The sequence below is a fragment of the Heterodontus francisci genome, chromosome 41 (genome assembly GCF_036365525.1).
Source record: "Heterodontus francisci isolate sHetFra1 chromosome 41, sHetFra1.hap1, whole genome shotgun sequence".
Lineage (NCBI taxonomy): Eukaryota > Metazoa > Chordata > Chondrichthyes > Heterodontiformes > Heterodontidae > Heterodontus > Heterodontus francisci.
The window spans coordinates 22081877-22153965 of NC_090411.1; the positions used below are offsets into that span (position 1 = coordinate 22081877).

Consider the following 72089-nt stretch of genomic DNA (forward strand, 5'->3'; position numbering starts at 1 on the left):
TCCATTTGCCTTCCTAATTGCTTGCTGCACCTGCATGCCAACCTTTTGTGTTTCATGCACAAGAACACCCAAATCCCTCTGTACTGCAGTATTTTGTAGTCTTTCTCCATCTAAATAATAATCTGCCTTTTTATTCATCCTACTAAAGTGGATTACCTCACTTTCCCACATTGAACACCATCTGCCAAATTTTTGCCCACTCACTTATCCTTTCTATATCCCTTTGCAGATTCTTTGTGTCCTCGTCACAACATGCAATCCCACCTATTTTTGTATCATCAGCAAATTTGGATACATTACACTCTCTCCCTTCCTCTAAGTCATTAATGTAGATAGTAAATAGTTGAGGCCCTAGGACCGATCCTTGTGGCACCCCACTAGTTACGGCTTTCCAACCTGAAAAAGACCCATTGATCCCGACTCTCTGTCTTCTGTGTGTTAGTCAATCCTCAATCCAGCCAACACATTACCTCCAATACCCTGAGCTCCTATTTTGTGCAATAATCTTTTATGTGGCACCTTATTGAACGCCTTCTGAAAATCCAAATACACAACATCTACTGGTTCCCCTTTATCTACTCTGCTTGTTATATCCTTAAAGAACTCTAACAAATTTGTCAAACATAATTTCCATTTCATGAAACCATGTTGACTCTGTTTGATTGCATTATGTTTTTCTAAATGTCCTGCTATTTCTTCCTTAATAATGGACTCTAGCATTTTCCCAATGACTGATGTTAAGCTAACTGGTTAATAGTTTCCTGCTTTCTGTATCCCTCCTTTCTTGAATAGGGGTGTCACATTAGCGGTTTTCCAATCCACTGGTACCCTACCGGAATCCAATGAGTTTTGGTATATTATGACCAATGCCTCCACTATCTCTGCAGCCACTTCTTTTAAAACCCTTGGATGCAGGCCATCAGGCGACTTGTCTGCCTTTAGTCCCATCAGTTTGTCCAGCACCTTTTCCCTCAAAAAACAAAGAACAAAGAACAGTACAGCACAGGAACAGGCCATTCGGCCCTCCAAGCCTGCACCGATCTTGATGCCTGCCTAAACTAACACCTTCTGCACTTCTGGGGCCCATATCCCTCTATTCCCTTCCTATTCATGTATTTGTCAAGATGCCTTTTAAACGTCGCTATCGTATCTGCTTCCACCACCTCCCCTGGCAGCAAGTTCCAGGCACTCACCACCCTCTGTGTAAAAAACTTGCCTCGCACATCCCCTCTAAACTTTACCCCTTGCACCTTAAACCTATGTCCCCTAGTAACTGACTCTTCCACCCTGGGAAAAAGCTTCTGACTATCCGCTCTGTCCATGCCGCTCATAACTTTGTAAACCTCTGTCATGTCGCCCCTCCACCTCCGTCGTTCCAGTGAAAACAATCCGAGTTTTTCCAACCTCTCCTCATAGCTAATGCCCTCCAGACCAGGCAACATCCTGGTAAACCTCCTCTGTACCCTCTCCAAAGCCTCCACGTCCTCCTGGTAGTGTGGCGACCAGAATTGCATGCAATATTCTAAGTGATAGAGATTGTTACAAGTTCCTCTCATTTGCACCTTCTTCATCTATTATTGTTGGGATGTTTATCGTGTCCTCCACCGTGAAGACTGATGCAAAATATTGGTGTAATTATCTGCCATTTCCCTATTCCCTGTTATTCCCCATTCTCATCCTCTAAGGGCCCCATACTTACTTTAGCTACTCTCTTTTTAATATACCTATAGAAGCTCTTACTGTTTGTTTTTATATTTCTTGCCAATTTACTCTCATAATCAATTTTCTCCCTCTTCATTAGTTTTTTAGTCATCCGCTGCTGGTTTCTAAAAACTGGAATAAATGTTTATTGAGTGTTATGAAATATCTGCTTAAAAGTCTGCCACTGCTCATCTACCGACTTCCCTTGTAGTCTATCTTCCCAGCCCGCTTTAGAAAACTCTTTCTTCATATGTCTGTAATTGCCCTTGTTTACATTGAAGACATTGGTTTGAGAACAGAGTTGCTCACCCTCAAACTGAATTTGAGATTCTACCATGTTATGATTACTTCCCCCTGAAGGATCCTTAACTATGAGATCTCTTATTAATCCTACCTCATTACACAATACCAAATCTAAAATAGCCTGTTCCCTGGTAGGTTCTGCAACATATTGCTCGAAGTAACAATCCCTGAGGCACTCTACAAATTCGTCTTCCATGCTTCCCTTGCCAATTTGATTTGTCCAGTCTATACGCAGATTAAAATCACCCATGATAATTGCAATGCCCTTCTTACACGCCTCCATTATTTCCTGATTAATATCTTGTCCTACAGACAGTCAACTCTTCGGGGGCATATAGACCACTCCCACCTATGATTTCTTTCCCTTGCTATTCCTTACTTCCACCCAAACTGGTTCTACATCACGATCTATTACACCTATATCATTACTCACAACTGCACTGATCCCTCCTTTTAATAGCAAAGCTACTCCACCTCCTTTTCTTTTCTGCCTATTCTTCCGGAACGTTGAATATCCTTGAACATTTAGATTCCAGTCCTGGTCATCCTGCAAACACGTCTCAGTGATAGCTATCAAATCATATTCATTTATTTCTATCTGTGCCATCAGCTCATCTATCTTGTTACAAATGCTACATACATTCAGATAAAGAGCCTTAAAGCTTTGACATTTTACCATTTTTACCTCCTCTGGTTCTAATTTCTGCTGTATTCTTGTGCTTGTATTCTCTGTCCCTTCCTGTCACTCTCTGATTAATGTATGTTCCTTCACTGCCCTGCACCTCTGCTCTCTCGTTACTTTTCGACTTTTTAAACTTCCCTTCCATTGAATCCACCCCCCCACTATTTAGTTTAAAGCCTTATCTACAACCCTAGTTGTACGATTCGCCAGATCACTGGTCTCAGCATGGTTCAAGTGAAGCCCATCCCAACAGAACAGCTCTCTCTTTCCCCATTACTGGTGCCAATGTCCCATGAATCGGAACCCATTTCTCCCACACCAATCTTTGAGCCACACATTTACCTCTCTAACCTTATTTACCCTATGCCAATTAGCACATGGCTCAGGTAGTCATCTGGAGATTATTACCTTTGTGGTTCTGCTTTTTAATTTGGCCCCGAGCTGCTCATAGTCCCTCAGCAGAACCTCTTTCCTAGTCCTCCCTATGTCGTTGGTACCTATGTGGACCACGACAACTGGATCTTTTCCCTCCCACTCCAAGTTCCTCTCCAGCCCAGAAGAGATGTCCTTAACCTTGGCACCAGGTAGGCAACACAGCCTTCAGGACTCTCTATCTTTGCTGCAGAGAACAGTGTCTATTCTCCTAACTATGCTATCCCCTACTACAACTACATTTCTCTTTTCTCCCTCCACTTGAATGGCACTCTGAACTACGGTGCTGTGGTCAGTTTGCTCATCCTCCCTGCAGCCTGTGCCCTTATCCACACCAAGAGCAAGAACCTCGAACCTATTGGATAAGGGCACTGGCTGAGGCTCCTCCAAAGCTTAATTCTGGATCCCCATACCTGCCTCACTCGCAGTCACACCCTCCTGTCCCTGACCACGGTCTAGATCGGATGTAATTAATCGTAAGAGGTGTGACTGTCTCCTGAAACACAGTGTCCAGGTAACTCCCCCCTGATCTGGAGCGGGACCTGAAAAAGAGAACGTGGGGCTCAAGGCCTTTACTTACCTGAGGACTGGAGCAGCTGCAGGCTCTCTCTGTGCCGGCGTGCACTGAGGTTCAAAAGAGGAAAAAAAGACTTACAGTGACATTACGGGAAATCTGTAAGGTGATTGGTTGGGAAGTAACAGCTGTTAGTGCCTGTCGCTAGCTTTAAAAAAGTGGAACGTTCTTTTTTTTGAAAAAATTGTCAAACCTTACCGTAGAAGTGTTAAATTTAGTACCACTCAAGTGTGTTTTTTTTTTAATTAGTGTAATTTATTCAGGGTTTTAGATTGTAATGGATAGTGTTTTGAGTAGAACAAGGCCCCTAGTGCAATTAGTATTTTTTAATTAAAGGGAGTAACTAAGTAATATAAAGGTAAGTCATGGCAGGAGAGCTCGCACCTCTGATATGCTCCTCCTGTGCTATGTGGGAAAGGACGCTTCCAGTGTCCCTGACGACCATGTGTGCCGGAAGTGTATCCATCTGCAGTTACTGGCAACACGCATTACGGAGCTGGAGCTGCGGGTAGATTCACTGTGGAGCATCTGCGATGCTGAGATCGTCGTGGACAGCATGTTTAGCGAGGTGGTCACACCGCAGGCAAATGCTGCAAAGGCAGGAAGGGAATGGGTGACCACCAGGCAGAGTAGAGGAAGGCAGGTAGTGCAGGAGTCCCCTGTGGCCATCCCCCTCTCTAACAGATATACCGCTTTGGATATTGTTGGGGGAGATGACTCAGGGGAAAGCAGCAAGAGCCAAGTTCATGGCACCATGGGTGGCTCCGCTGCACAGGAGGGGAGGGCTATAGTGATAGGGGATTCAACCGTAGGGAGAACAGACAGGCGTTTCTGTGGCCGCAAAAGAGACTCCAGGATGGTATGTTGCCTCCCTGGTGCAAGGGTCGAGGATGTCTCTGAGCGGCTGCAGGTCATTCTGAGGGGGGAGGGCAAGCAGCCAGTTGTCGTGGTACATATCGGTACCAACGACATAGGTAAAAAAAGGGATGAGATCCTACAAGCTAAATATAGGGAATAAGGACGAAGTTTAAAAAGTAGAACCTCAAAGGTAGTAATCTCAGGATTACTACCAGTGCCACGTGCTAGCGAGAGCAGAAATAACAGGATATATCAGATGAATACATGGCTGGAGAAATGGTGTAGGGGGGAGGGATTCAGATTCCTGGGACATTGGGACTGGTTCTGAGGAAGGTGGGAACAGTGAAAGCTATACGGGTTGCACCTGGGCAGGACCAGGACCAATTTCCTCAGCGGGGTGGGGTGGGGGGGTGGTGGAGGGGTGGTGTTTGCTAATGCTGTCGGGGAGGGTTTAAACCAGAATGGCAGGGGTATGGAAATCTGAGCAGGGAGACTGAGGAGAGGGAAACAAGGATATAAATGAAAGACAGAAAGGTAAGAAGCAAAAGTGGAAAGCAGAGAAAACAAGGGCAAGAAACAAATGGGGTTGTAATGCAAAATAAAGCTAAGATAACTAACAATGTTAAAAAGACAAGTCTAAAGGCATTGTGTCTTAATGTGCGGAGCATTTGCAATAAGGTAGATGAATTAACAGCGCAAATAGATATAAATGGTTATGATTTAGTAGCGATTACGGAGACATGCTGCAAGGTGACCAAGGATGGGAACTGAATTTCCAGAGGTATTCAGTATTTAGGAAGGACAGGCAAAAAGGGAAAGGAGGAGGGGTAGCGTTGTTAGTAAAGAACGGAATCAATGCAATAGTGAGGAAGGATATTGGCTTGGAAAATCATGATGTGGAATCTGTATGGGTGGAGCTAAGAAACACCAAGAGGCAGAAAACATTGGTGGGGGTTGTCTAAAGGCCCCCAAACAGTAGTGGAGATGTAAAGGATGGCATTAAACAGGAAATTAGAGATGCATGGAATAAGGGTACAACTGTAATCATGGGTGAATTTAATCTACATATAGATTGGTCAACCCAAATTAGCAATAATACTGTGGAGGAGGATTTCCTGGAATGTGCATGTGATAGTTTTTTAGACCATTGAGGAACCAACTAGAGAACAGGCTATCCGAGACTGGGTATTGTGCAATGAGAAAGGATTAATTGACAATCTTGTTGTGCAGGCTGCCTTGGGGAGGAGCGACCATAACATGATAGAATTCTTCATTAAGATGGAGAGTGAAGTAGTTGAATCTGAAACTAGGGTCCTGAATCTAAATAAAGGAAACCACAAAGGTAGGATGCGCGAGTTGGCAATGGTAGATTGGGGAACTTTACTAAAAGGCAATGGATAATATTTAAAGAACGTGTGCATGAATTACAACAATTATTCATTCCTGTCTGGCGCAAAAATAAAACTGGAAAAGTGGCTCAACCGTGGCTTACAAAAGAAATTAGGGATAGTATTAGATCCAAAGAGGAGGCATATAAAATTGTGGGCGGCACAGTGGCGCAGTGGTTAGCACCGCAGCCTCACAGCTCCAGGGACCCGGGTTCAATTCCGAGTACTGCCTGTGTGGAGTTTGCAAGTTCTCCCTGTGTCTGCGTGGGTTTTCTCCGGGTGCTCCGGTTTCCTCCCACAAGTCAAAAGACTTGCAGGTTGATAGGTAAATTGGCCATTATAAATTGTCACTAGTATAGGTAGGTGGTAGGGAAATATAGGGACAGGTGGGGATGTTTGGTAGGAATATGGGATTAGTGTAGGATTAGTATAAATGGGTGGTTGATGTTCAGCACAGACTCGGTGGGCCGAAGGGCCTGTTTCAGTGCTGTATCTCTAATCTAATCTAAAAATTGCCAGAAAAAGCAGCAAGTCTGAGGATTGGGAGCAGTTTAGAATTCAGCAAAGGGGGACAAAGAGGTTGATTAAGCAGGGGAATATAGAGTATGAGAATAAACTTGCGGGGAACATAAAAACTGACTGTAAAAGCTTCTATAAATATATGAAGAGAAAAAGATTAGTGAAGACAAATGTAAATCCCTCACAGTCAGAAATGGGGGAAATTATAATGGGGAACAAAGAAATGGCAGAACAATTAAATACGTACTTTGGTTCTGTCTTCATAAAGGAGTACACAAATAACCTCCCAGAAATGTTAGGGAACCAAAGGTCTAATGAGGGGGAGGAACTGAAGGAAATCAGTATTAGTAAAAATTAATGGGGTTAAAGGCTGATAAATCCCCAGGGCCTGATAATCTATATCCTCGAGTACTAAAGGAAGTGGCCTTGGAAATAGTGGATGCATTGGTGGTCATCTTTCAAAATTCTATAGACTCTGGAGCAGTTCCTACAGATTGGAGGGTGACAAGTGTAACCCCACTATTTAAAAAAGGAGGGAGAGAAAAAACAGCGAACGACAGACCAGTTAGCCTTACATCAGTAGTGGGGAAAATGCTAGAGTCTATAATAAAGGATGTGAAAGCAGAACATCTGGGAAGCATAAACGGGATTGGGCAAAGTCAGCATGGGTTTACGAAAGGGAAATCATGCTTAACAAATCTACTGGAGTTTTTTGAGGATGTAACTAGTAGAATAGATAAGGGAGAACCAGTGGATGTGGTGTATTTGGATTTTCAGAAAGCTCTTGATAAGGTCCCACGTAAGAGGTTAGTGTGCAAAATTAAAGCACATGGGATTGGGGGTAATATACTGGCATGGATTGAGAATTGGTTGACAGACAGGAAACAGAGAGTAGGAATAAACAGGTCTTTTTTCGGCGGCAGACAGTGACTAGTGGGGTATCACAGGGATCAGTGCTTGGGCCCCAGCTATTCACAATATATATTAATGACTTGGGTGAGGTACTAAATGTAACATTTCCAAGTTTGCAGACGACACAAAGCTGGGGGTGGGGGTGGGAGTGGTGGTGGTGGGGGGGAATGTGAGCAGTGAGGAGGATGCAAAGAGGCTCCAATGTGATTTGGACAAGTTGGGTGAGTGGGCAAATGCATGGTAGATGCAATATAACGTGGATAAATGTAAGGTTATCCACTTTGGCTGTAAAAACAGTAATGCAGATTATTATCTGAAGGGTGATAGATTGGGAAAGGGGGAGGTGAAATGAGACCTGAATGTCTTTCTACACCTGTTGTTGAAGCAAGCATTCAGGTGCAGCAAGCAATTAGGAAGGCGAAAGGTATGTTGGCCTTCATTGCAAGAGGATTTGAGTACAGGAGCAAGGATGTCTTACTGCAGTTATACAGGGCCTTGGTGAGACCACATCTGGAGTATTGTTTTGGTCTCTTTATCTGAGGAAGGATGTTCTTGCCATGGAGGGAGTGCAAAGAAGATTTACTAGGCTGATTCATGGGATGGCAAGATTGACTTCTTTAGAGAGATTGGGTCGACTAGGCCTATATTCGCTAGAGTTAAGAAGAATGAGAGGGGAACTCATAGAAACCTATTAAATTCTAACAGGACCAGACAGACTAGATGCAGGGAGGATGTTCCCAATGGCTGGGGAGTCCAGAACCAGGAGTCACAGTGTCAGGATACGGGGTATGCCATTTAGAACTGAGATGAGGAGAAATTTCTTCACTCAGAGGGTGGTGAACCTGTGGAATTCTCGACCGCAGAAGGCAGTGGAGACCAAGACATTAAATATATTCAAGAAGGAGATAGATATATTAATGTCAAAGGGATCAAGGGATATGGGGAAAAAGCGGGTACTGAATTAGACGATCAGCCATGATCTTTTTTGAATGGCGGAGCAGGCCGGAAGGGCCAAATGGCCTAATCCTGCTCCTATCTTCTATGTTTCTATGTTTCACTTACTCTGACAACGTGAGGTCAGCTCGCTTGCATTTATTTAGAGATACAGCACTGAAACAGGCCCTTCGGCCCACCGAGTCTGTGCCGACCAACAACCACCCATTTATTCTAACCCTACAGTAATCCCATATTCCCTATCATTTACCTACACTAGGGGCAATTTACAACAGCCAATTTACCTATCACCTGCAAGTCTTTGGATGTGGGAGGAAACCGGAGCACCCGGCGAAAACCCACGCAGTCACAGGGAGAACTTGCAAACTCCGCACAGGCAGTACCCAGAATCGAACCCGGGTCCCTGGAGCTGTGAGGCTGCGGTGCTCACCACTGCGCCACTGTGCCGCCCTGGTGCCCAGAGAGTTGGTGCCCAATCAACCGGGTGCTGCTGGCCACTCACCTTGCTGGACTGCAAGAGATCATTCAACCTTTTACTACACTGGACCCTGGACCTTCTCGTGAGTCCCCAGCTGCTGACCTCTGTGGCCACCTCCATCCAGGCCCTCTTGGTCTCGCTGGGCAGATTGCTTCCTGAGGCTGGGAAGATCAGCTCTCTCCTTTGTGTCACTGCAGCAATGACTGTCTCCAGCGAGGCATCAAAGAAACATGGTGCCACCCGGGAATGCATGCCCATGCCAACACAGGCTCTTCGATCTCTCTGGTGCTGCATTACTGCAAGCCCAGTCATGGCTGCCGTTTACCTTTTAAAATTGCCCTCAGTGACCTGCTCCCGCCTCCCATGCCAATTAACAATTTTCAATTTGCATATAGCATTGTTTCACTGATGCTGTCATGGCACAGGGTCAGAACCTGGAAATATTCCAGGTATCAGATTCCCGACCCCATAACAATTTCAGTCTTGGTGTTTGCATTCCGGGTTCTACGCACAGCTTGATGCAGCCGCACACAAAGGTGGAAATCAGGATGAGGGCGACGTTGGGTACATTTTTTCCTTCTCTATCTAGAGGTTAGAACATGTGTCCATGCGGACATGGTGCATTTTCAATGTCCAGATAAAGTGGAAGATGGCTCGGGTGACCATCATGGCACAAGAGCGGGTTATGGGCCAGAACTGTGCCACGTAGAGCAACACTAAGAGCGCCTCGCACCTGATGACCAGGTTCTTACCCACAATAGACTGCAACCCGTGTCTGCTGATGTTTATGCAGCACACAAACCTCCTCCCTCCTGTCCTATTCAATTTTATCAACATAACCCTGCTTTGCCTTCTCTCTCATATTAGAGTCCGAGCTACACTGCTGTTGTTGCATTTAATTAACTTATCTATTGCTGGGATAATGGATGGTCAGAGCAGAACATTAAACCATTTCAAGCTCACCTTCCAGCTGATTGGTGAACTGCTGGCAATGTGCAATTTTGTACCAGAAAAGGATGGAGTTAAATAATGTGAGGCATGTGTGCCACAAATCTCAGGTGTACGTGGAAATCAGAGGTGGAAATCAGGATGAGGGCGAGATTGGGTGCATTCCAATTCGGTGTTGGGCTTTGTTAGCAGCTTCCTTGTTAGAAACATTACTGAATCTGCCCAGTCTTCCTCACTTCAATCAAAATTTCATTTGGTCCAAAATATCAATCTTCTGAATAAAATAATATATCCAAGGCTGAGATAGACAGATTCTTGAACTATGGAAGAGCCAACGGTAATGGGGAACAGGTAGGAAAGATCAGCCATTTCTTGTTGAATGGCAGAACAGGCTCAAGGAGCCATATGGCCTACTCTTGTTCCTATTTCTTATGTGCTTATGAATATTTTTAAAAATCAATATATTTATTATCATAGCCTATTGCTCACATTTGTCATCCACTTATGTGTGAATGTGGGAAGCTCCTAACAGAGTAGATCTCTCTGCTAGAACTGGGCTTATGTGGTTGGAGTCATATCCTTCTGGGTTCATGATCCAATGTTAGCATACTGTTTCTGACCATGAATAATCTCCTTTGTTTATATTTGTGATTACAGTCCCCACTACTTATACTGTTACCGTTTTTCCAGTTCAGTCACCTATGTCAGTTGTTTGCTGTTTTGCATTACCATAGACATCAATTATAAACAGTAATACAAAGAACAAAGAACAAAGAAAATTACAGCACAGGAACAGGCCCTCCGGCCCTCCAAGCCTGCGCCGATCCAGATCCTCTATCTAAACCTGTCGCCTATTTTCTAAGGGTCTGTATCTCTTTGCTTCCTGCCCATTCATGTATCTGTCGAGATACATCTTAAAAGACGCTATCGTGCCCGCTTCTACCACCTCCGCTGGCAACGCGTTCCAGGCACCCACCACCCTCTGCGTAAAGAACTTTCCACGCATATCCCCCCTAAACTTTACCCCTCTCACTTTGAACTCGTGACCCCTAGTAATTGAATCCCCCACTCTGGGAAAAAGCATCTTGCTATCCACCCTGTCTATACCTCTCATGATTTTGTACACCTCAATCAGGTCCCCCCTCAACCTCCGTCTTTCTAATGAAAATAATCCTAATCTACTCAACCTCTCTTCATAGCTAGCGCCCTCCATACCAGGCAACATCCTGGTGAACCTCCTCTGCACCCTCTCCAAAGCATCTTCATCCTTTTGGTAATGTGGCGACCAGAACTGCACGCAGTATTCCAAATGTGGCTGAACCAAAGTCTTATACAACTGTAACATGACCTGCCAACTCTTGTACTCAATACCCCGTCCGATGAAGGAAAGCATGCCGTATGCCTTCTTGACCACTCTATTGACCTGCGTTGCCACCTTCAGGGAACAATGGACCTGAACACCCAAATCTCTCTGTACATCAATTTTCCCCAGGACTTTTCCATTTACTGTATAGTTCACTCTTGAATTGGATCTTCCAAAATGCATCACCTCGCATTTGCCCGGATTGAACTCCATCTGCCATTTCTCTGCCCAAACCTCCAATCTATCTATATTCTGCTGTATTCTCTGACAGTCCCCTTCACTATCTACTACTCCACCAATCTTAGTGTCGTCTGCAAACTTGCTAATCAGACCACCTATACTTTCCTCCAAATCATTTATGTATATCACAAACAACAGTGGTCCCAGCACGGATCCCTGTGGAACACCACTGGTCACACGTCTCCATTTTGAGAAACTCCCTTCCACTGCTACTCTCTGTCTCCTGTTGCCCAGCCAGTTCTTTATCCATCTAGCTAGTACACCCTGGACCCCATGCGACTTCACTTTCTCCATCAACCTACCACGGGGAACCTTATCAAACGCCTTACTGAAGTCCATGTATATGACATCTACAGCCCTTCCCTCATCAATCAACTTTGTCACTTCCTCAAAGAATTCTATTAAGTTGGTAAGACATGACCTTCCCTGCACAAAACCATGTTGCCTATCACTGATAAGCCCATTTACTTCCAAATGGGAATAGATCCTATCCCTCAGTATCTTCTCCAGCAGCTTCCCTACCACTGACGTCAGGCTCACCGGTCTATAATTACCTGGATTATCCCTGCTACCCTTCCTAAACAAGGGGACAACATTAGCAATTCTCCAGTCCTCCGGGACCTCACCCGTGTTTAAGGATGCTGCAAAGATATCTGTTAAGGCCCCAGCTATTTCCTCTCTCGCTTCCCACAGTAACCTGGGATAGATCCCATCCGGACCTGGGGACTTGTCCACCTTAATGCCTTTTAGAATACCCAACACTTCCTCCCTCCTTATGCCGACTTGACCTAGAGTAATCAAATATCTATCCTTAACCTCAAAATCCGTCATGTTCCTCTCCTCGGTGAATACCGATGCAAAGTACTCGTTTAGAATCTCACCCATTTTCTCTGACTCCACGCATAATTTTCCTCCTTTGTCCTTGAGTGGGCCAATCCTTTCTCTAGTTACCCTCTTGCTCCTTATATATGAATAAAAGGCTTTGGGATTTTCCTTAACCCTGTTTGCTAAAGATATTTCATGACCCCTTTTAGCCCTCTTAATTCCTCGTTTCAGATTGGTCCTACATTCCCGATATTCTTCCAAAGCTTCGTCTTTCTTCAGCCACCTAGACCTTATGTATGCTTCCTTTTTCCTCTTAGCTAGTTTCACAATTTCACCTGTCATCCATGGTTCCCTAATCTTGCCATTTCTATCCCTCATTTTCACAGGAACATGTCTCTCCTGCACGCTAATCAACCTCTCTTTAAAAGCCTCCCACATATCAAATGTGGATTTATCTTCAAACAGCTGCTCCCAATCTACATTCCCCAGCTCCTGCCGAATTTTGGTATAGTTGGCCTTCCCCCAATTTAGCACTCTTCCTTTAGGACCACTCTCGTCTTTGTCCATGAGTATTCTAAAACTTACGGAATTGTGATCACTATTCCCAAAGTAGTCCCCTACTGAAACTTCAACCACTTGGCTGGGCTCATTCCCCAACACCAGGTCCAGTATGGCCCCTTCCCGAGTTGGACTATTTACATACTGCTCTAGAAAACCCTCCTGGATGCTCCTTACAAATTCTGCTCCATCTAGACCTCTAACACTAAGTGAATCCCAGTCAATGTTGGGAAAATTAAAATCTCCTATCACCACCACCCTGTTGCTCCTACATCTTTCCATAATCTGTTTACATATTTGTACCTCTATCTCACGCTCGCTGTTGGGAGGCCTGTAGTACAGCCCCAACATTGTTACCGCACCCTTCCTATTTCTGAGTTCTGCCCATATTGCCTCACTGCTCGAGTCCTCCATAGTGCCCTCCTTCAGCAAAGCTGTGATATCCTCTTTGACCAGTAATGCAACTCCTCCACCCCTTTTACCTCCCTCTCTATCCCGCCTGAAGCATCGATATCCTGGGATATTTAGTTGCCAATCGTGCCTTTCCTTCAACCAAGTCTCAGTAATAGCAATAACATCATACTCCCAGGTACTAATCCAAGCCCTAAGTTCATCTGCCTTACCTACTACACTTCTTGCATTAAAACAAATGCACCTCAGACCACCACTCCCTTTGCGTTCATCATCTGCTCCCTGCCTACTCTTCCCCTTAGTCACGCTGACTTCATTATCTAGTTCCTTACAGGCTTTAGTTACTACCTCCTTACTGTCCACTGACCTCCTCATTTGGTTCCCATCCCCCTGCCACATTAGTTTAAACCCTCCTCAACAGCGTTAGCAAAAGCACCCCCAAGGACATTGGTTCCAGTCTGGCCCAGGTGTAGACCGTCCAATTTGTAATAGTCCCACCTCCCCCAGAACCGGTCCCAATGTCCCAAAAATCTGAACCCCTCCCTCCTGCACCATCTCTCAAGCCACGCATTCATCCTGACTATTTTTTCATTTCTACTCTGACTAGCACGTGGCACTGGTAGCAATCCTGAGATTACTACCTCTGAGGTCCTACTTTTTAACTTGGCTCCTAACTCCCTAAATTCTGCTGATAGGACCTCATCCCATTTTTTACCTATATCATTGGTGCCTATGTGCACAACGACAACTGGCTGTTCACCCTCCCCCTTCAGAATGTTCTGCAGCCGATCTGAGACATCCCTGACCCGTGCACCTGTATAAACTGTATAAAGTTAATGTCAGTTATTTTGGACAGATGAAGCCTTTGTTCAGGGTAATTTTCTCTCCATCCCTATCCATGCCTACTGTTGTTCGCCCTACAGCACTCTTTTAATGTATTTGAATTACCCCCTAACTAACTGTTCACAAATATGGCGGCATCAGTTCAGGATCTTTGAAATTGACCAGGGTGCATCTGTTTCATTGTTATTACTTAAAGGGGTTTCGCTGAGTGGAATTAAGACCGTGTCGTTAGTATGGGCACAAATACCAAGTGGCTCGGAGATACATTAGTGTGAGGAAGCGGAAGAAACTCAATCTTTGCTGCTTATGGTTTTCTGCTTCTAGTGGACGTTATTGGGGCCCTCCATTGGATTTTCTGTCCACCACGCATAGTAGGCAAATCACATTAGCATGAACGTGCCCGGTGTATATGGTGGTGACTGTATCTGATAGCTCAGGTTTTGTTGTATAGCCTTGATTACCCTCACATTGAAAGCATAGTGGCAGAGGGAAATCAATGTGAATCCACTGCAGCCCCCTCCTGGTGTCCTCATGTACCATTTTACTGCTCTTCATAGGTTTGCTGCCATTGGGCGGAAAGTAAATTACATTCTGTGCAACCACTAAATGCTACAGCCAATTAAAAGAGAACGTCATATTTCTGTAAGAAACAGCAACATTTCCATGGGTGTCAATGGGTTTCCATTTTCTTGAACACATTCCTGGAGATCCTTTTATGGCCATAAGAGCAAGATTGTTAGGCACTGAGGGGCAGGGGTAGGAAGGTGATCTATGCTGCATGGACGGATGTGGCAAGGACAGTCAGTGTAAACTTCACCAATAGCAACAACAACAACTTGCATTTATGCTTTTAATGCAATAAAATGTTCCAAGGTGCTTTACAAGCATTATCAAACAAAATTTCACACTGAGCCACATAAGGAGATATTCAGTCAAGTGATCAAAAGTTTTGTCAAAGAGGTCATAGAGTCATAGAATTATACAGCACAGAAACAGGCCCTTCGGCCCATCGTGTCCGTGCCGGCCATCAAGCACCTTCCTATTCTAATCCCATTTTCCAGCAGATGGCCCGGAACCTTGTATGCTATGGCATTTCAAGTCCTCATCTAAATACTTCTTAAATGTTGTGAGGGTTCCTGCCTCTACCACCTCTTCAGGCAGTGTGTTCCAGATTCCAACCACCCTCTGGGTGAAAACATTTTTCCTCAAATCTCCTCGAAACCTCCTTCCCTTTACCTTAAATCTATGCCCCCTGGTTATTGACCCCTCCGCTAAGGGAAAAAGTCTCTTCCTATCTAACCTATCAATGCCCCTCATAATTTTGTATACCTCAGTCATATCTCCCTCAGCCTTCTCTGCTCGAAGGAAAATAACCCCAGCCGTTTCAGTCTCTCTTCATACCTGAAATGCACCAGCCCAGGCAACAACCTGGTGAATCTCCTCTGCACCCTCTCCAGTGCAATCACATCCTTCCTATAGTGTGGTGACCAGAACTGTACACAGTACTCCAGCTGTGGCCTAACTAGCATTTTATACAATTCCATTATAACCTCCCTGCTCTTATATTCGGTCGGTTTTAAGGAGATTCTTAAAGGAGGAAAGAGAGGTAGAGGAAGGGAATTCCAGAGCTTAGGACCTTGGTGATTGAAGGCATGGCCGTCAGTTGGGGAGCGTTTAAAATTGGAAATGCTAAAGGGGGCAGAATTGGTGAAGTGCAGAGATCTCGGGGGGCTGTAAGGCTGGAGGAGATCACAAAGATAGGGACAGCTGAGGCCATGGAGGGATTTGAAAACAAGGATGAGAATTTTAAAATTGAGTTATTGCTCAAATGGGAGCCAATGTAAGTCAGCGAGCACAGGGTAGATGGGCGAGCGGGACTTGGTCAGAGTTTGGACATGGGCAGCAGAGTTTTGAATGGCCTCAAGCTTCTGAATGGTAGATCTAGGGAGGCTGGCTGGGAGTGATTTGAAATAATGAGGTCTGGAGGTTCCAAAGGCATGGATAAGGGGTTCAGCAGCAGATAAGCTGAGACAAGGGTGAGTCGGCAATGTCATGGAGGTACAAATAGACAGTCTTGTTGATAGTGAGGATATTTGCGAGGAAACCCATCATGGGGCCAAATATAACACCAAGGTTGCAAATAGTTTGGTTAAGCCTCAGACAGGTAATTCTCTGGATGAATCTGGAGAGATAAGAATGGAACCAGGTGAGTGTATGCCGACTCAGCCGGATGATGGTGGAGAGGACTTAGAGCGGAATTTCGTGGTCACCGTGACAAAAGGCTGCTGACAGGTTGAGAACGATGAGGAGAGATAGCTTTGACACAATCACATAGGATGTCATTTGTGACTTTGGTAAGAGCCATTTCGGTACAATGGCAGGGCTGGGAACCTGATTGGAAGGATGCAATGATGAAGTTCCAAGAAAGATGGGCACAGATTTGGGTGACAACAACACATTCAAGTGCAAGGACTTTGGAGTGGAAAGAGAAGATGGAGATGGGTAGCAGTTTGCGAGGATGGAGGGGTTGAGGCTTGGCTTTTTGAGGAGAGGGGTGACGGTGGCAGATTTGAAGGAGAAGGGAACAGTATCTGAGGTGAGAGAACTGGCAATAATATCAGCTAACATATGATCCAGGAAGGAAAGTTGGGTGATCAACAGTTTTTCAGGCATGGGGTCTAAAGAACAAAAGGTCATCGACAAGTTGAGCACAGAGATGGCATGAGTGCAGATAGGAGAGAAACTAGAGAAATACGTGAATTCCGGGTTAGGAGAGGGGGGATCCTTCAAGGAAGTTTGTCCTGGTGAGCTAGGGAAAGGGAACGAGGCAGCTGAATGGATGGTCCATGAGTTCCTCGTACTTACTGTTGGAGGTGAGGGTGGAGGAGGCAGGGAAAGGTGGTTTAAGAAGACAGCTTGTGGTGGAGCCGAGTGTTATCTTTGCTTCCTTGGATGATCTTTGAATAGTGGTCCATTTTAGCTGTGTATAATGCTTTTGTGACGGATCATTTAACCAGTTGTCTGCCAAAATACGTTCAAATCTGCGTCCCTTTAACTTAAGGGAGTGAAGATGGGGTATATAGTGGGGGAATGACAAGGTTGAGAGACTGTAATAGTTTTAGTGGAGACAAGGTTATCAAAAATGGTGGAGAAGGTCTGATTTAGCCCACCCCAAGAACTGGCACAGTGGTGGAAGAAGTTCAGTAATTATACAAGGGTAACTAAAGTAAGTCTATACATACATCCTCTAACACTTAAGACTGCCTTCACTCAGCTTCTTATATATATATATAAAATATTCCTCTGTCAGCATCTGCAGTTAGAAGAACTCACTTGCACAAAAGGCAACCTCAAACACTTCCTTTACTTGAAACCACTCTGGCCACTCACATTGTCTGGCACACAGGATACAGCAAGTCTTCAAGGGCATTTCATTTAAAGGGACAGTGCACCTCCACGTCGCATCACCATGGCTTGCAGGTACTTATGGTGGCAAGGCACAGTAATTGAAAACTCTGAGCATACATGAAGAGAAGATGCTGCATTTTGAGGGCAAATAGACAGAAGAACCTGCAGGAAAGGGAAAAGGTGGAAACAAGATGTTGGGAAAATTAATCATCATTAGATTTGGCTTTATGTACTTTCTCAATTTATTGACAAAAGATACAACTTTTTAATACATTAGCTACTGCAGTTTTGGGGAATTCTGTATTCCTCTGGAATGCTCAGCTTCATCCTTTCGGGACAAGTTGCCATCCTTGGCCACTGTTTTCTTCTTTCATCCTCTTTCATCAGTTTAATTAACCATGCATGTTCAGAGAGTGAAACTATGAATTAACAGCTGTGATATGCTTCACAGGTTTATTTGTTCCATTAAACACAACTTTTCTGCCTTTTTCATCTTTTGACATTCTCTCTGCTTTTTACAGAACCACCTCAAGAGCTCCTTAAAACTTTCTTTAAACTGCCGTCCTTTCGAGAAACCTTTTAGCAATCTCTTAGCAAACGTTAAGTGAGTAGAATAATAGCAGATGAAATTTAATGCAGATGATTCATATGGAAAACACCCACTCCCACCCCCGCCTACGAATAGTGTTCAAATAGATAATAACTAGGAGTCTTTGTGCATATTTAGTGTTGAATCAAACAATGCCAATAGGATGTTGAACCACATAGCCAAAACAGTAGACTGCACATCAGAGGAGTTAATGATTGAACTTCATAGTGCTTTGGTCAGACTACAGCTTGAATATTGCATCGTGCCGTACCACCTGTCCTTCGTGGAAAAGTTTGTGCAGAAAAACACCTTTGACCACCAATCCATCAGGCAGTGGTCTGCAAGGAATGTCCTCAAGGCCCTACGGGAAAAAGAGATGGTGGATCCTGTCGGATGGTTCCCCGAGCAGACTGCCAAAGTCATTTGGCAGAATGCCTCATCACCAGAATTTTCAAACAAGCACCAAGACATAGCTTGGCTGGTGGTGAGAAGGGCCCTCCCTGTCAGATCCTTCCTGCATGCCCAGAATCTCACTGCCTCCGCATGCTGCCTTCAAGGTGGCTGTGGTGGGGAAGAGACTGGTGCCTACCTTCTTCTGGAATGTGCCTTTGCAAAGCAGGTGTGGAAAGAGATGCAGTGGTTTTTGTTGAGGTTCATCCTGAGAAGCTCTGTAACACAGGAGTCTGTGCTCTACGGCCTGTTCCCAGGAAAATATACCAAGGACCATCAACTTGGTGAAAGACGCTCTTTGGTCTGCCCGAAACTTGCTGGTCTTCCAGTGCAATCAGTTGTCCACCACCAAGTGTTGTAGTCTGGCACATTCCAAGATGCAGGACTATGTGCTGAGGGACGCACTAAAGCTTTGGGCAGCTGCCGCAAAGGCTCAATGGGGAAAGGCCACTGCATAATGCCTTCCCGCCATAGTGAACCGAGGGGCTGGAAGCCATGTAAAACTCCTCGGGCAGCAGAGAATGTTTGATGCAAAATGTAAATTTACATTATAAATATAACATGCAATGACAAATGTAGTGAGGCACCCCTTTCACTATCAAATTTGAAGTTTTGTAATATACTTTTACAAATTTTATGAAAAAACAATATTTTTGAAAAAGAAAATCATAATACTTAGCTTCAGAATTTGAATTGTTATATTTTCTTGCAGGCTGCAACGGATCAAGTAAAAGCCCTTTCCGATTATAAATTTGATATAAAAGAGAAACACTGAGAATTACAGGTCTTACAAACAGCAGCTGACAGGAAATGGCACTCTTGTTTTGGATGGGTTATTGCACCAGTTCCGTTATAAAGCGGAATTTGTGATGAAGATGAACGCAGACCAAGAAAAGACAGGCTTCGACATGCAACACAGATGTTTGATCTATTCAGCCTGTGTCTTCACTTCAGCAGCACTGATGTCGGCTTATGTAGCAGCAGTTGCTTTGCACCATGTCCTTGCCCTGAAAGCAGAAATCTCATCGATGAGAGAGGAGCTGGAGACATTCAAATTCCAACTGGATTATTTGGAAGCCTTGGCAAAAGTAACCAAGGGACAAGCAGCGAACTGCAGCAGCTCAGTAAATCAGGTTAGTGAATTTCTCAAGAAAAAAATGCGCAACGAAGAGAAATCAAGAAATGAAAAAGTGAAATATAGAGGCAGCAGATCACTTCCTGAGCAAATTCAGCAGTCCTTTTTGCAACTGATTGCCACAAATAACCGAAGGCCAGTTGTAAGAGCGAGTAATTGTCTAAAATGTATAGCGGGAAGACCTCAACAAACCTGCAGAGTTGAACGAAGACCTGTTTCAAATCAGAACCATGTAGAGGATACAACTGTCCCATGGATTCTCAGTTTGAAAAAAGGAACTGCTCTTGAGAAAAATGATGATAAGATCTCTGTGAAAGAAACTGGTTACTTTCTGATTTACAGTCAAGTCTGGTACAAGGACACTACTTTTACAATGGGACATTTTATAAAAAGAATAAAGGCCAGCATTGTCGGTAATGAGCCACACACTGTAATCCTATTTCGATGTATCCAAAACATGCCTGCCTGCTGTCCAAATAATTCTTGCTTCACTGCTGGCATTGCAAAACTTGAAGTGGGAGATGAGCTTGAACTTGTAATACCACGAAGACAAGCACACATTGCGTTAAATGGAGATGGGACATTCTTTGGAGCGATAAAACTGCCATAAATGCTGCCAAAGCATCAGAGGCAAAGCGCCTTGCAATTTTAAGAAAAAATTCTATCAATATCAATGACCCTCTTGGTTTACCCAGGTGGAAAAATGGCTGTAAAAGTTTCTTGTTTTGGAAAATCAAACCAATTTCACCTTTCTCTATGTAAACAGGAAAATGAAAGTAATGACTGAAAATAAAATGGCAACTCAGGTCTTCATAATATTTTCATTGTTCTCAGTAAAAGACAGGCTAAAGCAAATGTGAGAGTGGATCTGAATGGAGTCATCCTGCACTGCATGCTGTCCTGCTTTGCATTTGGAGGAAGTCGAGAATGCGTGATAAATGGAAGGCAGACCAGAATGTGTCAAGCCAGCAAGAAGCCAAGATACATGGCAGCATCCTGAATGCCTATGGTTTGCAAAACCTACAAGCAGGAGGACATCTTACCGAAGGAAGCTCTATATACATGCCGCCCAAAACAAAGCCTATCTCACTTGCAGGGTGAGGCAAAAGTTGAAGGAAGCCATGAACAATTAGCCAAGTGAGGACAGAATTGTCACTGACAAGCAGCAACATAAACCCAAGGGGGGAAATGTATCAGACAACAAAGCCACCATGACAACATAATGAACTGTTGGAGCACAACGCCCAGCCCAAACTTCCCCCTGAAGCAGATGAAATTCAAGGGACCAGCAGACAATAGTACTGGAGAATGGTAAATGGTCAGCAGCAAGGACACAAAGCTTAAGTCCAGTGGGAAAGAAAGATCCACAAACCCAAGGTACAGAACAAATGCATTCGATGAATGGGGTCTCAACAGGAAGATGTTAGCTCCTCCTCTGAAGATGAAGAGAAATCAAGAACAAAACTCCGAGGAAAGGCAGCCCAGCTCAAGTGCCAAGGCAACTGGTATCCACCAATTCTCGGAAACCGGGAGCCGAAAAAGTACAGACTTCACAGAATCAGACCAGATAAGAAAAGAACAGCAACTCTCAGGGCCCAGCCATCCTCAGCAGAGCAAGCAAAGCCACAACATCATCCAACCAATAACTTGCGTCTCAGCTCAGGAGCCTTAAAATTCTTCCTGCAGACTGCAGGGAGAGACAATAAAGACTGGTACTACTGACAGTATTTGAATCTTCATGTTATTATGGCTATTAAAGCAGGCTTAATTAATGATCTCTAGTATTTCACTGGGTCACACATTGAGACATCCTTTGGTCTGCCTGAAACTTGTTAGTTTTCCAGAGCAAGAACCTTTTGAGACTGGGTGTTTCAGAGATACACATTCCATTGTATAGGACTACATGTTGAAGGATAGAAAGAAGCTTGGTGCAGCTGTCACAAGGGCAATATGGGGAACAGCCACAAACTAATGCCCTCCTTTCTTGGCAATAAATGTCATTGTGCATTTGGAAACCTGCATGTAAATGCGGCATCTTTTCTAATTAAATGTTTACATAGAAACCAGATGTGTGAATGGACAACCATATTAGCGTGAACACTACTTGATATTGTCTGTCACTAAAAGTGACCTGTAAATTATGACATTACTTTATATTGTACAGAAAGCTTTTTGGATTTTGTATGTACTTGTTTGATGAAATGGGTAAAGATTATTTTTGAAGAACAATCCGTTCTTATTTGTTTAATAACTGATACTGCGGAACCAAATATTAAAATGATTTTAGATTGGATCATCCACTGACAACACTGTGGTGGGCAACCTCGAGCACCTCCGGTCCTTGAGGGTCTGGCTACAGATTGCTGTATCTCAGTGTCAGGAAAACCCTATATGCCAAATGGGAATTATTAATTTCATCAGTTGGAAACTTACATTAGATTTTTAATGAAACAAAACTCTACAGTAAGATTTAAAAAACTAGCAGCCAAGATGGTCACTGTCATTTACACCTGAAATACCAGGAGATTGAACTGGAAACAAAAAGTCTAACAAGAAGCCCAGCCAGAACAATGATTTGGCTAACTGAGTAGATTAGCCAGATCACCCTGCGACTAGGGAATCCTTCAAGCCTACAGACTGCTACAGCCAGCAACCAGGGAAAGAGAGCCAACTGCAGATTCTGCCTTCTGAGCAAAGCAAGCCAGCCAAAATACACTTTGACCAACCAAGAACTTCAAGAATACAGCTTCAGCCGAGGACTACTGGATCACCCAGTTTACAGACTGTATTTAAGTTCCATTTATTCTGGACTTTAATCCAACCCCTAAATCTATTTTCCCCTATTTGTGTGATTCTCATGTGAATGTGTGTGTGAATGTGTAGTGTATTTTTTAGTATTTTAAATCGGGTTAGAGCATTAAGTATAATAAACTTACCTCTTCTTGTTTGAACTCAAGGAAACCTGTTTGATTAGTTCTTTCACAATCACAGTAAAGGAAAAAGGTAAAACACTCACAGAGGTGGTAAGCACAACCACTGTTTAAAAGGAATAAACCCTGTTGTGGTCAAATAAGAGGAAGGGGCAAGAGAGGAGCCTGAGACCCCCCTCCTCACCTGGCCATAACACTCAGCATCAGCCAGAGTAGTCTGGGCAGCTGGCTGTATGGGACCAATAAAGACACTGGATCAGTGGTTGGCAGAGGAGCAGTCTTGGTACCACCCTGAGATAGGATGGTATGAGCCTCTCTTAATACAGGAATTGTCCCATTAGGTTGGAAAATTGCATTTGTAATTTCCTTATTTAAGAAAGGTGTGGGAGAGAAACCAGGAAATTATGGACCTGTTAATCTAACACCTGTTGTGGGGGAGGTATTGGAATCTATAAATAAGGACAGTGTGACAGAGCACAATTTGAGATGATTTGAGAGAGCCAACATGGATTTGTATAGGGTAGGTTGTGTCCAATGAACATAATTGAATTTTTTGAAGAAGTAATGTAAGTAACAGGAAATGGAATGTCTATGGAAAATAGGAGATGCAGAGTGTAACAGAAGGAGATGGAGTGAAATGTGCTGAAGTGAGTGGAGGAGAGTGCTGGTACTCAGGGGAGGAAAGGGCAGTGAGTCCTGGGGCAACAGGTAGTTGTGGGTTATACAGAGAATGAGGTGAGTTTTAGAAGTCATACCTTAGGAACCGTGATCATGTCATTACACATCTTCCTACATTGGAGCCAGATCCGTGGGGCGATGCTCTTAGCATTGACACCCTCCGCCACCTGCTCCCCTTACTGCCCAGCAGATTGGCGGATATCTTCTTGCTGCTTGGGGAGAAGGGAATGTCCCTCCTCCTGCTGACTGACTTCCTCCACCAGGGCCTCCAATGCACTTTGTCTCCTGAATGACCATACACTCCAAGCAAACCAACCCTTGTTTGGGATCTGTGCAAGACAACTACCTATCCTGCATTTAAATCAGCTTTCATCTGCCTATGGATGGCCAACCCAGTTTGACTAAGTGGCTCCTGTTCAGGCACGCTTGTGCTCAAAACATGTCAAACGCTGATGCTCAACTCTTATTCATGGAAAAAGTGGCTGCAGAATCCCGACCCATGATGCTCCTTCACGGTGTTGCCATATCCCAGAACAACCTCCCCAGTACAGTTTGACTCTATCGCTCAACTTCTACTAAATACCAATCCACTCTGTAAGATCTGGCAGAGTGGTGCTGCAGAACCTAAGTCCACCCAAGTGGAGAGTCCCAGACCCTGTCCCACATTGCAGGGATGGTATAATTTACATACAGGCACAATCATGTAGTTAGGGTGTTAGAGGAAAGGTTCTTCTTTATAATTTACTCCTCAAATCAATAAGATTGTGACACATTGAATATCAGATGTCACGGATTTATTAAACAGGTAATACAAGTAATAATGCGTAAACATACACTTGATGGATGGTTAGGGTTTCAAACATGTTACACTTCTGAGTTCAGAATCTTTGGCCTTTACAAATCCAAATACTCAATACTGTTACGACCAACTACTCCAGTCAAAGCCCCCAATCAAAATATACAATTCTGATTGTGGTGGGAGAAACGCACTGTTAATTCAATCCCGTCCCTCCACAGATCACCTACTATATCATTTTAAACTTTCCAAATTAAAGAAAGACCCAGCCACATTGTACTATCTATTAGCCCCCGAATGAGGCTAACCAAATCAGGTGTCTTTAGATCAACAAATTAACTGTTTAATTAGAAAAACTAAATTCTTAAACACTATGAAGATATAAACAACATTCGAAATAGAAAAAATTAGAGTCCTTGCAAATTTACAGTCCAATGTTGCTTGAAGTCCTCATAGCCGTCCAATGGGGAAAAAAGATTCTTACACAGGAGAACAGTCTAATTCCAGCAGCAAGTGATGCTTTCCTTCTTTCAGCAATAGATTTCAACAATTAACAAATTGCAAACACTTTCAATAGAATCAACCTGACTTTAGAATTTTTGAGGGATAGACGATTGCCACAGTCTAACTTCCCTTCCTTCAGTTTAAATTACCAGAGAACTCTGTTTTGGCTTGACTTTTTTTTAGAATTTTGAGAGATAATAATAACTAAACAGACAAAATTCTCTTCCTTCAGTTTAAATGGCAGAGAGCTCTTCTTTCGGGTACTAACACCAGCTGTCTGTCTATGTTCTGTTAGAACAGACTGTCTTCAACTAAAAAGCCAGTTCAAAATTGAATTGTAACAAATGTATCGCTTGATGCTCAGTCCAAGTGGCTGTATCCAAGGTAACCAGAATGCACCCTTTGAATCACAGTCTCCAAATGGCTGTATCCAACGGCAACCAAAAATACACTTTCTCCAACTCCAGAGACTTGCTGGTTCTTAAAGCAGTACGACTCCTTTTCCCGCCTTAACGACACACATATTCCCTGGAGAAAAAAAACTACAGGACCATGACAATACAAATAACTTATTTGATACATTTCTCTTGCTTCTTCTACGTGGCAATCTATTGTAGTCACTGTTGAAGCTCGGAAACTCCATTTAAGCAGCATTTAATTGACTTATCCTTTGTCAATAATTTTTGTTTTCCTTGCTTAACAAATTATTTCTTCTGTAAACTGGTAGAATTCCTCTACTTGGCCATCTTATCAATCATTTCACTCTTATTACATATAATTGCTATTCCATCAAGTGAAATTTTTAATTATAAGTCTGTCTTTGATTCAATACCATTTCATATCAGTCAATCTCCAAATAAAAAGCATGATGTACACCTAGATCGTTTCCCTTTTCAAAACAAACAGTTTTACCTACATTTGTGAATCATTATTTACTGGCTTGTCTTTTAGTGGTACCATTCTAGGATTCTGCCTTGGTGCTGCTGAAGTGCCCTAGTAAGGAAAGGGTTAATCAGACTGGCCTGAAATTTGTGAATGTTACACTGTTTTTTAATTAGGTTAGAAGGGAGTCAACTAACCATTGCTACAAGGTTTGTCTTAATTCAAAAGTTCAGTTCAGTGGTCACAGCATCTTAAATTGACTTATACTTCTCTGCTTAACTGGCAAAGGGTATTATTGCAAAATAAAGAGAAATCAATCACACCATCCTGACTTGGAACTATGTCGCTGTTCCTTCACTGTCACTGAGTCAAAATCCTAGAACTCCCTACCTAACAGCACTGTTGGTGTATCTAGACAACAGGACAACAGTTGTTCAAGAAGGCAGCTCACCAAGGACAATTAGGGATGTGCAGTAAATGCTGTCCTTGCCAGCGATGCTCACATCCCAGGAATGAATGAAAAAAAAACCTCAAAAAAGCAGTATAACATTATCAGACTTCCGACCAGTTTGTTAAGCCCTTTCTTTACTAGGGCATATCAGCAGTGCCCAGGGAGAAATCTAGAATGGTGCCATATCACACCAACAGAGCACAGAAGGCTTAGGAAGTGCCCAACAGAAATTCAAGTTCTGCACTCTTCGCTCCTCACTGAGCTCCCTTTAAGGTGATTGATTCCATCTTGGATCAATTACCTGGGCAACGACAATGGAGTGGTCTTTCCCTGGGGCTTCAGACCAACTCTCAGCTGGCACGAGTTTTCCTGAGGCCTTATGAAGGTTTAATGGGCAGAATTTCTGGGTCATCTGAACACTCCCTCCAGACATGACCCTATGCCGTGCCCATGCCCTCCCCACCAGAAAATGGCAAAAAAAATATTCAGGACAGAATCCTAATGGAGATAGTGATCACAATTCTGTAGCATTCACTGTGGTAATGGAGAGGGATAGGTATGTGCAACAGGGCAAGGTTTACAATTGGGGGAAGGGTAGATATGATGCTGTCAGGCAGGAACTGAGGAGCATAAGTTGGGAGCATATGCTGGCAGGGAAGGGCACGGTCGAAATGTGGAACTTTTTCAAGGAGCAGATAGTAGGGGCCATTGATAAGCATGTCCCTGTCAGACAGGGAAGGGATGGTCATGTGAGGGAACCGTGGTTGACAAGAGAGGTTGAGAGTCTTGTTAGGAAGAAGAAGGATGCGTATATAAGGTTGAGGAAAAAGGGCACAGGCATAGCTCTGGAGGGATACAAGATGGCCAGGAAGGATCTGAAGAAAGGGATTAGGAGAGCTAAGAGAGGGCATGAAAAATGCTTGGCGGGTAGGATAAAAGAAAACCCCAAGGCCTTTTACGCGTATGTCAGAAATATGAAGATGACTAGGGGGACCGTAGGTCCGGTCAAGGACAATAGCGGGAGACTGTGTGTTGAGCCGGAAGAGATAAGTGAGGTTTTGAATGAGTACTTCTCTTCGGTATTTACGAATGAGAAGGGGTGTATTACTGAAGAGGACGTTGTGAAACAGACTGGTAAGCTCGAGGAAGTGCTCATTAGGAGGGAAGATGTGTTGGGGTTTTTGAATAACTTGAAGATAGACAAGTCTCCCGGGCCTGACGGGGTATATCCAAGGATGTTATGGGAAGCAAGGGATGAAATTGCAGAGCCGCTGGCAATGATCTTTTCATCTTCTCTGTTGACGGGGGTGGTACCAGGTGATTGGAGGGTGGCAAATGTTGTGCCCCTGTTCAAGAAAGGGAATAGGAACAACCCTGGGAATTACAGGCCAGTTAGTCTTACTTCGGTGGTAGGCAAGTTGATGGAAAAGGTGCTGAGGGATAGGATTTCTGAGCATCTGGAAAGACACTGCTTGATTCGGGACAGTCAGCACGGTTTTGTGAGGGGTAGGTCTTGCCTCACAAGCCTGATTGAATTCTTTGAGCAGGTGACCAAGCAAGTGGATGAGGGTAAACCAGTGGATGTGGTGTACATGGATTTTAGTAAGGCATTTGATAAGGTCCCCCATGGTAGACTTATGGAGAAAGTCAGGAGGCATGGGATAGTGGGGAATGTGGCCATTTGGATTAAGAATTGGCTAACTGATAGAAGGCAGAGAGTGGTCTTAGATGGTAAATACTCAGCCTGGAGCCCAGTTACCAGTGGCGTGCCACAGGGATCAGTTCTGGGTCCTCTCCTGTTTGTGATTTTTATTAACGACTTGGATGAGGAAGTCGAAGGGTGGGTCAGTAAATTTGCAGATGATACAAAGGTTGGTGGAGTTGTGGATACCGAGGAGGGCTATTGTCGTCTGCAAAGGGACTTGGATAGGTTGCAGTGCTGGGCTGAAAAGTGGCAGATGGAGTTTAACCCTGAAAAGTGTGAGGTCGTCCATTTTGGAAGGACAAACACGAATGCAAAATACTGGGTTAACGGTAGGGTTCTTGGGCATGTGGAGGAGCAGAGAGACCTTGGGGTCTATGTGCATAGATCGTTGAAAGTTGCAACTCAGGTGGATAGGGCTGTGAAGAAGGCATATGGGGTGTTAGCGTTCATTAGCAGAGGGATTGAATTTAAGAGCCGTGAGGTGATGATGCAGCTGTACAGGACCTTGGTAAGGCCTCATTTGGAGTACTGTGTGCAGTTCTGGTCGCCTCATTTTAGGAAGGATGTGGAAGCCTTGGAGAGGGTGCAGAGGAGATTTACCAGGATGTTGCCTGGAATGGAGAATAAGTCTTACGAGGAAAGGCTGAACATTCTAGGCCTCTTCTCATTAGAACGGAGAAGGATGAGGGGTGACATGATAGAGGTTTATAAGATGATCAGGGGAATAGATAGGGTAGACAGTCAGAAACTTTTTCCCCGGGTGGAGCAAAGCGTTACAAGGGGTCATAAATTTAAGGTGAAGGGTGGGAGATATAAGGGGGATGTCAGGGGAAGGTTCTTTACCCAGAGAGTGGTCGGGGCATGGAATGCCTTGCCTGGGGAAGTTGTTGAGTCAGAAACTTTAGGGACTTTCAAACGGCTTTTAGATAGGTATATGGATAAAGGAGAATGATGGGGTATAGATTAAATTGTCCTTGACAGAGGACAAAGGATCGGCACAACATCATGGGCCGAAGGGCCTGTTCTGTGCTGTATTTTTCTATGTTCTATGTTTTCTATGTTCTAATTGGGTTCCATCTTATTCTCTGGCCCCTCTCCAAGAATTCCACCAAGATTCCTTTTTGGTCCCAATCAAAAAAAATTCAGGACCCAGATACCTACTTCCAGCCGATGCATTTTGTATCCCATCTTGCTATATAGTGGTAAGGATAAAAATTTAACATGTAGCTAGCAAGTGCAGAGGAGATACTAGAATGAAAGACTTTAGTTATGTGGAGAGGCTAGAGAAACTGGGAGTGTTCTCCTTACAGCATAGCAGGTTAAAGGGGGATTTGACAGAAGTGTTCAAAATAATGAGGGGTTTTCATAGGAGTGGATAGGGAGAAACTGTTCCCACCGATGGGGAGGTTGGTATCCAGAGGACACAGACTTAAAATAATTTGCAAAAGAACCAGAGGGGAGATGAGTAGAATGTTTTTCACACAGTGAGTTGTTGTGATCTGGAATGCACTACCTGAAAAGGTGGTGGAAGCAGAACCGAGAGTTGATTACTTACTTGAAAAAGAATAAAAATGCAGGGCTTTGGGGAAAGAGCAGAGCAGCGGATAGTTCTTTCAAGGGGACGGCACAGGCACGATGGGCTGAATGGCCTCCTTCTGTGCTGCATGATTATATATATATTTGATATAAAATGTAACAATATTGGACATTAATATGGAGTGCAATTCCGTAAGTATTAGGAAAAATCCTAGAATGCCATGAAATGAAAATAGAATTTGATTCATTTGGTCACCATAAATCAGTCGTCCTGAAGTTGTGCCTTACAGGTTAAAGCATCTGCAATGTTATAAAACGGCATATCATGAGTGGATAGCAGTGAAATCTTCAGGGGGGGTGGTGGGGGGTGCAAACTCCACCTATCTTCATATGGTAGGTGTAGAGCAATGGGGAGTGGAAGCCAGCTCCAGTGGTGAGTGCTCACCAGCCAAATTGCCCACATTTCCAGCCCTGCATTTCTGTTCAATAGAAGCAACAATAGATTTAAACCCTTCCTCTGCATTTTTAATTTGGTCATCAAACAGAAGCCCCAGGTATTTTGTCTTGATTTCTCCTGAATTGATGCAAGGGTGAAATACCCAGACTGATTGGCCTACTTCCTTGTCTGTCAGTTTGGTGCATAGCCCATGAGGAATCAACTTGATGACCAGACTCTTCTGATTCCTTACTGCAGATCCCAGCTTGCTCATGGTACTGCTGTGTATTTTTGCTGTCATGTGCACTTCATTCAAATCTCTAACTCCCAATAAAACCATTTGCAAAAGCATTTTTAGGTTATAGCTAGCACCTTCCAGCCAGAGGTAGAAATTTGTAACAGTGGCAATTTGGGGATTATGGAGCATAGCGTTGCTGACCCTCTTAAGCTGATTGAACAGATCCCTCTCATATATTTGAGCTTCTTCACAAAGTTTCTCTTTGTTGCTTGCAAATATCTTGCAGCGATCGATGTAGGCATCTATTATGTTACAGATTTCCTGCGCTTTTTCCTCATTGACTACTTTGCAAATTGCATTCTCCATGTTTTTGCAGCTGATTTTTTCAGAGTTATTTAAATATTCTTCTGGAGCAATAATATAAGCTAAACCCTGGTCTAGCCACAATACAAATTACAGTGTAAAGAGAAAACTCAATTTTTGATGGTGTTAAATTAGTAACAACTTCAAGGCATACTGATGCTGCTTTTCTAAAAAATGTCTTTATGAAATTACGGCTTTCTGCGACTTTTCCATATGCTCCTTGTTTCTTCATCTTCTGATACAGCTTTTGTACAGCATTTTCTGTCTTTTGCGCCAAAGTATTTTGTGCAGCATTTTTTTGTCTTTTGCGCCGAAGTATTGTTGCCCATGTTTTTCTTCAAATCAGGTTTATTCCTGTATCAAATAGAACTTAAGATACAATAGATCCCATAGTGGATGAAAGCCTTGATAGCAAACGTTTAAAGTCTCTTGGATTGAATTGCTCCTGACGGATGCCTAAAACACAAGCAGTAACAATTTGTTAATCACTTTCTTATAGCTTGAGCCTCGACAACAAGTGCTAGCAGGTTATTCAAACATGGGAGGCAGTAGCCAGTATGTCACCCAAGCAGCCATTCTTTATCTGTGAACCATCTGTGGGCTATATTACCATGGAAGCATCACAGCTGAGCCCAATCCTTCACAGTCATCTGTTCACTTCCATCAGGGGTTGCTGAGTAATGATTAGGAGTGGGACCCTCCAACTTCCCCCTGCCAGTTCTTTAGAACAGGGTGCTGAGGCTACAGAGGCTCAGATTACCTAATTCAGTGCAGAACCAATGCTTCCTTCGCATACTAAAATATGTTGGAAGTCCCATGCGGGAAACATTTTGGGGATGTTTTGTCGATATTGCTCATTTTACACTATCGAGATAAGGTGGAATAAATAAGCCTGTGGTCTCGGGAAAACAACAACAACTTGCATTTATATAGCTCCTTTAAACTAGTAAAATGTCACAATGTACTTCATAGGGGCGTTAACAAGCAAAATTTGTTCCCGAAGCACATAAAGAAATATGAGGACATGTGACTAAAAACTTGGTCAAAGAAGTAGGTTTTAAGGAGCGTCTTAAAGGAGGAGCAAGAGAGGTAGAGTAATACTGAGGTTTAAGGAGGGAATTTTCTTTTTTATTTGTTCATGGGATGTGAGCATCGTTGACAAGGCCAGCATTTATGACCCATTCCTAATTGCCCTGGAGAAGGTGTAATGAGCCACCTTCTTGAACCACTGCAGTCCATGTGGTGGAGGTACACCCACAGTGCTATTAGGGAGGGAGTTCCAAGATTTTGACCCAGCAACAGCGAAAGAACAGTGATATAGTTCCAAGTCAGGATGATGTGTGACATGTTTTTATTTAGAGATACAGCACTGAAACAGACCAAGAACCACCCATTTATATTAACCCTACAGTAATCCCATATTCCCTACCACCTACCTACACTAGGGGCAATTTACAATGGCCAATTTACCTATCACCTGCAAGTCTTTGGTGGTGGGCAGCGAAAACCCACGCGGTCACAGGGAGAACTTGCAAACTCCGCACAGGCAGTACCCAGAATTGAACCCGGGTCCCTGGAGCTGTGAGGCTGCGGTGCTAACCACTGCGGGTGGTGGTGTTCCCATGCGTCTGTTGCCCTTGTGTTGATAGGTGGTAGAGGTCACTGGCTTGGAGGGTGCTGTTGAATGAGGCTTGACGAGTTGCTGGAGTGCAACTTGTAGATGGTACACACTGCTGCCACTGTGTGTGCCGGTGGTGGAGAGAGTGAATGTTTAAGATTCTTTCTTGTTGAATTCCAGAATTTTTGTTGGATTCCAGAACTTTGTGCCTAGGCAGCTGGAGGCATGGCAGTCAATAGTGGGGTGATGGAAATTGGGGATGTGCAAGTGACCAAAATCAGAGGAGCTCAGAGATCTTGTGGGGCTGGAGGGAGTGACAGAGGTAGGGAGGAGCCTGGCTATAGAGGGAATTGAACATAAGGATGAGAATTTTAAATTCCAATGTAGGTCAGTAAGCACAGGAGTAATGGATGAATGGGACTTGGTGCAAGTTGGGTTACAGCAGCAGACTTTTGAAAGAGCTGGTTTATGGAGTGTGGATGGTAGGAGGCCAGCCAGGAGAGCCTTGGGATAGTCGAATCTGGAGGTAATAAAGGCATGGATGTATGAATGAGGGTTTCAACAGCCAACGGACTGAGGCTGGGACGGAGACAAGCGATATTACCGAGGTGGAAGTAGGCTGTCTTGGTAATGGAGAGGATGTGGGGTCAGCAGCTTAAGTCAGGGTCAAATAGGATGCCAACGTTGGGAACAGTCTGGTTCAAACTGAAACAGTGGCTAGGGAGGGGTTTGGAGTTGGGGCTAGGAAAAGAAGTTACAGGAGTGGAACAAAGACATTATTTTAATTGGGGAAATTTCTGTTCATTCAATACTGGATGTTGGACAAGCAGAGTCATTAGAGGGATCAAGAGAGGTGGCAATGAGGTAGATATGGGAATTATCAGCACCCATTTGCAATCTGACCTGGTTTGATGACGGTGCTGAGGGGCAACCTTTAGATGAGAAAAAGGTGGGGGCCAAGGATAGAATGTTCAGTGACACGAGAGGTGAAACTGCAGGCATGGGACGAGATGCTATTGAAGGGGATTCTCTGGCTATGACTGCAGAGACAGGAATTGAACCAGGTGAGGGTCATCTCACCCAGTGTGACAATGGTGTTGGTGGAGGATGGTTTGGCCAATCATGTCAAAGGCTGCAGACAGGTTGAAAAGTATGAAGAGGGATAGTGCACTGCAGTCACAGTCACATAAGATGTAATTTGTGACATTGATAGGGGTCAAGTCAGTGCTGTGGCAGGGGCAGAAACCTGATTGGAGAGGTTCAAACACGGAGTTGGGGAAAGGTGGGCACAGATTTTGTCCAAGGACTTTGGAGAAGAAGGGGAGGTTGAAAATGGGGCAGTAGTTTGCAAGTGCAGAGGGGTGAAGGATGTTTTTTTCAGGAGGGGAGTGATGATAGCTGATTTGAAAGGGAGGGCTCAGTACTGGAGGGGAGGGAATCATGAACAATATCAGCTAGCAAGACAGAAGGATTTATGAAGATGGATTACAGTGGAGAAGAAAAAACCAGGGGTTATCTTTACGTTCCAAGATGATCCTGGTGTAGTTGAGCAGTTTTGGCAGAGGAGAGCAGAAGCTAATAGTAATTTATGTAGTCCAACCAGACATGGTGATGAATTGCTTCAACCAGTTATCAACCATAAATTTTCATCTCTGTGTGCCAAGAAAAATAGGAGTGAAAATGACACTGTCATTACACTGAGGTGTAAATGTGATATCAAGAAATCAAGAGGGTGTTGGATACAGCAAAGGCTATGGGCTTCAGTAACTTCTTGGCTGCAGAGTTGAAGACTTGTGCTGCAGAACTAGCATTACCCTTAGCCAAGATGTTCCAGTACAACTGCAACACTGACATCTGCCTGACAACGTGGAAAATTGCTCAGTTTGGATTCCACCAGGACCACTCGGCTCCAGACCTCATTATAGCCTCGGTCCAAACATGGACAAAAGAGCTGAATTCCAGAGGTGAGGTGAGAGTGACAGCCTTTGTGATTAAGGCAGGATTTGACCGATTGTGGCACCAAGGATCCTTAGTAAAATTAAAGTCAATGGGAATCAGGGAAAACTCTCATCTGTGGAAAATCATACCTTGTCTAAAGGAAGATGGCTGTGGTTGCTGGAAACCAATCATCTCAGCCCCAGGACATCGCTGTAGGAATTCCTCAGGGAAGTGTCATAGGCTCAAACATCTTCAGCCTCTTCAATAATGACCTTCCCTCCATCATAAAGTCAGAAGTGAGGATATTCACTCGTGCACACAGTGTTCAGTGCCATTTGCAATTCTTGAGAATTATTGCACGAAGTGGCAAGCACTTGGACAACATCCAGGTTTGGGTTGATAACTGGCAAGTAACAATTGTGCCACACAAATACCAGGCAATGAGCATCTCCAACAACAGAGAAGCTAAACATCTCCCATTGCAACTCAATGCTATCAGGATCTCAGTATGTAAATATTGTAAAGAATCCTCTTCTTGTAAGTCCGCATTCAATATCTGTTGAACACAGATACTTGTCAAATCCCCCACCATCAACATCCTGGGGGTCACCATTGGCCAGAAACTTAATTGGACCAGTCACATAAATACTGTGGTTACAACAGCAGTTCTGAGGCTGGGTATTCTGCGGCAAATGACTCACCTCTTGACTTGCCAAAGTCTTTTCACCTACAAGACACATGCCAGGAATGTGATGAAATACTCCCCATTTGCCTGGATGAGTGCAGCTCCAACAGCACTCAAGAAGCTCAACACCATCTAGGACACAGCAGTCCTCTTGACCAGCACCTTAAGCATTCACTCTCAATACCACTGGTGCATGTAGCTGCAGTGTGTACCGTCTACAAGATGCACTGCAGCAACTTGCCAAGGCTGCTTCCACAGCACCTTCCAAACCTACCTAAAAGGACAAGGGCAGCACATGGGAACACTACCACCTTCAAATTCTCCTCCAAGTCACACACCATCCTGACTTGGAGATATATTATCATTCCATCAGTGTTGCTGAGTCAAAATCCTAAACTCCCTACCTAACAGCACTGTAGGAGTACCCACACCACATGGACTACAGTGATTCAAGAAGGTGGCTCACTATCACATTCTCAATGTTAATTAGGGATGGAACACAAATGCTGGCCTTGCCGGTTGAGCCCACATCCCATGAATGAATAAATAAAAATAAGTTAAGTAAAAAGTATACGAGACAAATGGACAGACACTGGGTTGTAGAAGTGCCTCTGCTTATGTTCCGAGGCAATTCCCAACCTTGAGTAAAGAATAAGAGGTTTGGAGGCAGGTGCTTACCAATCCCTGATGAAGCCTTTTATGTTATGCCAGAGACAAGTGTATCTGCTGGACTTTACGTGGGAGCTGAAAATGTTATTTTTCTTTGTTCCCCTTCCTCCTTATCTCTCCGTCTTTTTCCCTCGGTCTCCCTTTTCACTGTTCTCTTCTATGATCTGTTTGGACTCTTTCGTCCTTTTGTGTGACCTCCAATCTCACAATTTCGCTTTTTAAAAAATTGCATGTTCACCAAACAAAGGAGCGCAAACAAGCTCACTGCTCAGACTTCTTGAAGCGTTAGCTGCAGATTGCAGGAAACTGTTCTGCGTCAGCTCGTTCTACACAGTTTTCAACTGTTTTTACATTAGTTTCTGAGTCATGGAACCTGCCTTTATGTAAGAAAACAGCTGATACCAGAGTACTTGGAGATGGGACAAGCAGATTAGTTTCTACTCGAAATGAAAATACAAACAGAAAATGCAGCAGGCCAACTTACATTTCAAGGAGCAATGGCTGAGAAACATTTCAAGTGGGACCCCCCCCCATCATTTTTGAGCATAATAAAAACCTTAATCAGAGTACTCAACCCGAGGCTCAGGATTGCTGCACATCTATGTTAAAGAGTTTAATGCAGTACTTACTGTTATCCAGTATAGTTCAGAGACTGGACGCACCCATAGAATAAAAGGAGAAGAAAGTGAAACTATTTTGATTCAAGGAAATTGTGACATGAAAACTTCCTTGTTCCATTTGAAACTAAAAATAAACACTCAGCAGGACAGCAAGTATCGGCTTATAAAACATAAGACAGTTGGTGTTTCAGTTATAAAAACCTTTCCTCGGAATTGAAAGATATTCCAGATGGGCAGCATTGAGAAGGGAGCAGAATAAAGGGGAAGTGGGGGATAAAAACACAACGGACAGAGATTGGAGGAAGTACATGAAAATTGCTGCCTCGCCCAAATGGTGTGTTTGGGGACACTTTTATTTCCTGTGCATATCACTTCAGCCATTTAACCATTTAATGCCTAGGGATGTTTTCCTGCATTAAAGGGGTTACATAAATGCCAGTTGTTGTCGTTATTCCTAATCCTCATCGTAGCACCTTACAGGCCTTTTTATGTCTGCTCTTTCTGCTTGTGTGTAGCAAGGATGGAAGAAGGTGACAATAGGTCATTGGAGCATTGGAGAAAAGAATTTTGAGGTCAAAGGAAGAATCGCAAAGTAAATTTGTTACATTTTACAATGTTAGCTTACAGCACATGCTTACAACACTTAGGAACATAGGAACATAGTGTTATGATCCTGTAGTTTTTTTTTGCGGGATGAATGTGGTGTGCCTTTAAGGCTGGAAAAGGAGCAGTACTGCTTTAAGGCAACAAGCTCCAGAGACTGAGTCAAATGCATTCTCGTTGCCCCGGGATACAGCCACTCAGAGACTGAGGATCGAGAGATATTTGACATTTGAAACCAGTTGAAAAACTGGCTTTTGAGAGATAGTTATCAGACAGACAGCTAGACCAGCATATACTGAAGGAAATGAGAGCTCCCTCTCAGTTTATTTAAACACAATTTATGATACTCTCAGAATTCTGATGTCAAGCCAGATTAATTTCTTAAAAGAAAATAACCAAATTCCTTTAACTACTGAACTGTAATTGCTGAAAATCATTGCTGGGAAAAGAAGAGCATTAATTCAACTGCTGAACTAGACTACGGACTGTTCTACTGTTGAAGAAGCTTTTTTCCCCCAATCGGACGGCTGCGAGGACTTCAAGCAACCTTAAACTGTTGGAATGGCAGGGCTATAGTTATAGGGGATTCAATCGTAAGGGGAACAGACAGGCGTTTCTGCGGCAACAAAAGAGACTCCAGGATGGTATGTTGCCTCCCTGGTGCTAGGGTCAAGGATGTCTCTGAGCGACTGCAGGCCATTCTGAGGGGGATGGCGAGCAGCCAGTTTTTGTGGTACATATCGGTACCAATGACATAGGTTAAAAAAAAAGAGGTCCTACAAGCTGAAAATAGGGAGTTAGGATGTAAATTAAAAAGTAGGACCTCAAAGGTAGTAATCTCAGGATTACTACCAGTGCCACGTGCTAGTGAGAGCAGAAATAGCAGGATATATCAGATGAATACATGGCTGGAGAAATGGTGTAGGGGGGAGGGATTCAGATTCCTGGGACATTGGGACTGGTTCTGGGGAAGGTGGGACCAGTACAAGCTGGACTGGGACCAATTTCCTTGGGGGGTGGGGGGTGGGGGGTGTTTGCTAGAGCTGTCGGGGAGGGTTTAAACTAGAATGGCAGGGGTATGGGAATCTGAGCAGGGAGACAGAGGAAGGGGAAACAAGGATAGAAATGAAAGACAGAAAGGTAAGAAGCAAAAGTGGAAGGCAAAGAAAACAAGTGGGGCCATAGTGCAAAATAAAGCTAAGATGACTAGCAATGTTAAAAAGACATGTCTAAAGGCATTCTGTCTTAATGCGCAGAGCATTCGTAATAAGGTAGATGAATTAACAGCGCAAATAGATATAAACGGTTATGATATAGTTGCGATTACGGAGACATGGCTACAGGGTGACCAAGGATGGGAACTGAACATCCAGGGGTATTCAATATTTAGGAAGGACAGGCAAAAAGGGAAAGGAGGTGGGGTAGCGTTGTTAGTAAAGAAGGGAATCAATGCAGTATTGAGGAAGGATATTGGCTCGGACAATCATGATGTGGAATCTGTATGGGTGGAGCTAAGAAACACCAAGTGGCAGAAAACATTGGTGGGGGTTGTCTGTAGGCCTCCAAACAGTAGTGGAGATGTAAGGCATGGCATTAAACAGGAAATTAGCCATGCGTGCAATAAGGGTACAACTATAATCATGGGTGAATTTAATCTACATATAGATTGGTCAAACCAAATTAGTGATAATACCATGGAGGAGGATTTCCTGGAATGTGTACGTGATAGTTTTTTAGACCAATACATTGAGGAACCAACTAGAGAACAGGCTATGCTAGACTGGGTATTGTGCAATGAGAAAGGATTAATTAACAATCTTGTTGTGCAGGCTGCCTTGGGGAGGAGCGAACATAACATGATAGAATTCTTCATTAAGATGGACAGTGAAGTAGTTGAATCCGAAACTAGAGTCCTGAATCTAAGTGAGGAAACTACGAAGGTATGAGGTTTGAGTTGGCAATGGTAGATTGGGGAACTTTACTAAAAGGGTTGACGGTGGATAGGCAATGGATAATATTTAAAGAACGTGTGCATGAATTACAACAATTATTCATTCCTGTCTGGCGCAAAAATAAAACTGGAAAAGTGGCTCAACTGTGGCTTACAAAAGAAATTAGGGATAGTATTAGATCCAAAGAGGAGGCATATAAAATTGCCAGAAAAAGTGGCAAGCCTGAGGATTGGGAGCAGTTTAGAATTTAGCAAAGGGGGACAAAGAGGTTGATTAAGCAGGGGAATATAGAGTATGAGAATAAACTTGCGGGGAACATAAAAACTGACTGTAAAAGCTTCTATAAATATGTGAAGAGAAAAAGATTAGTGAAGACAAATGTAAGTACCTCACAGTCAGAAAAAGGGAAATTATAATGGGGAATAAAGAAATGGCAGAACAATTAAACACATACTTTGGTTCTGTCTTCACAAAGGATGACACAAATAACCTCCCAGAAATGTTTAGGGACCCAAAGGTCTAATGAGGGGGAGGAACTGAAGGAAATCAGTATTAGTAAAAAAATAGTGCCAGGGAAATTAATGGAGTTAGAAGCTGACAAATTCCCAGGGCCTGATAATCTACATTCCAGAGTACTAAAGGAAGTGGCCCTGGAAATAGTGGGTGCATTGGTGGTCATCTTCCAAAATTCTATAGACTCTGGAACAGTTCCTACAGATTGGAGGGTGTAACCCCACTATTTAAAAAAGGAGGGAGGGAAAAAACAGGGAATTACAGACCAGTTAGCCTTACATCAGTAGCGGGGAAAATGCTAGTGTATTAAGGATGTGATAGCGGAACACCTGGAAAGCATAAACAGGATTGGACAAAATCAGCTTGGGTTTACAAAAGGGAAATCATGCTTAACAAATCTACTGGAGTTTTTTGAGAATGTAACTAGTAGAATAGATAAGGGAGAACCAGTGGATGTGGTGTATTTGGATTTTCAGAAGCTTTTGATAAGGTCCCACGTAAGAGGTTAGTGTGCAAAATTAAAGCACATGGGATTGGGGGTAATATACTGGCATGGATTGAGAATTGGTTGACAGACAGGAAATAGAGGGTAGAAATAAACAGGTCTTTTTCCGGCTGGCAGACAGTGACTAGTGGGGTACTGCAGGGATCGGTGTTTGGGCCCCAGCTATTTATAATATATATTAATGACTTGGGTGAGGGAACTAAATGCAACATTTCCAAGTTTGCAGACGACATAAAGCTTGGGGAGGGGTGGTGGGGGCTAGGTGGGGGGTGGGGGTGGTGGTGGGGGTTGGTGAATGTGAGCTGTGAGAAGGATGCAAAGAGGTTCCAATGTGATTTGGACGAGTTGGGTGAGTGGGCAAATGCGTGGTAGATGCAGTATAACGTGGATAAATGTAAGGTTATCCACTTTGGTTGTAAAAATAGAAAGGCAGATTATTATCTGAATGGCGATAGATTAGGAAAGGGGGAGGTGCAACAAGACCTGGGTGTCCTTGTACACCAGTTGCTGAAAGCAAGCATTCAGGTGCAGCAAGCAATTAGGAAGGCGAATGGTGTGTTGGCCTCCATTGCAAGAGGATTTGAGTACAGGAGCAAGGATGTCCTACTTCAGTTATACAGGGCCTTGGTGAGACCACTTCTAGAGTACTGTGTGCTGTTTTGGTCTCCTAATCTGAGGAAGGATGTTCTTGTCATGGAGGAAGTGCAAAGAAGATTTACTAGGCTGATTCCTGGGATGGCAGGATTGACATGTCGCAAATAGTGAGGAGGAAAGCCTTAGATTACAGGACGATATAGATGGGCTGGAAAGATGGGCGGAGCAGTGGAAAATGGAATTTAATCCTGAGAAGTGTGAGGTGATGAATTTTGGGAGGACTAACAAGGCAAGGGAATATACAATAGATAGTAGGACCCTAGGAAGTACAGAGGGTGAGAGGGACCTTGCTGTACTTGTCCATAGATCACTGAAGACAGCAGCACAGGTAGATAAGGTGGTTAGGAAAGCATATGGGATACTTGCCTTTATTAGCCAAGGCATAGAATATAAGAGCAGGGAAGTTATGATGGAGCTGTATAAGACCCTAGTTAGGCCACAGCTGGAGTACTGTGTACAGTTCTGGGCACCACACTGTAGGAAAATTGTGATTGCACTGGAGAGAGTGCAGAGGGATTCACCAGGATGTTGCCTGGACTGGAGCATTTCAGCTATGAAGAGGGACTGAAAAGGCTAGGGTTGTTTTCCTTAGAGCAGAGAAGGCTGAGGGGGGACCTGATTGAGGTATACAAAATTATGAAGGGCATTGATAGGTTAGATAGGAAGAAACTTTTTCCCTTAGCAGGGAGCATAGATTTAAGGTAAGGGGCAGGAGGTTTAGAGGGGATTTGAGGAAATATTCTTTCACCCAGAGGGTGGTTGGAATCTGGAACGCACTGCCTGAAGAGGTGGTAGAGGCAGCAACCCTCACAACAGTTAAGAAGTATTTAGATGAGCACTTGAAACGCCATAGCATACAAGGTTACGGGCCAAGTGCTGGAAAATGGATTTAGAATAGTTAGGCGCTTGATGGCTGGCACAAACACGATGGCCGAAGGGCATGTTTCTGTGCTGTGTAATTCTATGACTCTATGACATATGAGGAGAGATTGGGTCGACTAGGTCTAAATTTACTAGAATTTAGAAGAATGAGAGGGAATTTCATAGAAAGCTATTAAATTCTAACAGGACTAGACAGGCTAGATGCAGGGAGGATTTTCCTGATGACTGGGGAATCCAGAACCAGGGGCCACAGTCTCAGGATACAGGGTATTCCATTTAGAACCGAGATGAGGAGAAATCTCTTCACTCAGAGGGTGGTGAACCCGTGGAATTCTCTACCGCAGAAGTCAGTGGAGGCCAAGTCATTAAATATATTCCAGAAGGAGATAGATATATTTCTTACTGCCAAAGGGATCAAGGGATATGGGAAGAAATTGGGAACAGGGTACTGAATTAGACGATCAGCCATGATCTTTTTTGAATGGCGGAGGAGGCCCAAAGGGCCGAATGGCCTACTCCTACTCCTATTTTTTATGTATCTATGTTTCTATAAATGACATATTGACCTCGGAGGGGGAGCAGTGCAGATTGACCAAACTTATACCAGGGCATTAAAGGGTTAAACTATTAGGATAGGTTGCATAAAACCTAGAGTTTAGAAGGTTAAGGGATGATCTAATCAAGGCATTTAAAATAATTAAGGGAATTGATAAGTTGAATACAGAGAAGTTAGGAGAAACCAGAACAAGGAGGCATAACGTTAAAATTAGAGCTTGGTCATTTCGGGGTGTGAACAAGAAGCACTTTTTCACACAAAGGGTAATGCAAATCTGGAACTCACTCTCCCAAATCCTGTGGATGCTGGGTCAATTGAAATTGGATAATTGAATGCTGGAACAGACTCAAAGGGCTGAATAGCTTACTCCTGTTCCTGTGATTCTGCAAAGCTGGAACTCAGACAATGGATATCTACCTCCCGGTGTTACCAGGATCCCAGGTGGGCCAGTGCCAGCTTGGATTGAGATTATAAATTAGTGCTTCTCATTTTCTTCTTAGGCAGTCCCTCGGGAATGCAGATGACTTTCTTCCACTCCAGGGTTGTGGGTCATTAGGTGACTGAATAGTCCAATTCTGGATCCACACATTCTGCCACAGGTGGGGCAGATGAGGCGAGTGAATGGGATGCTCGAAATTCCGAACGCTCCTTCTGCTGTTTGTACCTGGTCGCTGCCTGGGCATGTCGACGTTGTTCGAACTGGCTGGCACCTTCGCGGATGCTTCTTCTCCATTCTGGGTGGTCTCGGGCAAGAGATTCACACGGATTGGTGGAGGTGTCACATTTTTTCAGGGAGGCTTTAAGGACGTCCTTTTGGCATTTCCTCTGCCCTCCTGGTAACCTCTTGCCGTGACGGAACTCGAAGTAGAAAGCTTGTTTTGGGAGTCTTGTGTCAGGCATGTGGACGATGTGGCCCACCCAACATAACTGACTAGCTATGACCAGTGTCTCAATACTGGGGATATTGGCCTGAGAGAGGACACTGATATTGGAGCCCCTGTCCTGCCACTGAATTTGCAGGATCTTGTGGAGGCACCGCTGGTGATATCTCTGTCCATGTTTCCAATGCGTATAGGAGGGCAGGTAACACTGCAGCCCTGTAGACCATGAGCTTGTTGCCAGGTCTGAGGTCTTTGTTGTCAAACACTGTTTTCCTCAGACGACTGAAGGCTGCGCTTGCACACTGGAGGCGATGCTGAGATTCATTGTTGATGTCTGCCCTTGCTGAGAGGAGACTCCCAAGGTATGAGAAGTGATCCATATTGTCCAGTGGTTCGCCGTAGATCTTGATAGTCGGGGGGGGGCAGTGTTGCACTGTGGGAGTAGGCTGGTAGGGGACCTTTGTCTTCTGAATGTTTAGCTTAAGGCCCATTCACGCCTCCATGAATGCATCAATGAAAAAAAACCAAACAAAAACCGAGGGTTTGAAGCTCGGCCTCTGAGTGTGCGCATACACAAGCGTCGTCAGCATACTGCAGCCTGATGACAGAGATTGGAGTGGCCTTGCTTCTGGACTGGAGTTGACGTAGGTTAAATAATTTCCCTCTCATCCTGTAGAGTAGATCTACTCCAGCAGGGAGCTTCATGGAGATGAGGTGGAGTGTTGCAGCGAAGAAGATGGAAAAGAGCGTTGGTGCGATGACACAGCCTTGTTCGACCCCAGCTTGCACTTGGAATAGGTCAGTGGCAGATCCATTGGCAAGGATTACATCGATTAACACGCTACAAGTCTTGCTGAAATATGATAATGCCTCCTTCCAAACCCATGACACACAAGAACACCACCTGCAAGTTCCCCTCCAAGCCACACACCATTCTGACTTGGAACTACATCACCGTTCCTTCACTGTTGCTGGGTCAAAAACCTGGAACTCCCTTCCTAACAGCACTGTGGGTGTTCCTACATCATTTGGACCACAGTGGTTCAAGAAGACAGCGCAGCACCACCTTCCCAAGGGCAAATAGGGATGGGTAACAAATGCTGGCCTTCCCGGCGATGCTCACATCCCATGAACCAAAAAAAAAGAGTAAAGAAGATCCTCGGAAAGACCACTGTTATTGCTGTGACCTGAGAGCAGCTTCATCCTTCAACCAATTGGGCTGGATTGCAGACAAGTATCCCACAAGGTGAAAATTGGTTTGGATGATGTCATCATGCCATTACCGTCTCATTTAAATGAACCCACCCAAAAATAAGTGGATCCCACCATTAACCACCAGAAATTACAATTTCCTCTGCTGCCTCATTACAGTCTGAAATTAGGTACAATGCAATGGGAATTCTAGGCTTGGTGTCCTCAATGTGATGGGCTCTTTGAAAAGGACTACGAACGGTTTGCCGATTTTAACATAATTTTGTGCTGTATAAAGTAGGAACTAAGCTGCACTTAGTTTTTTTCATTTTTGTTTCCTGTAGCTGCGTCTTACAGCTGCCTTCCAATCTATCAGTTTCAGCTGGATTGATCCCTAGGCTAGGAGATGAAAGACCTTGGCCAATTCTGTTAACCAAATCCCCTAAACTTTCTTGTGTAGAAAGATGATTAAATAGGAATGTGTGACCACTCCAGAGCAATTATACCTTCTGCCGTCAGGATACCTCTCATTGATGCACTACTATTTCACTAACAGCAGATGGCGGTGTTGCACGGTTAATAATTTATTTCCTCAGTAGAACAATATCTGCATCTCAGAAGAGAGGAAAAGAAAGATGAAAAATCCTGCATTTATATAGAGCTGCTCACATCCCCACGACATCTCAAAACTCTTCATGGTAATGAATGATGTTTGAAAGGTAGACACTGTTGTTTTGAAGGCAAACATAGCAGACAGGATGCACCCACAAACAATGACCAATTAACCTGTCATGGTGGTGTTTATTGAGAAATGAATGTTGGCCGGGACACCGGGCGAACGTCCTGCTCTTGGTCAAAAAAAGTGCAATGGGATTTTTCTTTTGTTTACTTGAACAGAGATTCAGGAGAATCGGTTTCACATCTCAGCCAAAAGGAGAATGCAGCATTCCCACAGTAATGCATGGAGGTATCAGCCTGGATTAGGTGCTTTGTATCATAGAATGGTGCATCAACTCAGCTTTCTGACCCTAGGGTGAGAAATACAAAGAAGTTAGAACACAAAATCATGGCCATGTGGCCTAGTTTGTGGCCAGTGGCCATTTTGTGCCATGCGAGCAGATAGTTTGAATCACGTTTAACCCCCTGCTCCCATATCCCTTCAACCCCTTTATGTTCCTGCAGCTATTCAATTTAATCTTGAATGTTGACATTTCTGCCTCAATTCCTAACTCTGGAATTGAATTCCACAGACTCGCAACTCTCCGCGTAGCTTCTCCTACTCTCTGTTCTAAAGCTCTTACATTTAACCTTGTATCTTTGGTCCCTTGCTCTTAACCCCTCAACAACTAGAAGCACTATTGAGAGCTTGGTTTGGTGAAAGCAAATCTAGAAAAGTACTTCAAACTAAAGCGTGACAGTAGATATAGGTTCAAACAGATGAAAGGGAAATTTAGGACGGCTGTCGGGAAATCAACCAAATAGTCTGCAATTGTTCCTGTGCAGATGGAATTGGAGATGCCATCAGAGGAAAACAAATGTGGAAAACAAATAACCAAGACTGAACACTGAATAGAGATTCCAGAGTTTTCTTTGATTACCTTTAGGGATCAGGGTTTGTGTGAAGCTTTCACTGGGAGAAATTCTCTAAGGGCAGTAAAGTCTATTATTGGATAGCCTGTAGATGGTTTGTGGAAGCAGCAAGTTTCATAAGCCCAATGATTTCCTCATGTTCTTAACACTCTTAATGCCCTCACAGACCCACGATAACAGCCCATGGTATTGGGGATACTGTATTAACATAGATATAGGATTGGCTAACTAACAGAAAACAGAGAGTTGGGAAAATGGGTCATTTTCAGGTTGGCAATCTGCAACTAGTCAGGTGCCACAGGGATCAGTGCTGGCACCTCAACTGTTTATAAAATATATTAATGATTTGGATGAAGGGACTAAGTGCATTGCAGCCAAATTTGCTGACAAATCAAAGAAAGGTGGGAAAGCAAGTTGTGAGGAGGACACAAAGGGCTGTATTTTATTAGCATGCTGAAAATTGCGGCGGTGTGCTTTGAACCCGGTGGCCTTCTGACACAGAAGCGCCACCGCTGAGCCCCTGGGATATTTCACGCAGGGGCTCATTTAAATGGAGGAGGCGGCCGTTCCGTCTCTGGCAATGGCATCCGGCGCTACCACGCAGGCACCAGCGCCAGCGCCATTTTTAAACGGCTTCAAGCCCTTAGCATTAATTTGAAATTTTAAAGGTTTAATGCTGCACATTTTATTGAAAATAAAATATGAAAGGCTGGCGGCCCTTTCCCAGCCCCCACAATGGTTATTGTATTGGCTGATGTTAATAAAATCAATTTCACTCCAAATCCAAACTTCCCACCCAACCTCTTCATATTTGCCCTTCAACCCCTTTCCACCATCCCCACAGCCAATAAGAATTGTTTTTCCCGCTCTCCAACCCCGTCCTGATAATTTCAATCCTTCCCCCCTCCCCACCCGAACGGAGTTCTGAAAGCGTACGAATTGCAACTGGCGGCCGTAAAATCGGCGTGGGACGGCCGCCTGGACCAGGTAAGTTAATTAGCGTATTGTTTTAATTAATTTAAATATTTAAATGACGGTCCTGCTGCTTGGCGATGGGGGGTGGTCGCACCAAGGTCCCGCCGCCGCCAGTAAAATGCGACGGGGCCTTCTTGGCATCAGGGGTCGAGGTGGGCCTCTCCGGTCAGAATTTTATAAACCTCCCCACCATGATCCCTGACCAGGTGAGAAAGAGGTCTTAGGGTTCCCTTTCAGCTTTCACTTGGTCTTACTGTAACAGGGTTTAATTTTAAACACACCACGTTTTTAGTTCCCCCTCGGTGAATCCTTGTTCACTACTTTTCAATTATAAGGCAAAGAAACCAGCACAAACAGGTTTTCTCAGGTTTAAAGAAGAAAAGTTGAAATTTATTAAACTTAAACAAACTCTAATTCGGTTATTGCCTATGGATACACGCCGCACCCCACACAAGCATGCATACGTGATACACGCATGCAAATAGAGACAGAAAAGAGCAGAAGAAAAATAAAGTGAAAAGGTTTGAGGCAATATCTGAAGAGCTGTTGTTACGGTTCTTTGAGTTCACTGTAGAGTCCTTGATTGTAGCTAGATCTTGCTTTTCATTGGGGCCCAGTATTCTTCTTAAACCTTGTTTGCTTAGGAGACTTTTCTCTCTTGGGGTTCATGTGTTTTCAGTGGATTCAGACGCTTGTGAGAAAGAGATGGAAGCAGACAGGAGAGATCTTCTCAGTCCAGGAGCAAACAGCTTTCTGCCCAAACTATTTGTACAAATTCAAAAAACTCAGGTTGCCCAGCAGTTTAGTCATGTGACTAGCTGATTTGACCATGTCCGTTTGTGTATTCAGCCATCTTAGCAGTCAACCTGGAATGCAAGCTCCCCCACCTTCAACGTCTGATGATCAAAAGTTCATTGTGGGTTGAATGTCAGGGAATGGCTGCTTTGTCCTTCCAAACACCGTCTGTTAATATGCAAATGTCTTTTCCAGCCATGGCTGATCTGTTCAACAAACCCTCCCCTCACTCCAGTTTAAAATCAATGTTCATGACAAAATTAATGTGCCTCATTCTTGGCAGGTGGGGGCCTAGCATGACAGATATAGATAGGTGAAGTGAATGGGAAAAATTTGGCAGCTGGAGTACAATGTGGGAAAATGTGACGTTATCCACTTTGGTAGGAAGAATAGGAAAGCAAAATAGTATTTAAATGTAGAGAGATTACAGAATGGTGTGGTGCAGAGGGATCTGGGTGTTCTTGTACATGAAACACAAAAAGTTAGCAGGCAGGTACAGCAGGTAATTAGGAAGGCAAATGGAATGTTGGCCTTTATTGCAAGGTATATGGAGTTTCAAAGTAGGATAGTTTTGCTAAAGCTATACACGGCACTGGTGAGACTACACCTAGAGTACTGTGTACAGTTTTGGTCTCCTTATTTAAGGAGGGATGTACTTGCATTGGAGGCAGTTCAGAGCAGCTTCACTAGGTTGATTTCTGGGTTGATCGGGTTGTCGTATGAGGAAAGGTTGAGCAGGTTGGACCTATACTGATTGGAGTTTAGAAGAATGAGAGGTAATCTTATTGAAACATACAAGATTGTGAGGGGCTTGACAGGGCAGATGCTGAATGGAAGTTTCTCCTTATAGGAATAAGGGGTCACCCATTTAAGACAGAGATGAGGAAGAATTTCTTCTCTCAAAGGGCCATGAGTCTTTGGAATTCCCAGAGAGCTGTGGAGGCTGAATCATTGAATATATTCAAGGCTGAGATGGATAGATTTTTGAACTATAGGGGAGTCAAGGGTTATGGGGAACAGGCAGGAAAGTGGAGTTGAGGCCAAGATCAGATCAACCATGAACTTATTGAATGGTGAAGCAGGCTCGAGGAGCTGTATGGCCTATTCCTGCTCCTATTTCTTATGTGCTGAACAAATATCTTGGGAGAATGGGAGGAAGTCAAAATGAGCTGACTTATACAGTAGAATTCGTATCCTTGGAGTATTTACCAGAAACTGAGAAATTTACCCCTTCAATATCAACAACTTAATTCCAGTGCTAATCCTCAATTATCAAAATCCATCTCAAAGCACATTTCAGGAAAAATATGTCTTTCCACAGTTGAGGATTACTTGTCAAGACAGAAAAAATTGGGAGGGGTGGACAGGTAAAGTTGAAGAAATAAGTTCAAGCAAGAGTTGGACCTGTTTCTAGTTGGGACGGATGTTACCTCTTACAAAAGAGGGAATTTAGGGCCAGAGTGATCTCCCGGATTAGTTTTGGTCACCTCGATGGGATGCTGAGGAATTTCACAGATTTTTGTCCCCCCAAAGTGGCCTGGATTTTCATCTGGCTTTTCGCCTTTCCCACGAGATCACATGGTTTTGGGTGGGGTGGAGAGTGCATATTTTATGATACAAAAAGTATCGCAATTGGGTGGGACAGGCTGGATAGACCAGAGAGTCTTTACCTGGCTGCCATTGTTTGTACCTTCATATGTAAGAGGCTTTAGAAAGCAGGGATGAGCTGGCAAGATGGAGAGGTTTAGAGTACTCTTGAGGAGAGAGGCCAGTAAACTGGTGTAGGAGGAATGGTGGGTTTATGCAAGGATATATAGGAATGTGAAAGTGAGGACAAGTATCTTGAAGTCATTTTTCCAGAGCACAGGGATGCATTAAAGCTTGGAAAGGATGGAGATGAAGGGAATGCAGGATTGTGCAGCTGAGGACATAAACTCCAGTATTATGAATGGTTATAATTTAGGGGTGGAGATAGAGAGCACGATAGGAGACCATTGGAGAAATCAAGATGATAAAAGCATGGGCTAGGGTTCCAACAGAAGCATGGGAGGGTGAGAGAGGCAGACAGTGTTATGGATGGAATGAGAGACTATGCTTTAATTAGTAGAAGCATTGTGGATGAGGAAGCCGAACTTTAAATTGAGATGTATTCTGGGATGTACACCAGCAATGGCAGTGAAAGTGAAAGGTGTGTAGATCTGTTTGGAGCTGAAGAGGATGCCTTTAGCTTTGTGGCATTAAACTGGAGAAAATTTTGATTCATTCAATTTGAACGCTACCTGCCTAGCAGAAATTGGTGGGCAGCTAAAATTGACTGGGTCCCGATGACTCCCTGCTGTCTTCCATTTTCATTTGCTCTTCTGAGCCGGCAACTAGGACATCCACTCGAAGCTGGCAGGGACTGTCTTTAAATATGTACATCCGGGCCCAATAATATCTTCAGGCCCCAACCGCAAATTAAACCTTACACTTAGCTGGCAAGACTTTGTGGCTTTCTCTTTCTCTCCAGGTGAATACAGTGGGAAGAGGATCTGGGACCAGAAGAATCCGTTTAAGGGATGTTTTTGTTTCCTTTCTTGGTGTGGCCTGGAGAAGCAGCTGATTGTGGGCCTGGGAGGAGAAACCAATGTATCTCCCCGTTTAACAGATCTGAACAGAATCTGGAGACAGCAGTGCCATAGAAATAAACTGCAGAGGGGAAATGTATGGAACTGTTGGCGTGAAAAGCAGCTGAGAGGTCAGAGAGAATGAGGAGAGACAACAAGCCATGGTGAAATTCAGACTGGATTTTTTATGACTTTGACTTGATACTGGGGGAAGGATGGAAGCCAGCTAAAGTGCTTTGAACAGGGAGAGGTGGAAATGATGGGAATATAGCTGCGTGGCAACAACTCATTCTAGGACTTTGGAAAGAAAGGGAATGTTGAAAGTAAGGCAGTAGGCTGAAGAGAATGGAAAGCACTGTTTTTTGAGGAGCTGGGTGGTAATAGTGGTTCTGAAGGACAGTGTGAGAGGTTAGAAATAGGTCTATGGCAAGCATGAAGCTGATAAAGAAGGGCTGGGAGGTCAGGAGCTGTGAATCCAGGTCATGGAGGGAGCAGATGATGCACTTTATGGTGATACATACCTTGGGGATCGTGAGGTCATTTGTGATAAGAATGGCATGGCCATTTGTGTGGGTGGGGGAGTCAAAATAGAGGTTCAAGACAAAGAGCAGGACAAGGAAGTACACAGAACTGGGGGAGGTGTGACTTACAGAGAATAAGGAGTCACTTGGAGCAGAGATTGGGGTTAGATAGGAGCATGGAGATATCAGAGAGGAAAGCACCTTGGGGTTTTTGTGGGGAGGGTGAGGATTTTGAATGAGAGAATTGAGGATGAAGTGTTCAAAAATGAAGAAGGAACTGGAGGAATGAAGGGGTAGACCAAGTTGGCATCTCGGTATGAGTGGCAAATGGCCAGTGAGGCAGTTTGAGTGGTGGGCCAGGTGGACAGTGCTACCCTCAGGCCAGGTTTCAGTAGGACCCGGCTGTTGTTGCACTCCCTCAAGAGGAGACTGAATAGGAGGGCTTTATTCACAAGAGGAAACGTTTTGCAGGAGAATGAGGAAGGGAAAGGTTTGTGAGAGGAAACTGGGACACAAGCGAAGACTTTCTGCTGAGGGTTGCCAACTCAGGTTGGAGGTGTTCCTGGATGTTTGATCACATAATGCTCTGACCACATCATCAGGCCATGTGACACTTCTGCAAATGCATTTACCTTATAAAGATAGGACACCCTATAATTGAGTATCTTAACTCAGCAGGTGTTGGGTGAGAAGTTATGAGAACTAGGAAGCCACCCGTGGGCAGGTGAAGAAGGGAAACCAACAGCAAGGTAGAGGAGAAACTAGAAGTGGGAGGAAATTTGTTTCCACAAGTAACTAAGAGTAACTCACCGAAATGGCATCGAAAACTAATAGTAATTCTTGTAACACTCAGATTTCCCTCATAACCAACAGTAATATATATAATTCACTGGTAGTCTACAAGCTATTATTAGATCACACCCCAATATCCTACCTGTAATTAGTAGTAATCCCACAACCCGCTGATATTTGCCTCGTAATCGTGGAGGACTGGCAAGCCTATTTCTGATGAATCAGAAAGGTGTGGGAGGAGGAGCAGGGAGGATGTTTGAGTGGTCTGACCCAGTAAGGAAGGTCAGTAGGCAGGGTGAGGGGAATATAATAGTTTGCATGTCTACTGAGTAGGCCCGGCAGACTGTGCTGTGATGGACATAGTACAGGTTACCTGGATTGAGGTAGAGGGAATCTGTCCAACCAGAGCAAGGGTGGCAGAAAGAAAAGAGCTCAGCTGGAATCCAGAGACTAAGTGGATGTGGGGGCAAATTATCAGGGAGGACCAGTGGCATTGTTTCCTCTAAACTGGGTGGATGCGTGTATATAGCAACCGGGAAGATACTGCACAGGCTGCTCAGAAATTGTTCCCTGTAGGAGACCGCGTACACCAAAAAAAAAATTAGGCAGGATTTTAATCAGCGTTTTATGAGGAATGGTGACATGGGGGAAGAGAGGCAGGAGGTGGGTAGTTGGAGGGGAGGAGAGTAACACAGAAGGAGGAGGAGGCCATTCAGCCCCTTGAGCCTGCTCTGCCATTCAGTTAGATTATGGATGATCTGCACCTTAACTTCATTCAACCACCTTTGCCCCTTTGATGCCCTTACCTAACAAAAATCTATTGACTAAAGCAAAATATGGATGGAAATCTGAAATAAAAATGGAAAATGCTGGAAAACACTCATCTGTGGGGAGAGAAAAACAGAGTTAATACTGAATTTGAAGTTGGTGACACTCTGGGAGCCAGAGATGGTGGTGGTCCGGGGTCCGATAGTGGGCAGAAAACTGGGAAGTAAGTGCAGAGCATCTGTTAATGGCTATTTAACTCAGCCACTGCATTTCCAGATTTCCCAACCAATGTAGCGTCAGTGGGCCTGATGACAACCTGCATGGCACAATTTCAACTCCACTCTTTAAAGGGGCACTCCAAACACGTAGGTTGAAGCAGCTGGAGATGGGAAGGAGAGAGAAACAAGTCTTGCCATGAAAGGTAGAAGGTCAAAGGCTGTCCTCTGCTTCAGCGACATGTCCTTGGAAGTCTTGTTGGGCACTATGAAGACCCAAAGGGATATACTATTCCCTAGTGACAAGAGGGTGAAGCCGGCTAAGGACACCAAGAAGGCATGGTTGGAGGTGGCACAAGAGGTCAGCAGCAAGAGCATGGTGCCATGTTACTGGATAGAATGTAGGAAGAGGTTCAATGACCTAGGCAGGGCAGGAAAGGTGAGAGAAATAGTACATTAAAATACATCCTAATGTATGTATCACCCCAGCCCCCTCACTCTGCCCTCTCAAGCCCACTCTAGTACAACATACTTCATACCAACGTATCTTGCAGGTACACCCATCCCTCTCTACCTATGTACATCCTCACGTCCCGATCTGTCTATCCACCACTGACAGCCACCTTCATCCATACACCTTTCCCTCATAGAGATCCTCAACAAATGCTCTCTGCCCATCCACTCAACACATGTCATTACTCTCACTATAGGTCTCTTCTTTCCCTCCGTGCAGGAGAAGAGAGCAGAGAGAGAGGGCAAGGCAGAGAACTAGAGGTGACCCTCCAGGCATCTCACAGCTAACAGGTGCAGAGGGGCAGGCACTGGAAATCAGTGGAATCTTGGCATGCTCGGCCATCAGAGATGGGGAGATGGGGACCTCTCAGTTACCTGGTGACAGAATTAATATCAGATAGCCACATGGTGTACAACACTCACTTCAACAGCAAGAAATATGATCATGTGTATAATGATAACCTCAAGCATCCTTACCTTGACAGTACTCTTTCATGACTTTTGTCTCCCACAGGGCCTTGACATGTCCTGCAGGAGGTGGTCTAACTCGCTACCACTGCCGCTGACTCCTCAGAGGAGGGTGTACTATTATACTACTTATGCCAGACCACACATAAGCAGATACTCATGCTTTGTGGAACCCAGTAAAGCAGATAGTTGTGTTTTCACCTGGTGACTCGTAGACCACAAGCAAGAGCAGACGGTCGAGTCAGGGACTGCAGTGGAGAGTCCAAGTCCGAGGGCACAGATGCTGAACCTCAGGAGCCGTCAACGAAGAGGATCCTTCTGGAGCATGAGTGGCATGATGTGACAGGCCTTTGCAATGATGTCTTTGTCCCTGGAAAAATGGCCACCTGCAAGGAGCATCAAACGCAGCAATCACACGAGTGCATGCTGGCCCTCACCAATGGCTTGCACATGGCAAATGCCACCTTAAATAGGATGAATGATGCCCTAGCCTTGACCGTTCATCGCCTGTCTGATCTACAGCAATTCTGGACACCACACTTTAGGAAGGATGTGGAGGCATTGGAAAGGTGTAGAAAAGATTCACGTGGATAGTTGCAGGGATGAGGAACTTCAGTTACATGGATAGATTGGAGGAGCTGGGGCTGTTCTTCTTGGAGAGGAGAAGATTAAGAGGATATTTGATAAGAGGTGTTCAAAATCATGATAGGTCTGGATAGAGTAGATAGGGAGAAATTGTTCCCATTGATCAAAGGGTCGAGAACCAGAGGACACAGATTTAAGGTGATTGGCAAAAGAAGAAATGATGGCATGAGAAAAAATCTTTTTACACAGTGAGTAATAAGGATCTGAAAATGGTCTGCCTGAGTGGGTGGTGATGGCAGATTAAATCGAGGCTTTCAAAAGAAAATTGGATAATTGTCTGAAGTGAAAAAATTTGCAGGGCTATAGAGAAAAGGCAGGGGCTTTTGGGACTAGGTGAGTTGTCCTTGCAGAGAGCCAGCATGGGCACTATGGGCTGAATGGCCTCCTTCTGTGCTGTAACCATTCTATGATTCTATGTGGATGGCTTTTTCAATGCTACATCAGTAGTCATGTGGCATTCATTGTATAGCTCTTGGGTCTCATTCCTCAGGTTCATGAGGAGTGTCATTAGCCCTTTTTAAGTGGGTATCACTTGTCTCCGAGCGGCCATCCAGTAAGTCTGCTTCGAGATAGGAAGAGATCGGGGAGGCTGCACCGTCGCACGACGAAAGCATCATGCAGCTGCCTGGGAAAATTGTACACAGTTTTTTTGTGTTTGCACACAAGCTGCACATTGATGGAGTGGAAGTCCTCCCGGTTGATGAACATTCGTAGATGATGTTTGGATGCCTTAATTGCCACACCTGTGCAGTCGATCATGCCCGGCACCTGTGGAAAGCCAGCCGGAGATACGAACCTGAGCACCTGCTCATTCTGACTGGCGCCATCGAAGGCTAAGTTCACATAACTGTCATAAATGTTTGCCACCACCTGATGCGACACCCTGAGCCTCCTGAGAGTCCAATTTTGTTCTGATATTGTCAAGGAAGCTTATTCTCTGCCTGTAGAACCCTGTGTGCCGGTTATGGCCTCCTGCGAGCTGCACCTCTCTGCTGATCCCCTCTCTCCTGCGAGCATCATGCTGTTGTTGGTGCAGGAAGAAACCCATGTTAATATTGCTCTAATTGAGCAGTTAACATATTGAAATTGACAACACGTCTCTTCCAAAGGGGTTGCATGCACGCAGCCTAATGCACTGCAATGCAATGGCCGGAATTTTACAGTAGGCGGACGGGAGCCGGACTCCGACGTAAATGTTGGTGACGATCCCGCTTCTGCCCAGCCTGGGGACCCGTCCCGTATTTTACGGATCCCCAGGCTTTAATTGGCTCGAGGCGGGACGACCACCCACTTGAGGGAGGAGGTCCCACCTCAGTGAGCTGCCGGCCAATCAGCGGGCCGGCAGCTCTTAGTCTCACCGGGAGCGGTGGCCACTGCTAGGACTGCAGCCCAGCCGACTGAGGAGGATACCAAGGAACCGGGACTGTAGGTATGTTTGGGTTGCCTCACCAGGGGGATCGGTCGTGCCCTGGTGAGGCTAGGGGAGGAGGGGAGGTGTCTTGGATCCCGGGGTTGGGTTGGGAGGTGGGGGCGGCCCTCAATCGGGCACCCTGTGCCCCAACTGCCATGCCCCCCGCCCCGGGGCGCGGTAAGGCCAGCAGCTATCGCTGGGCGGCCTTTCACGTCCCCGGTACACCCGCTTGCCACGGGTAAAATACCCGCGGAGGTGGGCGAGGGCCCTTAAGTGGCCGTTAAGTGGCGACTTAAGGGTCTTGATTGGCCTCAGGCGGGAGGGCCGTTTCCCACCCCCTCGCTCCCCGAGCCGGACATCCGTAAACTTGGTCGGAGGCGGAATTGGGGCGGGTAGGCCTCCCGGAGCCTGCCGCTCAATTTTACGCCGCCCCCACTCCACCAACCGACCCGCTGGGGTGGCGCAAAATTCCGGCCAATGTGTCTGTTGGGGATGGGGTGGGGCGTGGTTGGAAGCAGCTTCCTGGCACGCTCGCATTTTTTCTGGATTTCATCCCCCTCTCTCATCCAAACCCAAACCCATATTAAAATCTTGCCCACTCCAACATTTCAGGTTGCTGTCCTATCATCAGTTCTATCGATCTCAGTGATGAAAATTTTAATTGACCCAGTATCCACAGCCTTTTGGGGAAAGAGAGTTTGAGATTTCCACTGCCCTTTGAGTGAAAAATTGCTTCCTGACTTTGTTCCTAAATAGTCCAGCTCTAATTCAAAGATTGCACCTCCTTGATCTCCCCATCAGAGAAAATAGTTTCTCCCTATCTATCCTATTGAGTATTTTCAGCATTTTAAGCACCCTGATCAAATCACTCAATCGTCAATACTCAAGGGAATACAAAGCAGTTTATGCATCCAGCCTCATAATTTAACCCTCTAAGCCCAGGTATCACTCCGGTGAATCTGAGTTGTATCCCCTCCAAGGCTTTTTACCTTTCCTGAGCTGCGATTCCCAAAATAATGCAATTCTCCATATGGATTGTTATGACTGAGTGAGGAAGTGGTCTCAGGCTCCCCTCTCGGTCCATTCCTGGTTTGGCTGTAACAGGGTTTAACTTTTTAAAACACAGTGTTTTTATCTTCACCTCAGTGAGTCCTTGCTCACTGCTCTCTAATTGTAATTGTAAAGGAACCAATCAGAAAGGCTTACTCAGGTTTAAACAAGAAAGGTGTACGTTTATTAACCTTAAAACTCTAACTCTGTTAAAACGATGCTCAGTTAAAACAACTAAAAATACACGATGCAATCATGCTAGCATGCATATGCGATAAACACACACAAATGGAGACAGAGGAGGAGAAAGAATTAAAGGGGGAGGGTTTGAAGTAGTAGATGGAATTCAGTTATTATTTTTGGTTTGTATGGAAAGATTTTGATTGGAGTTAAGTCTTGCAGTTCTCGTTGGGGCCCAGTGCACACTTTCAAACTTGTTTCACTGGTACCAGAAGGCTGCAGGGGTCTTCTGTCTTGAGGCTTAAGTTGCTTCCGTGAGTCCCTATAACTTTGCATGAGAGAGAGACCTTGCTTCTCTTTGGTCTTCAAAATTGCAGCCTGTCTAAAATTTTTTCTGTGATGCACAATTCAATCAATTCCCAGGTGGGCCAACAGGTTAGTTATGTGACTAGCTGTTTGTTTGTAACAGCATCACCTGCGAGGATTGTTGATTCGTCAAAGCTTACTAGACACACTCAGTGGGGGGTGGGTGGAGTGCTGACGCTTACACAGACAATGACTCTCAATGTCTTTTGATCATCACTATTGACAAAACCCATCTGGCTAATTGAATCAGGGAGCACTTCCATTATCCCTCTATGCAACTATCTCAGAATGCAAATGTGCAGCCATGTTTTCAGCCATTCAGTTCTGTGGTCTTTATAAACAAGTTATGTTCAATGTCCAGTAAATGTTCAAATAGTGTTCCATATGACGAAATTAATATGTTTCCATTCGGTAGGTGTGGTGCTGTCACACCTCCACCTCTGGCTGAATGAAATGTGACATTAGGGGGAGCATTTCATTATAAATTAGAAGGAAGAGAAAGTACAGGAAAACACACATGCATTTATCTCATTCATTCTCATTCGTTCAGAAATCTTAAAATTGTTACAGCCTGTCTTTCCTTTGTAGCAGTGCTGCTTTAAAGTGCCCCTTTTCCCTTGAGGTGGGTCTGAGATTGTTATGTGTTGCGAAAGGGGTTCAAATTTTCTTCACTATCAGCCTGTAATACGTTGGGAATGGTCATCCCAATCAACATGATTTTTTGGGAAGGTTTGAAGTTTGCACATTTCCATGATCGTCTAAGGTGTCTTTTTTCTTGTTGGGGTCTGCAGGGGGGATGGTTAGATTTAATTAGCTCAGGGTTGGAGCTCTGATTATGGGAGTTGGCAGTAGGTGGATCCACTCTGACCTTGCTTTCAGTGCCCTGGTGAGTCATGCAAGTGCTGTTCACTGCAGGGTATGGTTGGTTCCCTTTTCTCCTGACTGTGGGGGATGATTCTTTGCTAATCTTCCCTATGTCTTCTGGGACATTCCTGCTTGCAGGTATTTGTCCAGATTCTACTGCACCCCCCTGCGGCACTTCGACTAGATGAGGCATCCCCTCATGTTTCTCTGCCCTCTTGAGGTCTTTCTTTGTCCCTGCAGGTTCCTGTAAATGCTGTTAACAACTCTGGTGGGGTGCTTCTGGTGTCTGCATTTACATAGGAGGATGTGGGGTCTAATTTTTCAAACATTTTGGGGTTGGCTGACTGGACAGTAGGGGTTTTTATTTGGGAATCCTTCTGCACCTCCTGTAACCTGTCCTCTTTGTCCCTATTTCCCCGTTCCTCTCCGTTCTTGCTAGCCCTGTGCCTGTCTGTCCCCTTTTGTTCTTGGCAGGGGATCCCTTACAGTTCACCAGCCCTCTGCTGGAGGGTCCTCCAAACAGGATTTAGGGGTGCAGGTTTCACTGTAGGTTGGGGTTACCCCTCAACCTGGCACAGGTGGCAACTCCTACAGCACTCCACCACATCTTTGTGGAGTTTAGGCCAGTCAAACTGTTGCCTTATGCGGGCTTTGGTTTTTCGTATACCGACATGTACAGCCACTGCAATCTCATGGGCCATTCTTAATATTTCCCTCCTGTACCACTGCAGCACCACTAACTGGTGAACCACTGTCCACGTTTGTCCTCAGGTCTGTGAGGAGAACTCCACTTCCTCAGCAGTACCTAAATCTAATAACAATCAGGGGCTCCCATTGCTTCAAGTTCAGCTTGGGTAGCCTATGCTAACTCTCTCAGTACTGGGACGGCTCGCTGAGCCTCAGCTAGGGAAGATCCATTTAATCCATTCCCTCGGTCCTCTAACTTTCCAAAGAAAGTTTCAGACAGACAGACCACATGGTGTGCAGTGTCAATTCAGTCTCCTGTGGGGGAGCTGGCTTGGTCATGGTCTGATTTACTACACATTCAGGGTAACTGCAGGAGACCGTCTCCTGCCACTGCCCTGTCTCTCTGACCATCTTCAGTCTCTCTGTCACTACTCGGGGGGCTACCATCTTCACCCCCACCAGATCATTACCTTGAGCAGGTCAACCCCATCCATAGGCAAACTAGGGACAATCCCTACGGTCACCGGTCCCGAAGCTAGGTGACACTCCAAGTGCACCTGGTGTAAAGGTACAGGTGTACACTGCCCTCCAATACCATTCACCACCATTCTGGTATTTACTGCACTCTCTGGGGGAAAGGTCAGGCCTTTTCCCAGTAAAATGTGCAGCCATATTTTCAGCCATTCAGTTCTGTGGTCTTTTTAAACAGGTTATATTCAATGTCCAGTAAACATTCAAATACTGTTCCATATGACGAAATTAATATGTTTCCATCTGGTAGGTGTGGTTTCCATCACAGGACTGACCAAGGCTCTATATAACTGAAGTATAACTTCCTTCCCTTTGTATTCCAGCTCCCTTGAGATAAAGGCCAACATTTCTTTAGTCCTTTTGATTAATTTTTGTACCTGTCTGCTAACCTTTACTTAGTTGTGTACTTGGACTCCCAAATCTCTTTGCTCCTCTACAGTTCCATTTCAAAAGATTTATCTTTCTTGTGTCCAAAATAGATGACTTCACACTTTCCCACATTGAACTCCATGTTCTATAGTCTTGCCCATAACCTTATTCTCTCAATGTCCCTTTGCAAATATTTTCCTGTGGCTTAATCTAGAGATTTGAGCACAAAAGTATAGGCTGAGGAAGTGCTGCACTGTCGGAGGTACCGTCTTTTGGATGAGGCGTTAAACCAAGGCTGCGCCTGCTCTCTCAAGTAGACGCAAAAGATTCCATGTGAGAGCTTGCTTTGTGCAAATTGGCTTCCAGGTTTCCTACATTACAACAGTGACTACACTTCAAAAAGTATTTCATTGGCTGTAAAGTGCTTTGGGACATCCTGAGGTTGTGAAAGGTGCTATAAAAATGCAGATTCTTTCTTTTCTTTCTAGCTGTTAGGGGGTTATGAGTGAGCCTTCACAAAGAGGGGAAGCAATATCCCCTTTGGATTAAAAATGAGCAGATAAGAATTAATTCACCCATTGAGCATGAAGCAGAGCCCTTGAAGCAGAGTTTGTTGCAATTGGTTCAGGCACTGCAGTTGGTGGGAGAGGCTTCCACTGAGCACAGACTCCACCAGAGACCATATAGCCACCCCAGCAACTACCACTGGGAATTTAAACTGTGAGCATTATATCCCTCTACTCTGCCCCAGTAATATTAACTCCCAGTGTCAGAGGAACACACTGAACTGCACAAGCGTTGTATGTTCATTCCCCAGGTCATCCATCTTTAAAGACTCTTGAATTCGATCACCAATTTGGATCCAATTCTAGGCAGTTACAAGGAGTGGGTCAATTCCTTCATTCTCTCTGTTAAGCACAAAATTGTTTTACTTATTATCAGGTTATAGGCATTGCTAGAAAAGCCAAAATTTATTGCCGATTTCCAGTTGGCCTTTACAAGGTGTGGAGGGCCTTCTTCTTGAACTGCTGCAGTTCATGTGGTGATAATACACCCACAGTGCTGTTAGGTATGGATTTTGACCCAGCAGTGATAAAGGAATGGAGATATACATCCAAGTTGAGGAGCTGTGCCATTTGAAGGGGAACCCGGAGATAATGTTGTTTCCATGCATCTTGCCCTTCTAGGTGGTGGAAACCATGGTTTTGGGAGGTGCTGTCAATGAAGCCTTAGTGAGTTACTCATTATGAATTGGATTTTATTTCACTTAGGGCCCTCACAGAGAGAAGAGATGCTTTTATTCTATCAATCAGGCCTGGAGGTGTAAAGATAGTGAGGGTAAAATTGAACTTTGGAGAGAGACAGATAGCTTGCCCTTTATTTGTCCTGCCATTTATACACCCTGCCTGATTTCTCATTCCATTAACTGGAAAGAAAATAGGATGGCGTGTATAACAGGCAGTGTATATAACAGATGGTGTGTATAACAGGCATGTATAATAGATGGGTGTATTTTGAATGTCCGATCAGTTATTTTCCTTTACCATGATTGTATTGAATGGCGGAGCAGGCTCTTCTTGTGTTCTTGTGTGCCCCTCCCAAGTTGAATTTTACCTCCAGTATTTCACCTCACTGCACCAACCATTGCTCTTCCGATGATTCGAATTTTGATACTCATCCGAAATCCGCCAAGTAAATATAAGTTGTTCAGCTGAGTGAGTGGTAAAAAGAGAGAGCTGAGTTCATGTTTTTCTTTACATGCCAAAGGGACACGACACAGTTGACAGATATCTTGCTGGGAAAGTCCTGAGCATCTGACTGCTACTGCGGAGGCAAAATGACACATCAGCTCAGAAACCAGTCTGAGCTTTTATGACTAATTCTGTTTGCACAGACTTAGAGTTTTTGTTGTGTGATACCGGACCAATAACAAGGCCAAAGTGAAAAAACAAATTGCCCCTAAAAGTTGCTTTAAAATAAACTTGTGGGAAATTTCAGCTGACGTGTGTGGAAAGCTGGCTGCCATTCACTTTGTGGTCACAGCCATTTCCAGACCTGTGGAGTCATATAGATAATTTCAATAAAAACGATATATATCTGTTTAAAACATCAAACTCCAAGATCAGTAGGGACTTTTCTAAGCTACCAGACTTTATATTTTTTTCTAAATGTTTCAGAAAGGGGCTCCCCCGATGGCGTACTGTGTAAATGCATTCCCTAAGTGTGGCACTGGGTCAGACTGAACTGGCAGGTTTCAGGTTCAGTCTCAGGGCGTTGCTGTGATGATCTGAGGCAGTGGTATGGATGCTACAGTTGTCCTCAGCAACAGCAGTTGAAGTGGAATTTCTTGTACCTTTGTGCTCTTCCCCTTGGAAAATAGTGTGGAATATTGGAAGGATTCGCAGTCTGACAGGCCATGGCATGCATGTTCCTTCCATGGTCGTATCCACCCTTATTCCAGCAGACAGGAGTGGGAGGACTATAAAGTGGGAGAGGTTTTACAGGTTCAAACAACCAATACAATGAGGGAGGGGTCATCCACAGCTGCTGGACTGGAATATCCTGCTGAATGTCAACTCAGAACTCAGAGTCACAGCTCCAGCCTCTACTCAGTGAGATGGAGCCCGAAATAGTCAATAATCTTATGGTAAGGGAGTACTTAGCTAACAGTGACCATAATATGATAGAATTTGATATTAGCTTTGAGAGGGAGAAAGGTGAATCACAAACTTAGGTGAGGCTAAAGGGGAAGAGCTCTACTTGTGTAATTAAACAACCTTGGTCAAGAAGGGAAGTGAGAGATAGTGTAAAATGAACTTAAATGGCTTATACGAAGGCAAAGAACAGTAGAGATCCCCTGGATTGGGAAAGATAGAATGAACACCAAAAGGATACAAAGAAAGTGATCTACAAAAAGGGAATAGAGAAATATCTTGCTAGGGCCATTGAGGGCAACAGGCATGAAGAGAAAGAGGGTGGCTAAGAGAAATGTGGGCTCCTTAGTGACAAATGGAGGTAATATGGCAATTGGAATTCAGAAACTGGCAGACTAACTAAATAGCTAATTTGATTCAATCTTTATGGTAGAGGATGAGGATGGAATACCAGAGACAAAAAGACAACGAAGAGTAATTCAATGGGAGGAAATAACTAGATACAATAGAAGTAAAACGTGGTGATGGTGAAACTAATGTTATTAAAAATAGATAAATCTCCAGGACCCAATGGTTTCCACCCCAAGGTATTAAAAATAGGTGAGGAAATTGTTGGTGCTCCTGGAATAAAAACAGAAAACGTTGGAAATACTCAGCACGTCTGCCAGCATCTTTGGAGAGAGAAACAGAGATAACATTTCAGCTCGATGACACTTTATCGAAACTGGGAGTACTTTGAGATATAACAGTTTATATGCAAGATAGGGAAAGCGGGGGAGGGGAGGAAAGAACCTACAGCCATTGGAAACAGTTTCTCTTTATTTACTGTATCTAAACCTTTCATGATTTAAACACTTCTAATGGGGAATAAGGAAATGGCAGAAATATCCACATATAAACAAACACAGTAGAGGACAAAAACCATACTAGAAATAGTGGGGAACCAAGGGTCAAATGACAGTGAGGAACTTAAAGTAATTACTATTAGTACTAGAGAAATTAATGGAACTAAAAGCAGACAAATTCCCTGGACTTGATGCCTACATCCGAGAGTTCTAAAAGAGGTAGGCTGCAAAGATTGTGGATGCATTGGTTGTGATCTTCCAAAATTCCCTAGATTTTGGAATGGTTCCGAGCATTGGAAGATAGTAAAGGTAGCAGTGCTATTCAAGATAAAAAGGGAGAGAGAAAATGGGGAACAACAAGCCAATTAGCCTGACATCAATCATCAAGAAAATGCTGGCATCCATTAGAAGGAAATGGTAACAGGACACTTAGAAAATCATCATATGATCAGACTGAGTCAGCACAGTTTTATAAAAGGCAAAGTGAGGTTCACAAACCTAATAGAGTTTTTTGCCGATGTAACCGATGTTCCTGCTAAGCTGTGCAAATGTGACGCTGTGCAGCAACCTGAAGGGTACTGCGTCGGCCTTGTTCCGTGTTAAATCCTGTGAAAAAACTGGCTGTGCACAGCAAAAGGATTTTACGAGAAACATTGGATGTGACTAACAGGTTGTATAAAGGGGAAGCCAGTGGATGCCGTATATTTTGATTCTCAAAAGGCATTCGATAAGATGCCACATGAAAGGTTGTTTGATAAAATAACAGCTCTTGAGTTTGCTGGTAATATAATATATTATATAATATATTAGCATGGGAGAGAATTGGTTAAAGGACAGAAAACAATGTAGAAATAAACAGCTCATTTGCTGGTTGTTACTAGTGGAGTGCTGCAAGGATCAGTTTTGGGCCCTCAGCTATTTACAATCTATTTTAATGACTCAGATCTGGGGACTGAGTTTTTTTTTATTCATTCATGGAATCTGGGCATCGCTGGTTAGGACAGCATTTATTGCCCATCCCTAATTGCCCTTGAGAAGGTGGTGGTGAGCCGCCTTCTTGAAGCGCTGCAGTCCATGTGGGGTAGGTACACCCACAGTGCTGTTAGGAAGGGAGTTCCAGGATTTTGACCCAGCGACAGCGAAGGAACGGTGATATAGTTCCAAGTCAAGATGGTGTGTGGCTTGGAGGGGAACTTGCAGGTGGTGGTGTTCCCATGCATCTGCTGCCCTTGTCCTTCTAGGCGGTAGAGGTCATGGGTTTGGAAGGTGCTGTCTCAGGAGCCTTGGTGCGTTGTTGCAGTGAATCTTGTAGATGGTACACACTTCTGCCACTGTGCATCGGTGGTGGAGGGAGTGAATGTTTTGTAGATGGGGTGCCAATCAAGCGGGCTGCTTTGTCCTGGATGTTGTTGAGCTTCTTGAGTGTTGTTGGAGCTACACTTATCCAGGCAAGTGGAGAGGATTCCATCACACTCCTGACTTGTGCATTGTAGATGGTGGACAGGCTTTGGGGAATCAGGAGGTGAGTTACTCGCTGCAGGATTCCTAGTGTCTGACCTGCTCTTGTAGTCATGGTATTTAAAGGTCTACTCCAGTCAGTTTCTTGTGTTGTTATGGAAACCAAATATCTCGAGACAGCTAAAATGGAGGTCAATATCACTGAAGAATAGTTTAAATCAAAGTAACCTTCTCCTGGTAGGCAACATGTTATTGTAGAATCTTACTTTTCAGGTTGAGAGAATTCGACTATCAGCCTTTTGATTGACTGTTGGCTTCATTTTCCTTTGACAGTTGATTTGTACATTCAAGAGCCAAGTTCCAAGAATCACATAGAGTCTCCAGCATGGGTCTGCAAGTTTCAAATGCATTTAATGTTACAAAGACATGAAGGCATTTTTGGAGCAATTAATTTGGGAGCACTTCTCTCCAGCAAATCGGAATTGGATCTCAATCTCTAGACAAGTTTGTGCAGATGTCTTCCCTCTCCCACGTTGACAAGGAAACTCTATTAAGATTGTAGTCAAGCAGAAGTCCATTTTGCATCTGGAGTATTTAATTCTACCTAAAGTTACATATGAAAAGAATAGAATTCAGAGATTCAGATAGAATAGAAGATTTGATTCTGGTGCATTATTCAGAATGCAACACAAACCTTCCATTCAACTCTGTTGATGCATTACACATTAATAAGATCAGGTTTTTCCATATCCTTTCTCTGTTGTAGTAGCAGATGGAAAGCTTGTAGGTGAGTTACCTTCTCATATTAAGAAGTATGAACACTCAGCATTTTCATTGTCTTGTGTAGCTAATATTGATAAGGTTATAAATGTATTTTGTGTTTGTTGATCAGTCTGAGAGGTTTTACCAGAACTATTTCCTCTACTTGGTGTATACTTTGTGAATGTCTGTGTGTGCATATGTTTAATGTGTACTTTAGGGAGAGCTCTGTATTATATATTTGTAAGATTCTATTACTAACACACATCTCAGTGGTGTTCAGCTGCATGTTTATCTGTACCAGTCAGTGGGGAGAAATCGGTAAACGGTTTCCAGATATAAAATGGGCACAACATACATCAATTTCTGGCTGCAAGCTCCTGCACCCAACCTGCACCAGTGGCTTGGCCATCATCATATCGGCCCTCACTGTTTCCAAGGCACTCCAATGGGCTGCCAAGCAGCATTGGATAAATATCAGTTTAAACATGTAAAGAAGGGTCCTATTTCCTTCTGCAAAATTTGTGAAAATCTAGGTGGAGCATCTGCTGTTCTTGCTCCAACTAGTTTTTCCAGTTCTACATCGGCCTAATCAAGGTCACCAAAGAAATGGTGGGGAAACGTTTTTTTTCAGATTTAGATTTAGAGATACAGCGCTGAAACAGCCCCTTCGGCCCACCGAGTCTGTGTCGACCATCAGTACCCATTTATACTAATCCCACACTAATCCCATATTCCTACCACATCCCCACCTGTCCCTATATTTCCCTACCACCTACCTATACTAGGGGCAATTTACAATGGCCAATTTACCTAACAACCTGCAAGTCTTTGGCATGTGGGAGGAAACCGGAGCACCCGGAGGAAACCCACGCAGACACAGGGAGAACTTGCAAACTCCACACAGGCAGTACCCAGAATCGAACCCGGGTCGTTGGAGCTGTGAGGCTGCGGTGCTAACCACTGCGCCACTGTGCCGCCCTATTCGAAATTCGAGAGAATACAGGCTCAGTTTCCTCAATCTCTCCTTATAAGACAATCCCGCGTCAATGTCCTGTGTCCCAAGAACCCTTGAAGAATATTTGACTCAAGATTGAGTTAGGCAATTTTTCAGCTGGCCAAGTGGCTGCCTAAGGCAAGTATTTGGCGCCTGGCATAATCTAATAAGGCTCCTGATGCCTGATTTAGGAAGCTGGGAAGACCAGACATCTCTCTTAGAAGGTTCAGTCTCTTCCCTTCATGGGAGTCTCCCTCCAATTCCCTACAATGGGAATCGATGAAATGTCTCTCTTGGAAGGCTCAGAAGTATACTTACCCCATCCAGTGGGGTCAATGAGTGCGGGGCCTCCATCTCTTACCTTCAATTGTTCTTTCCCACCACCTCCCGTCCAATCCTATGCCTCATTGAGCAGGATCTGACTGCTTGGTGTCAGGGTTTCCTCGGCTCTTTGCATGAATGAGTCTTTTTTACTTCCCCTCCTGTGGAGCCAGGGGAAACAACAGTGCTTCTCCTGGCTCCATGGCACTACTGATGCCCGATATCGGACTTCCCCACTCACCCCACCCTGTGTTTCCCTCCGCCCGTCCTTCCCTGGCCAGGCCTCACTTGAGGGTTGCTGCCAGTGAGGTAGTAGACTGAAACTTGATCCCTGACATCACTGGTTGCCAATGACGATGCGACAGGTGCTGGCAGCTCTTGTCTATTGTTAAAATGAAGCCTGAGGCCCAATTTTGAGCGAGCCTTAGGCACATGCAGTGCTTTGCCTATTTTGGGCCTGAAAACAGGCCCAAACAAACCTCCACCCCATTGTTTCTAAAGTGCTGGCTGTGCTCAGCCTAACAACAAGAAGCAGCACTATAAGAAAGCAAATAGCATCTCAGACCATTGCAGAGAACTGGAACATTTGCTCAACACCTCTTTGTTATTCATTTTGCAGATCAATTACTGTGAAGTGGAGTTAGGGATAAAATTGCCAAAGTTCACCAAGGTGGGGCTGGAATTGCAAATGAGCAAAATCTGAATCACCACTGTCAGAAGGGTATAGATAGATTAGACAATTGGGCTGAGAAATGACAAGCGCAGAGTTAGGAATCTAGGAAAGAAGAATAAACACTGTAAACTTAATGGTATTAGCCTAGAGGGTACAGCACAGGAGAAGGATCTGGAGGGATTGGTGGACAAATTATTGGACCATTTGACCAATGTGCAGCAATGATAAATAGGGCAAATAGAATGGTTGTATAAAGCATGGATGAGAACACAAATCACTGGATGTAACACTCACCCTAGACAGGGCATAGGCCTATCCCCATCTAGTGTACTGAAGATAGCTCAGGCCCTCATCATAGAGGAAAGACATCATATCACTGGAAAACAGTAGCAAAGAGCTACACCTCCAACATCCGCATTACAAGGAGAAGCTATACACAAGAGAGAAGGCTGAGAAGAAAACTTATTGAGGTATTCAAGGTTCTTCAGAGTATGGATAAGTTTAACCCAAGAATGAGAAAAAAAATTGGTGAGAGGCTCAGGACTGGAATGGACTGCCTAAGGAGCGACTCAAGCTCATAACATCAGTAATCTTAAGGGGATGTTGGACAGGCATTTGGTGAGAAAAATCAATTGAGAGATATAAGTAGTAACTGAATATTCTATTTTTGAACTCTGAGGCTGACCAGTGGAATAAATTGGTCCTTTCTGGTCCATGTACTCCCTGAGAAAGGAAAATGCAATCAGCATTCCTCTTCCTTACTAAGAAGAATGAGCTGGACTTTATGAGCCCATCGCCAATTTTGTCGGCAGACGAGAAAAATGGTGGCCTGCCCATGCGGGCCGCACGTCGCGGAGCCACCATGATCCTAAGCACGGAGGCTCATTAGCATACCCGGGTCAGGTTGCCGCCACCCCCGAATGATGTGGAGGGGCGGGTGAATGGCGCCAACTGACAAATCACCAGGTGCTGCCGCCATATTTAAATGGCAGCCGGCCCTCATTCATTCAGAATCACTTAAAAAATATTGCTGCTGGAGCAGGTCAGCCAGCACTGAAGTTATTCAACCACAGCTGCCAAACAACTACCCCTTCCAGGTACCGGAGATGGCAGAGGTGCGAGGAAGGGTGGCCCCATGGTTCAGAGATGCCTCCCTGCTCACTCTCCTCCAGGCTGCACGGGCAAGGCGGGAGGTCCTTTTCCCCAGCGATGGCAAGAAGAGGTCATCCTGCCTGACCAAGAAAGTCTGGACAGAGATTGCAGAGCTGCCGTGGGGTCATCCACTGAGACTGGGTCCAGTGCCGCAAGAGGATGAACGATCTCACGTGCTCGGCAAAGGTAAGCGGTACTATTTTGTACGGCTCCATCTGACCTGGGAGTGCCCACACAAAGTGGCACATGGGAGGTCGGACGGGAGGATTGATGCGACATGGGTGGCTGCATGTGTGAAAGAACTCACCCTCATTGGCACCCCAGAGCATGGCTGAGTCCGTATTACAATCTTATTGTCCCCTACCTTTTGTTGTGGCTCCCCTGTTGTGGAAAGCATCATGTTGCTATTTGGCAATGTTATACATCTGCAGCCTTGCTCTTCCAGGCAAAGAGGACGCACAATATGAAGGAGTCCTCCAGGACTGGCGGAGGGGTGCCGGACATCCGACCATTTTCACAGGCTGAGGAGGAGGCCCTCAAACTAGGTGGCAGCCAGGGAGGATGTGCTGTTTCAGACATGGAGCTGGGGGTTGCGGGTGAACATACATCTCTTTGACAAGTGCAATGATTACTCGAAAGACTTCATTTAGGGACACCTTCCTCCTTCATCCTTTTGGCCTCCTTGTCTCGAGAGACAATGGGTAAGCACTTAGAGGTGGTCAGTGGTTTGTGGAGCAGCGTCTGGAGTGGTTATAAAGGCGAATTCTAGAGTGACAGACTTTTCCACACGAGGGAAAAACATACTTGACCTCGTCCTCACCAATCTGCCTGCCGCAGATGCTTCTCTCCATGACAGTATTGGTAGGAGTGACCACCGCACAGTCCTTGTGAAGACGAAGTCCCACCTTCACATTGAGGATACCGTCCATCGTATTGTGTGGCACTATCACCGTGCTAAATGGGATAGATTTCGAACAGATCTAGCAATGCAAAACTGGGCATCCATGAGGTGCTGTGGGCCATCAGCAGCAGCAGAATTGTACTCAACCACAATCTGTAACCTCATGGACTGGCATATCCACCACTCTACCATTACCATCAAGCCAGGAGACCAACCCTGGTTCAATGAAGAGTGCAGGAGGGCATGCCAGGACCAGCACCAGGCATACCTCAAAATGAGGTGTCAACCTGGTGAAGCTACAACCCAGGACTACTTGCATGCCAAACTGCGTAAGCAGCATGCGATAGACAGAGCTAAGCGATCCCATAACCACAAATATCCCCATCCTCAATGATGGGGGAGCCCAGCACATCAGTGCGAAAGATAAGGCTGAAGTATTTGCAACAATCTTCAGCCAGAAGTGCCGAGTTGATGATCCATCTCAGCCTCCTCATGAAGTCCCCAGCATCACAGATGCCAGACTTCAGCCAATTCGATTCACTCAGCGTGATATCAAGAAATGACTGAAGGCATTGGATACTGCAAAAGCTATGGGCCCTGACAATATTCCGGCAATAGTACTGAAGACCTGTGCTCCAGAACTTGCCGCGCCCCTAGCCATACTGTTCCAGTACAGCTACAACAGTGGCATCTACCCTCCAGTGTGGAAAATTGCCCAGGTATGTCCTGTACACAAAAAGCAGGACAAGTCCAACCCGGTCAATTACCGCCCCATCAGCCTACTCTCAATCATCAGTAAAGTGATGAAAGGTGTCATCAACAGTGCCATCGAGCGGCACTTGCTTAGCAATAACCTGCTCAGTGATGCTCAGTTTGGGTTCCGTCAGGACCACTCAGCTCCTGACCTCATTACAGCCTTGGTTCAAACATGGACTAAAGAGCTGAACTCAAGAGGTGAGATGAGAGTGACTGCCCTTGACATCAAGGCAGCATTTGACCGAGTATGGCATCAAGGAGCCCTAGCAAAACTGAAGTCAATGGGAATCAGGGGGAAAACCCTCCGCTGGTTGGAGTCATACGTAGCACAAAGGAAGATGGTTGTGGTTGTTGGAGGTCAATCATCTGAGCTCCAGGACATCACTGCAGGAGTTCCTCAGGGTAGTGTCCTAGGCCCAACCATCTTCAGCTGCTTCATCAATGACCTTCCTTCAATCATAAGGTCAGAAGTGGGGATGTTCGCTGATGATTGCACAATGTTCAGCACCATTCGTGACTCCTCAGATACTGAAGAAGTCTGTGTAGAAATGCAGCAAGACCTGGACAATATCCAGGCCTGGGCTGATAAGTGGCAAGTAACATTCGCGCCACACAAGTGCCAGGCAATGACCATCTCCAACAAGAGAGAATCTAACCATCTCCACTTGACATTCAACGGCATTGCCATCCCTGAAACCCCCACTATTAACATCCTGGGGGCTACCATTGACCAGAAACTGAACTGGAGTAGCCATATAAATACCGTGGCTACAAGAGCAGGTCAGAGGCTTGGAATCCTAAGGCAAGTAACTCACCTCCTGACTCCCCAAAGCCTGTCTACCATCTACAAGGCACAAGTCAGGAGTGTGATGGAATACTCTCCACTTGTCTGGATGGGTACAGCTCCAACAACATTCAAGAAGCTCAACACCATCCAGGACAAAGCAGCCCGCTTGATTGGCACCCCATCTACAAACATTCCCTGTTTCCCCCTGATTCCCATTGACCTCAGTTTTGCCAGGGCTCCTTGATGCCATACTCGGTCAAATGCTGCCTTGATGTCAAGGGCAGTCATTCTCACCTCACCTCTTGAGTTCAGCTCTTTTGTCCATGTTTGAACCAAGGCTGTAATGAGGTCAGGAGCAGTGTGTACCATCTACAAGATGCACTGCAGCAATGCACCAAGGCTCCTTAGACAGCACCTTCCAAACCCACGACCTCTGCCAACTAGAAGGACAAGGGCAGCAAATACTTGGGAACACCACCACCTGCAAGTTCCCCTCCAAGTCACACATCATCCTGACTTGGAACTATATCGCCGTTCCTTCACTGTCGCTGGGTCAAAATCCTGGAACTGCCTTCCAAATAGCACTCTGGGTCTACCTACCCCACATGGACTGCAGTGGTTCAAGAAGGCAGCTCACCACCACCTTCTCAAGGGCAATTAGGGATGGGCAATAAATGCTGGCCTGGCCAGTGACGCCCACATCCCATGAATGAATAAAAAAAAATCAATACACAGAGATGTGTCACCACCTCTCTGGACATCCACAGTCGCCTCTGACACAGGTGGTCCGACATCTGCAGTAGACCTGCTGTCTTCTCAGGCATCAAATGCGCCTTGGTGGCTGCGCTGTGCGGGTCCATGACCTTCCATGTGGGCTGTGCCTGCCTTTTGGTTCTGTCTCCAGTAGATATGGCTCCTCATGGCACTTGGATCAAGAAAGACAGCCCCAGGACAAACCCCATCTGTATGCCACAGGTGAACTCGGTTCCTTCAGTCGGGCAATGGCACCTATCAGGGCAGAGACTGATGTAAATTGGTGCTTCAGCTGCGTTCCAGCATCTCTGAAATGGTGTCGCATGATATTGCCTGTCTTCGCTTTGAATAAGAAGAGGGTAGCATGAGCACAGTCATATTATTGACCTTGCTTGGATGGGACCATCAGCAACATGACCTTAAGCCTACTACCATTTTTGGCCCCCACCCCACACAAAGGGGTCATGGAATGCCATTGTTCCCCCCTCCCTCAAACAGCATTGGCCGATTGCAGGGTCAGCCCCCTTCCTCTCCCCCACAAACGTTACCAGGCGCCCTTTATGGAAGAAGGGCATGGGATACCTCCCTTCAAGAATGCAGAGTTATAAGCCCGTACATTGTAGCCCCACACACACCTTCACAGGCTCCGAGGATTGACACCTCGGTGCCGCCAGCTCTTCACGGATGTGAAAGTGAATGCACGTGAGTGCCTCATGTCCGAATGAAGATCCTAACTTACGTCCTGAATCGCAGTGGCCTGCATATTAATAAATGCTAAGTGCCCATCTACATAATCTGATCCGGGTCCTGTCACCCAGCAGCGAGGGGATGGGGGGGTGGGGAGCTGCCACAGTGCCTCGCTACCACCTGGAGGATGGGGCCGGGTTTCTGCCACCATCGGGGTCTGTGGCGGACCTCATCTTCAGGCCCCGCCCCGCCATAGTTCCCGACATCGAGGACTTCTTAAAATCCAGCACAACGTGTGGGCAGAGTGGATGATGAAGAAGTCTGGTCTCATTTCAAATAGCTCGTCAATGCTCACTGACTTGCCTCGCCCACCAGGTACTGGATGACAGCCAGCCAATCAGCCTGGCATCAACCTCAATCAGCTCATTCAGGAGAGGAGGACAAAAAACTGAGACTCTCCCTCAAATTGATAGCATCAGAGTTACAATTTGGGTTTTATTTTAATAGAAATAGTTCCCGCTTTAACAGATTCACAATGATTGCCATTATCAGGTCATGTCTGAATTATGAAGTTATACAATATTATTGGCAATCTACCTTTTGCTTAAACAAACTAGAAATTGACAGAAATGATAAAAGGATA

At 44.7% G+C, this 72089-nt stretch overlaps 2 protein-coding genes across 3 annotated transcripts; one reads left to right on the forward strand and one right to left on the reverse strand.

Annotated features, from left to right (window-relative positions):
* The first annotated feature begins 19305 nt into the window (after window positions 1-19305).
* LOC137353631 (tumor necrosis factor ligand superfamily member 13B-like) lies at window positions 19306-22480 on the forward strand. The gene has a single exon (XM_068019982.1). It carries the CDS (start codon window positions 19306-19308, stop codon window positions 20179-20181), a length of 876 nt encoding a protein of 291 aa, XP_067876083.1. The 3' UTR covers window positions 20182-22480.
* Window positions 22481-23969: 1489 nt separating this feature from the next.
* Window positions 23970-35897, reverse strand: LOC137353341 (uncharacterized). Of its 2 annotated transcripts, none has more exons than XM_068019490.1 (2): window positions 35630-35897; window positions 23970-30546 (listed from the first exon to the last, which is right to left on the reverse strand). In XM_068019490.1, the coding sequence occupies exon 2, from the start codon at window positions 30091-30093 to the stop codon at window positions 29440-29442; it is 654 nt and encodes a 217-aa protein (XP_067875591.1). In that variant the 5' UTR covers window positions 30094-30546; window positions 35630-35897; the 3' UTR covers window positions 23970-29439. The 2 variants fall into 2 exon arrangements, with proteins under 2 accessions (XP_067875591.1, XP_067875592.1); XM_068019491.1 differs by lacking the exon at window positions 35630-35897 and adding an exon at window positions 35010-35222.
* Window positions 35898-72089: the final 36192 nt, after the last annotated feature.

What these genes read in the sequence shown, in the direction of transcription:
- LOC137353631 (XM_068019982.1), top strand. Translation starts at nt 19,306, where the DNA reads ATGAAGATGAACGCAGACCAAGAAAAGACAGGCTTCGACATGCAACAC.
- LOC137353341 (XM_068019490.1), bottom strand. Translation starts at nt 30,093, where the DNA reads ATGGAGAATGCAATTTGCAAAGTAGTCAATGAGGAAAAAGCGCAGGAA.